Source organism: Manis javanica, chromosome 4, assembly GCF_040802235.1.
Source record: "Manis javanica isolate MJ-LG chromosome 4, MJ_LKY, whole genome shotgun sequence".
NCBI classification, from domain to species: Eukaryota; Metazoa; Chordata; class Mammalia; order Pholidota; family Manidae; genus Manis; species Manis javanica.
The window spans coordinates 47,413,748-47,467,666 of NC_133159.1; the positions used below are offsets into that span (position 1 = coordinate 47,413,748).

Consider the following 53,919-nt stretch of genomic DNA (forward strand, 5'->3'; position numbering starts at 1 on the left):
CTACATGTGCACATGCCCTTCCCAGGGCCAGGACCACCAAGGTGACTCTGTCCCAACTATTTGTTGAGTAACCCACTGTTTCCTGACCAAATGGTCACTTTTGTTATATAGTAAATTCTTACAAACATCCACATCTGTTTCTGGAATTTCTCTTGTCCCTTTGTTCTGGCACTAGCAGATATTTCTAATTATTCTAACTACAGTATGTGCACACCTCAGAGATACTGCCAAGTGGTTCCAGGCCACCGCAATAAAGGAGACATGGCAATAAAGTGCGTTTATATGCACTGGAAAACCAAACAATTCATTTGATTCACTTTATTATGGTGCCTGGCCCATTATGTCTAAAAAAGCAACATACATACCTTAATAAAAAAAATACTTTCTTGCTAAAATATGCTCACCATCATCTGAGCTCTCAGCATGTCAAATGACCAATGACAGATTACTATAACAAATACAGTAATAATGAAGAAGTTTGAACTAGCACCAGAATTACCAAAATGTAACAGAGACATGAAGTGAGAGATTCTGTTGGGGAAAAAATGCTGGTAGACTTGATCGACACAAGGTTGCCAAAAACCCTTCATTGGTAAAAAAGCCAGTATCTGTGAGGTGCAATACAGTGAAGTCGAATGAAAGGAGGTGTGCCTGAACAGATTTTATTTTCAAATATTTTCTGACTCTTCTTATATATTTGATCTTTAAAATGAACTTTGGGACAATTTCTTAAGTATTCTCCACCAAAAATGCATTGAGATTTTGATTTCGTGGCTGCTGTTGTTTTTAAACTTACATTAATTTTGAGGAAGTGTCTATCTTTGCAATGTTGACTCTATCAGTCCAGGAATCTGACATGTATCTCCATTTACCCAGGTCTATTTTATGTCTATCCATAAAGTTTTACAGCTTTCCTATGTGGGTCAAAGCAGTATATTTTTTAAAGTCACTATAAACTTTGACTCTTAGGATTACAGGATGTCAGAACTGGGACTTAAAAGCCATCTTGTCACCCCATCCAATCTATTGCTGAGTCTGCCTCTTAAACAACCAAAGATACAGAATGTTTTGTTGGTGTTCTTTTTAACTTGATGACATCGTACTACATGTACTCCTGGTGATTTCCAGTTTATCACTTCAACAACAGGTCTTAGAGAAATTTCCTTATCGATGCATATCAATCAACTTAGTCCATTTTAATCACTGCATAGCATTGTATGGAAATGATATTGCATCATTTAATTTATAATTCTCCTGTTTATGGACACTGAAGCTATTTCTATCATTTTACTGTTAAAAATAGCACAGTTTACAACCCTGAATCCTTAAATCAAAGTCCCCCAAATTCGAGAGTGCACAACTGTGCCTGCAAAGGCCCCTTCTCAAAATCACCACCAGGTGGCACAGCGCCCATTCAAAGAAAGGCTTTTCTTTGGCTTTCCACGTATCCTTCAGCGTGTTCAACAAACATTTACTGAAGGTACATTACATAGAAAGCACTCGAATTTTTCAACGCACCAATTTCAATACAATAAACAAGTTCATTAATTCAGAAATATTTATGGCGTGCACTCTGTATGCCAGGCACTGTGTGGGTCTGAGGACTCCAGGGAAAATGAACAATCCCCTGCTAGCCTTCTGAATTCCAGTAATTGCTGAAGTCAAACAGGTCATTACAACAGGGTACCCATTTATTTCTAAGCCCCAGATAATTCTTCATCCATTACGCCAAAAGACCAGGCAGCAGATTCTCTAATAATCTGGACAACTCCTTAAATTTGTTGTGAGATTTCTGGGCTTATTTTCCCATGCCCTGATATATGCTGTTCTTTCTGTGTGGAATACTATCTAATGTAGAGTTTCTTGAGAAGGCTAGCCTGAGAAACAGATTCAAATAAAAGTAATTTATTTAGGAGGTGATAACCAGGAAGTACAGGTTGGGGAGTAGAGAATTGAGACAGGGAAGAGAAGGAAGCCAATAAATGATGCATTCACAAACTATTTGCAAATGGGTGCAAATGGAGTGGAGTTACTCTGATGAATGTTGGAAAACTGTAATACTCTTAAGTTTTTCCAGCTGAGGAATGAAGTTGCTGAGTTATTTATCCACCGACTCTGGCCAGTCACTAGTTGAGGGCTACCCTGGAGAGTGGTGAATTCTCTGGCACTTCCAGCCTCCTGCGTGTGCTTCTGGGGACCCAGAAAAAGCCTCAAGCAAAGGGATTTAAATGCTGGCAGACGCAAGTTGGACCAGCATATGCAGAAATATGGGCCAGGCACCAGCATTGCAGGGAGATGAGTGGGCACCAGGGACATCTATGCTTTTCCTACCATCACCTGGCTAATTCATTCTGCAAAATACAGGCAGAAATAGGAGTACTTAGTGCTGATGTCATTCCTACTAAAAGATTGTAAATGGTGGCTCTGAGACCCCAGCTGGACTGACTTTAAATCCCAGGCAAACCCACTAAAAGGTCCTCATACAAATAAACCCCTTGGCTTATAGATGCACTACTCAAGTCTCTGCCTGTTTCTTCATATTGCCATCTTCTCTGTTTCTGTGTGTCCTCTCTTCTTATAAGGACACTAGGCATTGGAATTAGGGCCCACCCTAGTCCAGGATGACTTCCTCTCAAGATCCATAGCTGAATTAACATCTACAGTGAATCTGTTTCAAATGGGAATTTGAAGGAGGTAGAATTGCTCTGTGTGGCTCTTAAATTAGGAGAATATGAAACTGGAGCTGCTGGTGACCATACTGAGGAGAAAGTTAGCCTAGAAAATGAGGCCAGGCCAAGAGCAGAATAAACATATGAAGAGAGAAACAGAAACTTGACTTTATTTGAATCCTTGGATTCAGCCACACCTGACGCTAACACCTACCCCTTCACTTCCCAATTAAATGAGTCAACAAATTTATTTTGCTTAAAGTAGTTTGAGTTGAGTTACTCCCATTCACAACTGAAATAGTGCTTATTAACACACTCAAGCATTGCACTTCGGCGTTCCTGCTCAATCAGTTGCCCCCTCCTCTTCTTATACTTTACAAATTCCTATTTATCCTCAGGTCTCAGTTAAAACAAAACTTTCTCAAGCAGATCCTCCCTAAATTGATCCCCATCTGCACGGATGTTCTCATAGACCTGTATTCTTTATCATAGCCCTTACCATACGCTATTGTAATCACCTGTTTACTTTGTCCCCCTATCCCAATACCAATATTGCACTGAAATGGAAGAAGGCAGAAAAAAAATTCATTTATTGCTTGTATTCTTTTTTCTAGCATAGTGATGAAACATAGTAGGTGGTCAATGCCTATTCATTCACAACTTTGAATCTTTGCTCATTTTTCAGAAGTGTGGTAAAGTAAAATCAAATAAATTATGGTAAAATAAAGTGTAGGTGTTTTTGTGTGGCTACTAGGCAACTGTAATTCTTAGCATAAGAGCTAGTAATTGCTTTTACTTAGGGATTTCTTAATGAACTTGTAATAACAATTTTTTTAAACTCCCCAAGCTGATCAAAGGGAATAATTCGAAGAGGATAATTATGCTCATGGACGATAAAGATTATTGCTTTAATAGTATTTAGCAGTCTGATTAAACTAAAGAAATGGCAAATGCAGTTTTGCCAAGCTGATCAAAGGGAATAATTCGAAGAGGATAATTATGCTCATGGACGATAAAGATTATTGCTTTAATAGTATTTAGCAGTCTGATTAAACTAAAGAAATGGCAAATGCAGTTTGCCATTTGTTTAACATTTTCTGAAGATCTGGATTAAAGTCTAAATAATGTGTCACCTTGAAATGCCCTTCTTTTTTTTTTTTTGCTTTTTCCTGATCATTAAAATAAATTATAATCATTGTGAAAAATTTGGAAAATACATAAAAGGATAGTTGCAGACAATAGAAAGCCCTAGCATCCCCATTGATGAACCTTTGGGTTTTCTTTCTGTGTGTATCTGTAACCAGATGTCAGCTCAGATCCTGGCTCCTGCCCCCAGGGACACTCCTGGCCTTACCTCCTCAGGGTCCCTCTTACTGGATTTCCTGACTTTACTCATTGTTGTTCCCTTTTTATTCTGCAGAGAGAGATGCCTTTTCCTTGATTTCCACACAAAGGACACTGGCCATACAACACATTTGCATATCTGGTTTATACTGAAAACGTGGGGGTAAAGACAAGGAAGAAATTTACACCACAGTGTGAGTAGACAAGGAGCAGCAGCTGCCTTCGTAACCTTCCTCAGGGACACCTGAGAACAGAGCAATGCCCGGAGCAAAACGGTGAAGGTACCAGTGGGACCTGGTATGGGTGGAGACCAGGACTACTGAGCTCCCCGGCCCCAAGGCCCACTGGGTGGGAAAACCCACCTCACTGTAATAGGTCACAGCACACTGTGTACCCAGAAGACAAGCTCTGAGCACAGAGACCTGCCCTCTCCTACCCTACTCCCCCATAGTGTGGTTAGCTAGTGCCTCTGTGATTGGTGGCTGCCTGGGTTGTGTAGTTCCAGGAACCAGGAAGGAACCCACTATATAAGCTGTAACCCTACCTCAATAAAATTAGACCTGAGCCACGAGCCTCCTCTCCAGTGCCTGCTTTTGGGGGGCATCACCATCCTCATCATCCGAGACCCCTGACTTGACAAACCACAGTTTCATAGTCATTGTTCATTTATCCATTCAGCAGATACGGCCTTTAAAAAAAATGGAATATTAGAATTCCCTTTCCTTAGTCAAGTCACACACTAGGCAGTCTGTACTGTGTTCAATAGTATTCCCCCAAAATTCATGTCCACCTGTGAAAGGAAAGGAGCGACACATAGCAGCAATTCACCGAGAGTTCCGCTTTATTAGGGAAAGGTGCTGGGTTATATAGGAAGGGGCATGAATTGATTGAGGTGTCACTTCTACGGGGCTGGTGGCTGTTGGCTAGGTGCTGGGATTGGGAGGGGGGCGAGAGGTGATTGGGCTTCAGGTGGCGCCGGCAGGAACTGAGGACCCCGAAGAGAAGCCGGAAGTTTGCCATCTTACTGGTGGGGACCCTTCATTCCCCCCTTTCTCCTCTATGGGTTTGTGGACGTTGCTTTCTCTCTGGCTGCTTCCTGCTGAACAGGGGCGGAGAAGGGAGTGAGGGCTTGAGGATTGGGAGGAAAGGGTTGATAGGACTCCCCGCAGTAAGGACGAGTAGATGTGGACTTCTTCAGGTTTGGAAATCAATGAAGGTTCCCTGTAACCATAGGTTGAGGACCTGTTGATTCCAATGGTGCCAAGAGGATATGGGTGTTAGGAGCCAGGCGTCTGCGGCCATTGTTTCCAGGAACAGTTTCCAGTGGAGAGAGGGGTCCATCTCAGTGTGTGGTGAGGAGGTCACCTGAGGGTGAGGGATCTTCTGTGGCCAGAAGCTGGTAGTTCCTGAGTAAAAGCTGGTTGAAAGCTTGATTAGAGATTTTTCCGACTTGGTATTTGATGAACTTTATTATACAGGGTAAGAAGAGACAGACGAGAAGAATGATTATTATGGGGCCTGTAATGGGCCAGAGCCAGGTGAGGAGGGGGTTTGTTAGTATTGAAGAGAATGGGTTGGAACTGGAAGCAGAGTGGAGGCTGGAGGCAAGGTCGGTGAGTTTGGTAATGTTAGTTTCTACAATGCCGGAATAGCAGCACTCTTCTCAGAGGAAGACGCAGGTGCCGCCCTTCTCGGCTGTAAGCAGATCTAGGGCCCGCCGGTTTTGAAGGGTGACTTTAGCTAGCGAAATGACCTGTCTTTGGAGAGAGGCTAGAGAATCGGCAGTGGATGTCAGGGCTCCCTCAAGTTTGGCGTTGAGAGCTCTAATTGCTCATAGAGAGTGACTCAAGGATCCTGCCGAAAACCCTGCCCCAATGGCTGAGGTGATCAAAGAGCTACTGACCATGATGGGAAGGAAAGCAGCTCTTTTTGTGCGTGAGGGCAAGGGAGGTTGGAGCTCAAGAAATTCTGCCATACTGTAAAGTGTAAACTGTGGGATTAGGGTGACGAGAATGCAGGGTGTATCGCAGTTGAGAGGCACTGAGTTGAAAAGACTGCCATTACACCAAAAGAAGTGTCCCAGTTGCATAAAAGTCTTAGAGCCGGAGGTAGGGGTGTAGATAGAGAGGCAGTGAAGTGCACTGGAGGGGGGGGGGAGTTGGGCCTACACAGTGGTGGATGGTGAGATTATCTGCGTATTCTGGTTCCCATAGGGGTATGTCTGCCCGGGGGCAGAGGGGTTGTCTTTCTGCATGGAAGGAGTAGTTGGAAATATTAAGGGGCACGGCGGCCAGCAGTGGGCGCTGTAATGATGCGCACAAGAAACAATTGGCTGTGTTAAGGGTGTGGTTGAGAAAGATGGTGGTGTCTTGAATGAGCTGTAATGAAGAGTAGGAGAAATGGGAAGAGGGGTGGGGATAAGAAGATGAAGAGGCGCCGTCAAGAGTTTGGATAATGACTTTTTCGGAATGTGTGCTATCTGATGCAACTTGAGCGATCTGGGAATGAGAGGGAACATACTTTTGAGAGATATGAAGGGTACCGTGGGGGGTCGAGGACCCCCCCCCATAGTAAACTGAGGCTGTGACTCTGGCAGCTCATCAAGAGTCCCAGGGATCTGGGATTGATAAGGAGAATGAGCCGTTGGGATATTTCATGAAACGGTTAGAGGAGTAATACTGTGGGTACTGGAAGTTACTCATGTAGTGAATTGCACAAGACCAGTAGGGACATCTCTTGTAGGTGTCTGGCCATCACCTGCAATAGGCTTGTCTTTGGTCATAGAGGAAGCAGAGGTAGGGAGAATAAGGGTAGCTGCTAGTGAACACTTCGGTGGAGGGAGGAAAGTGGAGGTATAAAGGTTCAGAGCAGCTTTTCAGAGGGCAGTCTGGTGTGGCAATGAGGGCAGTAACTTTTGTTTGATGCTGTGTTTAAGTCTCTCTGACTTTGAATCGCCATACAAAGGAGGCTGGGGTGGTGGGGAAGACAATAGAAATGAGGGGAAAAAAGCGAGAGAGCAGTAAAGGAGGAAAAAGTCATGATTCGGGTATGGATGGCAAAGGGGGTGAACGGGATTTTGGAGGAAAGAGGACAGTAAGGTCAGGAGTCTGGAGAGTCTGTAAACTTTTGTAGGTTAAGAGATCTTTTAGGTGATGTGGGGACAGAATGGTAAGGGGTGCCCTGAATGTCAGTTTATGAGCTTCCTTCTGCAAGAGCTGTCTAGCGGCTAATGCTCGTAGGCAGGGGGCCCATCCCCGAACTGTGGGGTCTAATTGCTTGGAGAGATAAGCTACTGGGGCAAAGGATGGGCCATAATATTGGCCTAGGACTCTTAGAGCTTGACTGGACCTCTCATGAATGTATAATGAGAAGGGCTTCGACAAATCAGGAAGATGGAGAGCTGGGGCTCCCACAAGGGCTTGACAGAGCTTAATGAAGGAGTGTCGGGGTGAGGAGGATAATGGTTTTTTAGGGGGGGGGCTCTTGCTGAGGTCGTATAGGGGTCTTGCCAACAGGGAGCAGGGAGAAGTTAGGGATCTACGCTCTAAAATATCTAGCCAGGCTTAGAAAGGAAAGGATTTCTGTCTTGGTTTTGGGAATGGGCAGGTCAGAGAGGAGCCATGGACTTTCTTTGTTGAGATAGAAGGAATCTGAGGTAAGTGACAGGAGGGGAAGAGATTTGAGCTTTGACGGGGGATACTCGGTAACTTCTGGACGCTAGAAGGTTAAGTAGGGAGGCAGTGTCAAGTTGAGACTGTTCTCACGAGAGACTGCAGAGTAGAAGATTGTCCATGTATTATAATAAGGTGGACTTGGAGTGATCATGATGAAACTGTTTGAGGTCCTGAGCTAGGACCTGTCTAAAAATATGGGGATTATCTCGGAAGCTTTGTGGCAAAACTGTCCAAGTGAGTTGTTCAGAATGTCTTGTGTATGGGTCCGTCCAGGTGAAGATGAAAAAGTCTTGGGAGCAGGGGCTTAGAGGGATAGAAAAATGGGTCCTTGAGATCTAGGACTGAGAAGTGGGAAGCCGAGGCTGTATGGATTTGGAACTAAGGGATGGATAGGGACAACGGCTATGTTGATGAGGCGAAGGTCTTGGACAAGGCGGAAAGATCTGTTGGTTTTTTAACAGCTAATATGGGGGTATTAAATGGGGAGTGAGTGGGTCTGAGGTAATTTTTGTTTAAGAGATCTTGAATGATGGGTTGGAGGCCTATGAGGGCTGAAGTGGTTAGGGGGTATTGGGCCTGACAGATATACTGAGAGGGGGTCACGTAATTTGATAGAGGCAGGGGGACATAGGGCCATGGAGGGGCTTGTAATGTCCTAAACTTGGGGATTTACAGGGTGTATGAGGGCAGAACCGGAGCTTTCATTTGGTAGAGGGGGGTTGTTGGCTATAAGGGCCATCAGAAAGGGAGTACTGGGGGCTGTGGGAGTGGATATAGTTATGGAAAAGTGGAGGAGGGAAAGGATGTCTCGTCCTAGTAAAGGGATGGGACACTGGGGCATAACTAGGAAGGAGTGGGAGAAAGCTATTGGATTGTCTAGGATTGTGCATAAAAGGGGGGGTTTTAATGGGAAAATCTGTTTACCTCCTACCCCGACTATAGGAGTAATGGCTGGCGTGGTAGGGCCCCGGTATTCTCACAAGACTGAGAAGGTGGCTCCTGTATCTAGGAGGAAGGAGATGGGGCTACTGTCTACTGTTAAAGTAACACTGGGCTCCTGTTTGGTGATGGAAGTGGTCGGGCGAGAAGCCCCCGGGCCCCATCAATCTTCTTCTCCCAGCCCCACTACGGTGGGCTTAGGATGGGGGTTGTTCGTCCAGCCTCCCCTTCGGGTGGTTGGGCAATCAGACCCCCAGTGGCCCTTTTTGTGGCATCTGGGGCATGGGGTGGTAGGAGATCTGGGGGAGGGGCACGCCCTTGACCAATGTCCCTCTTTTCCACACTTGAAACAAGCTCTTGGGGGGGGCTTGTTTGTAGAGGGGCGCCCAGGTTGTGGTTTTATCAGCTGGGCCAACATTTGGAAATTGGCCTGATCAGCCTTTTGTTTACGGCTGTCTTTCTCCTCTTCCTGCTTATGGAAGACTTTAAAGGCCACTGTTAGGATCTCAGTCTGTGGGGTAGCGGGGCCCTGTTCTAACTTTTTGAGTTTAGCTTTAATGTCGGGGTAGCCTTGAGCTAGGAAGTATGTCATAAGGACATGTCTTCTTCAGGTGTTTCTGGGTCCAGGCTGGTATACTGTAATAGGGCTTGAGTGAGTCTGTCTAAGAACTCGGAGGGGGTTTCGTCTTTCTTTTGAATTATGTCTTGGAGCTTTTGAAAATTGACTACTTTACAAGCTGCCTTTTTCAGACCTGCTATTAAGCAGGAAGCAAAAATATCTCGAGAGCGGAGACTCATGGTGGTGTTATAATCTCAGTGTGGGTCTTGTTCGGGGACAGCAGTGGGGCCAGGGGGATAGGTGGGGTCAGTCCTGTGGGTTTCGGTAGCCTGCGTTTGGGCGAAGTCTCAAACTCCTCTACACTCTTCAGGGAGGAGAGTATTGGCCAGGAGCATGAAAATGTCATGATGTGTGAGGCTGTAAGACTGGAGGGTCTATTGAAACTCCCTGATGTATGTCATGGGATCAGTGGAAAAGGAACTTAGGCGTTTCTCTAGTTGGGCTAAATCTCTTAAGGAGAAAGGGACATGAACACGCACGATGCCTTCGGATCTTGCTACCTTCCGGAGGGGGGCGATAATTTTGGGAGGCTCTCGGGACTGAGTCTGAGGGGGACTGAAGGGTTCTGGCTCAGTCTGTGGGGGAGTGACGCGGTCTAGCCGTGCCTAGTCGAGCAGGTCCTGAAGTGCAGAAGGGGAGCAAAGAAAATAAAGAAAGATAGATTCAGACCCACATGTCGCCAGCTAGCAGCTCAGCTGCTTACTTCTGCCGCTCTAGTTGGGCTTGAACTCATGACTCTGAATTAAGAGTCCCATGCTCTTCTAACTGAGCTGCAGCAGGGATCCAGTTTATTGCTTATGGAATGTCTTTGTTCTCTATTCTTGCCACATTGGCAAGTGGGGGAAGGGCATATTTAGAAGCAGGGGCGGTGTTTCTACACATCTTCAAGGTCTCCCTATTTTCAGAGTGAGGAGTCTTGGCAAGATATGTTTTTGTGGGCAGATAACTTCTAAGGACTGCACCGGTTGTTCTCTAGCTTGTGCTTTCCCATGCTGCGTTCAGACATGGGGGGAGGTGCTTTCCCATTCTCTCTACAAACTTGTGAGAAGACAAAGGCGGTCCCTAACAGGGGAGAAACAGGTGATGAGGGCAAAGACAGAGGAGGCTCCTGGGACCTAGTTAAAGGGGGACTGAAAGGCTCAGGCTTAATCTGCAGGGAATGAAGGTGGAGGAGGTGAGATGGGGGAGGAGATGGTTGGGGAGGAAGGGAGAAGGGCTGTTGTAGGAGAAGAAGGGGAAGGGAGTGAACGGGAGGCTTCTGCGGGGGCGGCGGCTTGCAGACTAGGAGAACTTGGGAGGGGGCGGGGAGAGGAGGAGGCAGAAAGCTTCGATATAGGGAATCTCCTTCCATTTTTTCAGGCGCTGGCAGTAGTTAAAAAGATCGCGAGTGATGTTAGGATCAACAGTTCCCCCTGTGGGCCATTGGTTGTTATTGTCTAGGGGGTATGTCGGCCAATCTTGGGAGCAATATTTATGGAGAAGTTTTGGTTTTATATCAGGCGTCAGGGAGGGGGTAGCCAGATGCTTAAGCAGGCATTCAAGAGGTGAACTCTCAGGGAGGGATGAGGAGGCTCCCATGGCTAAAGGACAGAGAAGGAGACAAACAGGGGAAGACGAACAGAGATCCTCGGACTGGAAGCAGACCACAAGGAGACAAAGGGCGTCCCCGATGATCCTTGGTGGTCTGCGGAAACTCGTATACGAGTCGGAATTTCTTGGGAAGTGTGGGTCGTCACCCAGACTTCCCTAAGAAGGCAGAGTGCCGGAGTCACGAGGTACCTAGAGCTAGGCGTTTTAGGCGGACGGAGCAGAAGGAGGAGCGGGGGAAAAGGGAGCGTTCTCATCCACAAAGGAGTCACCTGGTTTATGGCTGTTGGAGGGGGATGCCTGAGAGTTGGCCGCAGCCGTGAAGGCCTGAGGTGGGGATTTATGACTGTCGGAGGAGGGGCCTGAGCGTCCGCCGCAGCCGTGAAGGCCTGAGGCGGGGATTTATGGCTGTCGGAGGAGGGGCCTGAGGGTCCGCCGCAACCTTGAAGGTCTGAGGCGGGGAGAGTTCCCTCCTCATCCCTGAGCGTCAGGGCCTTGCCCGACGATCACGGTCAATGGCACTGCGATAGCTCGGGGAAGAGTGGCCCACTCCGGGGGGGGGGAAACTTACCTAAAGGCCAGAGAGGAGTGGTGAGTGTGAGGAGCCAGCGCCAGAAAAAGAGGACGAGGGCAAGCTGCTGCTGGTGTCGGGGGGAAGACGGGGCCCAGTTGGGGTGTCCCGTCTCCCGGGTTTCGGCACCAATGAAAGGAAAGGAGCGACACACAGCAGCAATTCACCGGAGAGTTCCGCTTTATTAGGGAAAGGTGCTGGGTTATATAGGAAGGGGCATGAATTGATTGAGGTGTCACTTCTACGGGGCTGGTGGCTGTTGGCTAGGTGCTGGGATTGGGAGGGGGGCGAGAGGTGATTGGGCTTCAGGTGGTGCCGGCGGGAACTGAGGACCCCCGAAGAGAAGCCGGAAGTTTGCCATCTTACTGGTGGGGACCCTTCAACCTGGGACCCATAAGTGTGACATTATTTGGAAATAGGGTCTTACTCAAGTTAGGGTGAGGTCATACCAAATTAAAGTGAGTCCTAATCCAGTGACTGGTGTTTTATAAGAAGAGGGAAATTTGGACATAAACAACACATACAGACAAAAGACAGCCAAGTGAAGGAGTCAAAGACTGAAATTATGCTCCCACAGGCCAAGAACACCAAGGATTGTCTGCAACCATCAGAAGCTAGAGGATGCAAAGAAAAATGTTTCCCTAGAGCTTTAGAAAGAACATGGCCCTGCTGACATCCTGATACTGGACTTAGCCTCTAGAGCTGTGAAAAATAATTTCCTGTTATTTTAAGCTGCTAAACTTGTGCTTAGTTAAGGCAGCCCCAGAAAACTAACATAGGTTCCAAACCTCTGACAAGTTACTCTTTTTCCCACTCTCAACTTTTAATCAACTCCAAAAAATGTCCTTCCACTTCTTTTTTTTCTAATACTAACAACGTTATTGGAAACTTTACCCTCACTCCAGCACTTGATTACTATCTTTATTGATATACAGTTGATATATTGTATTGGCTTCAGGTGTACAATATAATGGTTTGACATTCATATATATTATGAAATACCACAGTAAGTATAGTTACCATCTGTTGCCATACAAAGGTATTACAATATTACTGACTGTATTCCCCATGCCTGGCTTTTCATCCCCAAGATTTACTTATTTTATAAATGGAAGGTTGCACCTCTTGATTCCCCTTGCATATTTTGCCTGTCCCCTGCCCCTCCCCTCTGGCAACCACCAATTTATTCTCTGTATTTCTGAGTCTGATATTGGGTTTTGTTTTTTGCGTTCTGTTTCTGTGTATGTGTGTTTTGTTTTTTAGAATCTGCATATAAGTGAAATCATCTAGTATTTGTCTTTGTCTTATTTCACTTAGCATATGCTCCCTAGGTCCATCCATGTTGTCATAAGTGACAAGATTCCATTCTTTTTATGGCTGAGTAATATTCCATTGTACATGTGTTTCACATCTTCTCTATCCAGTCATGTGTTGATGGACATTTAGGTTGCTTCCATATCTTGGCTATTGTAAATCATGCTGTGATGAACATAGAAGTGCAGATTTCTTTTCAAGTTAATGATTTTGTTTTCTTCAGGTGAATTCCCAGAAGTGAAATGACCAGGTCATGTGGTATTTCTATTTTTAATTTTTTGAGTCACTATATGTTCCTCTGTACAGGCTGTACCAGTTTACTACATTCCCACCAAGTGCATGGGTTCAAAAAGGGTAAACCAAAAAGAGTTCTCTTTTCTCCACATCCTCACCAACCCTTGTTATTTCTTGTCTTTTGGATAGTGACCATTTTGATTTGTGTGAGATGACAGCTCATTGTGGTTTTGATTTGCATTTTCCTGATGATTAGTGATGTTGAGCAACTTTTCACGTGCCCATTGGACATCTATATGTCTTCTTTGGGAAAATGTCTATTCAGATTCTCTACTCATTTTTTTAAATCAAACTATTTGTGTTTTGGTGTTGAGTTGTATGCGTTCTTTATATATTTTTGATATTAACCTCTTACCAGATATATCATTTGCAAACATATTCTCTCATTCAATATGTTGCCTTTTGTTTTTGTTAATGGTCTCCTTTGCTGTGCAGAAGCTTTTTAGTTTGATATAGATCCAGTTGTGTCCCTTGCCTAGGGAGACAGATCCAGAAAAAAAATTACTAAAGCAAGAGTTTATTGCCTGTTTCCCCTTAGGTCTTTTATGGTTTCAGGTCTTACATTTAGGTTCTTACTCCATTGCAAGGTTTTTTTGTGTGTACAGTGTAAGAAAGTGGTCCAGTTTCATTCTTTTGCATGTAGCTGTCCAGTTTTCCCAGCACCATTTATTGAAGAGACTGTTTTTTCCCCATTGCATAGTCTTACCTCCTTTGTGGTATCCTCCCACTTCTTTACACGAAGCAGTTTAGGTTATTTTGCCCCTCCCCCAAGCAAGGGGCCTTCTGTTGCATATCCAAAGGTTCATTCTCTACTTCACCAAACCGAAGGTGGCCAAGGAGGGGTTCTGTTTCTTCTATCCCAGCAGGCTGTTCAAAGAAAACTGAGTGCGGTAATGACAGAGTTCTACACTGCTGAAGATTATACCATTCCAGTTGATAATTAAAAAAAGAAAAAAGAAAAAAAAAAGAGGAAAACAAAGGCAGTTATAGTCTGTTTGAATTCAAAACAGCAAATTGCGCATTTAAAATCACAAATTTGTTCCCATTTTTCTTTTTTCAAATGGAGTGAGTCATTCTGTGATCCCCACACACCTTAGCAATGTATTGTGAGCATTTTCCCATATTAAAAAGTCCTCAAGGATTATATTGTAATGTGTACAGACCCACAATCCATATCTACAAATACAAAATGGTCTGAAAAACAAGAGTTTTGAAAGTTTGGTGCCAGCTCATTGGGGTGGCCCATGGCTATTGATGGTCTGTTTATAACGAATAGTGTGCCTATCAGTAAGTTTCATGGCAGACATCTGGATGTGTTAAAGATGCTGCCACAGACCCTACTGAGGGTGCTAAATAACGTACGCCCCTGAGAAGGAAAAAAATTCTGAGATGAACTAAAATTTAGTGCTATAAGAGCCAGAAAATGGAGAAGAGACAAGGGAAGGTAATCAACCAACAGCTATGGGCTGTAGCCAACCAGAGACACCATGTTCCTGAATGAAGTCATTTCAACAATGATCTAGAAGGTCCCAGAACCACTTCATGCTTCTTACATGTGAACAGTCCCTGACAATCCAACAACCAATTTGCATGCCTTCTTTATGTACTAACTACCTAACCTCGGACTTTCCCCACTTCCCATTAGCCCATCTTCCTTATCATAGGCCATATAAATAAAACAACTCGCTTACCATGAGGTGCCTTATAAATGTTCCCTGTTTCTTGAGTCTAGAAGACATGTTTCTGGTAACTGGCCTGGCCGCTGGTGAAGCAGAAACGTCTTTTCCCAAGACTCAGTCCTTTTTCTGGCTAGCACCGGTAACAGCTCAATAAGCACTTTTATTTCAGAGATATCTCCATCTCTAGAGCATGGATTTGTCACACCATATTATCCTTCTAAAATCCAAAAATTCCCAGTTCTCAAGGAGCTGTGGGCCTGTATAACCATCCCCCTGTTGTTGGACATTTAAATTATTCCCATCGTTTTTGCTACTATAAAATTGGGGCAGGAACATGTCTTATACATGAACCTCTGTTTGCACCGCTGTTCACTTCCTTACCATAAATTCCTTGACATGGAATTAGAAAGTCAAAGAAAATAAACGTTTCTAAGGCTTGGTAGATTTTGTCAACTTGTTTTCCAGAAAGGTTATACCATTTAATATCTCCCTCACCAGCACTAATACCGGTTTTATTAAGTTCACGAAGGAAAATTTTTATCCTATTTTCCTTTGAACTGATTTGATTACTGGTGATGTTAGATGTAAACGATGTTTATTGTCATTTGCAGATCTACTTCTGAAATTGTCTATTCATAATCTTTGTCCATTTTGTACTGAAGTCAGGGCTGTCTCAGAGGTCGTTCTGTGTATGCACTGCACGGAAGTCCAGGGGGTGCAGTGGTCAAAATCAAGTCTGACTCCAATCATCTACCTATGACCCCTTAACCGAGAAGGGCACATTTTTCTTTATACAAAGGTACCTACTTACCTGTATACTTGTTGAGCTTGCACTGCAAGACTGGGTCCAACTAGATGAGCACCTTTTTCTAATTTATCTGCCCAGAGAGGGGTGCCCTTCCTAATTGGCACAAAGATGCACAGCTGAGGCCTTAATTAGATAACTGTTTTTCTAATCAATTTCTCTCAGTTCTTTATATAGTAAAGCTATTAACTTTTGGCATATTACTTTGTGCTGTGTTTTCCTTGCTTATTGTTCTGTATTTGTTTCACTCATAAATTATTTAAATGTGTTCCATATTGGTTTTCCTTAAAAAGCCTTCATGGAGTCCTAAGTAGCTTTCTTTTTCTTCCTTTTGCTTCTGAATATTATTTTTACTGGTGTGATATGGATAGAAGCATATGAAATTTAATTCCTTGACTGGTCCGTCCCAAATGTCAAAGGTATATATTTGACCTGGTTTAAACTCCCAGGCTTAAACTAGCCCTTCAGGGAGACATCCACACCCATCTCATCAATCCAACCATTTAATCAGCATTAATTATTAGCACTAATTATTGAGTACTTCCTATGTTCCATGAACTGTGCTAGACTTTGGGAAGGCAGAGGTAAATAAAATGAAACTGCTGTTCCCTTCATGGGGCTTGCTTTGGTCATTTATGAGAGCTTGCTGTGTGCCAGGCACTAGTCTAAGCCCTTTACATGTATTAGTACTTACTTCTCTAACCAACCCTATGAGGAGGTAGGGTTTCACTGTCCCCACTTTATAAGTGAGGAAACCAAGGCATGGGGAGGTTAAGTAACTTGATCCATGATCACACCCTGACAAGAAGCTTTGCTGGAAGTTGTACCCAGGCAGACTCAGTCACCTGCGTCCCCACAGCACCCTCACCAGTTAGTCCCTTGAATTGTTTACCCCAACCCTCTCTTTTTCCCAGCTGGCTGCCTCCAAACACCAGGCAGGGGTGGACAATAGCCGTAAATGTAGAAAAAGACACTCAGGTCTCTCTTGGTTCTGGCTCTGCTTCCACCAACACTCTCCTCCCCAGCCTGGTCAGCGGCCCCCAACTTCTGACTTAGCCTGATCTCTCTCCTGGCATCAGTCTGTGCTTGCTCTTTCATCCCCTGCCCCAGTGTTGACACTTTTTGGTTTCCTTGAACAACTCATTCTCCTCTTTCTGGCCCTGACGTGCAAGAGTGTTCTGAAGCATGGCTCTAGTTCTCTTTTCTTTTCGGTCTGCACCTTTCCCTAGGCAATTACATCCCTGTTCATGTTTTTTTTAAGTATTACCAATATGCCAATGCCTCCCAAATTCCCATCTGTAGCCCGTAAGTCACCAAATACATCCAAATCCTGGCCTAACTCAACATGTCTGAATCGTACTCACCATTTAACCCCCACCAGTTACATTCTCATTCCCGTGTTCCCTGTCACAGGGACTGGTTATCAAAGTGAGAAACTTCGATAGCCACCAGTTATCAAAGCCAGAAACCTGGGAGCCATTCTTGCCACCTCCTCTTTCTCACCACCCCCATGTAGAATCCTATGATTTTATTTGTTTATTTATTTATTATTTTATTTTTATCCCTCTTTATTTAATTTTTTTTTAGGAGAGCAAGGCAGAGGCTTTTATTTAGAGATAAAGCAAGAAGACAGAGCTCCTGGCTCAGGCCAGGAGGGGACTAGAGAGCCCCAATCCTATGGTTTTATGTCCTAGGTGTCCCTCTGATACACCCATTTCTCTCCATCTGCATCACTCCTCTGTTCTAGCTTTCAGTTCAAAATACCTTTATCTCTCACCTGAGATTCTTCTTCTTTGGGTCTTCTCTCTTCCCTTTCCTCTACTCTTGCCTTCAGTCTGTTCTCCATGCTCCAGTGGGAGTGATCTTTTGAAAACACGACCTGATTATGTCACCCCCTCTGTGACAATTTGTTTTTCAATGACTTCCCTATGCTCTCGACTGGGCAGAGACGGGGGAGGGGAGATGAGGCTGTATCATCACTGAGAAGAAGGCCCCTTTACCATCACATAAGGTACCCACCAGCCCATTCATCAAGCCCTGCATGGCAGGGTTCATTCCAACTCTAGATAGGATGTGCCTTTCTGCTTGTCTAGACAGAAGGCATGACCTTTGCTAGTTTGCACAAAAAATTTGCATCAAAATATTTAATATGCCTGAAGGGGCTTCCATGGTCTGTCTTCAGCCTGTGTAGCACCACCATCCCCTCTTATCCACATTCCAGCCTTGCTTGTCTACTTCCAGGTGCCCATATAAGCCATACTCTCTCTGCTCCAGGACATTTCTACAAGCTGTACTCCCTTACCAGAATGCTTCTCTTAGTGCATAATTAATATCTACGCATACCTTGCATCTCAGATCACACACATTGATTCCTTAAGGATGTGACTTCCCCTAAGACTGTCAGAACTCCAATATATGCTTGTTTTCTTTAGAACATTTATCTCATTTTAAAATTATGCCTTACTTAACATCATACGTATTACTTAGATGTGTGCCATAGGCAAGTAATTTAACTTGCAGTGTCTTAATTTTTTCATCTGCTACAGGAAAAGTAATATAGCTATTCATACTAGTTCAGGTAAAAGGCATGCTGAAAGGTTGTTAAAGAGACCCAATAATAATGTAATTGGAAAAGGCATTTTTTTCTTTCTCACACCACAGCTAAAGATGAGTGTCCCATTTGGCATTGGCACCTGTTTTATACAAGCCAGGTGGGCCATGACTCCACCTTTGTATATACGTGACTTCCAAGGTTGTTCGAATCCCCCTCATGAAGAAGTTTAGGGACAGAGATGTCCCTCCCCTTGAGAAAGTGTTGTGATAAGTGCTCTTCACATTGCTTTGGAGAGAGGGCGACCATTACTAGCTATTTTTTCCCTGGGTTCTTGAGGCCTTTCAGTCATTTTAACAAGAGGAATCATTTATGACACACATACTCAATCTTTCATAGCATATATATGATTTTTAAAATCAAGCACATTAGATAAAACTCTATTTTACAAATAAGAAAACAGGAAGATGAAAGGCCAGGTAATTTCAAGGCCCATACATTTTACATTTAACTAAAGTATCTCTCCTATTTAAGTGATATTAAAAAGCTGAAGAATATCCACAACAATTTAAGAACAGAAATGATCAAAGAAAAAATAAAAATAAACAGGAGACTAGGTAGGCAAGTGGAAGAAATACTAGACAAGAAAGAAGTCATGGTATTGGCACTCTAGGGTAGCTCTGCCACCATCTGCCTGGCTTGGGTAAATCCAGTCTCCTCTCTGGGCCTCAGTTTCTTCATCTGTAGAATGGAGGTGTGGACTAAATGATCCAGCTCTGACATTTCTGTGGTTCTGTTTGGACACACTGCAGCCAAAAAAAATATTTAGGCAGGGAGAAATGGTGGGATTTTTTAAATTGCTTCAATTAAGGAAATAGCAAGAGTGGAGAAAGCCCCCGTAACTGAAACAAGGAAATAAAATGAGCCTCCCACAGGATTCAGAAGACAAGTTGCAACCTGCTGGGTAAGCCACACCTGTTCCTCATATTCCTTCCAAAGGCAGCCCCAGGCCTACGCACAAAGAAGTAAATGGAAATTTTCAGGTGAAATCCTGGGTGTGGAAGCTAGACTCTGAGTAATAGCTAGTTCTGGCTAGTCCTGTCCTCAGCAGAAGCAAGCTGAGTTTCAAAACACAAGTATGAGGGGCTCTTCCTTGAAAGATGTGAATAAGCAAGGTGTCTCAAAGGTGATGCCTGGAATAGCAACCTGGGCTATGGAACCAAAGTTTCTAAACCCTGGCTTTGGCACATGGAGCATATGTGGCCATGAGTTACTCAACCTCTTTGGACCTCTCAGTTTTTGACATAGGAAATGGATATAATCTATAGGAGAGGAGAAAATGTAAGATACACTGAACTCTAAGTGCCCAGGCTATTGTAGGCACTGTTTTCCATCACTTCACTTAATCTTTACAATTGTGAGAGACAGATTTGTAGTTTCATTCAACAGATGAAGGAACAGGGGAGTTTACTGACTTGCTTGCCCAGTGGAGCAGGATTTTAACTCAAATTTGTAAACACTTGGATTGTTTCCAGTATGCCAGTGTCTCAGAAATGGTGTATGTACAAGTGCTGTGGCAACTGTGAAGTACAATAAAGTGCAAGGACTCAGAGCCCCGAATTAGTGTGGAAATTTAGAAGTTATCCCCAAACTGCCTTCTGATGAAGGAATGGGCTCCTTCCGGTTTTTTTTTCTTTTGTTTAGCTACCACTCAATCCTACTTTCTAAGGCAGTCAAGTGATAGTTTTTGAGGTGACTCTTGAAACAACGGCAGCCTGATGGAGTGAAAAGAACACCGGACTAGGAATCAAGGGACTTTCTAGCTCCAGCTGTGCCACTTTACCTGGAGAAATCACTCGCCCTTTCTTCCGCAAAAAAAGGGGTTCGGTTACAGGTGATCGCCAAGGTCCCTTTTCAAGCTCAGGCACTTCAATGACTCCGGGAAGCTGAAAGCACCCAGGGAGCCAGAGAGTGGAGTCTTTCATAGTTATAGGTCCCATTGTAACCTCGGCGTTGGGCGGTCATTCCCACGGCGGAGAAGCCAGCCCACATCCGCCCTCTCCCCTTGTTAAGCCCTCTTGTTAAGTACTGAGAGTACTTTGGGGGACAGAGGAGAGTGCTTCCCTGGCAAGAGGCAAGACTTCAAGATGTCTGGCGATCCTACATGCCCCAAGCTTCCAGTGTAGGGCTAAGAGCTCCTCCCCACAATTCTTACCGCTATTTCCGTCTTGGAGGGAGTCGCAGACAAGAGTAGGAAGGAGGGGGAGCTAAAGACGCATTCCAGAGGAAGAAACTGAAGTCCTGGATTTAGCTATTGCCTGTTGGATTTACCAGCCACTCCCACCCTTGTACACGCCCACTGTCGCAGCAGATTTCCCTGTAACTGCAGAAAGTGTTTATCTGTGGGCTACCCCACAGGGACCTTCTAACACACATTGTCTCACATAAATGAATGTGAATGAGTGAAAACCAGGAGATAAGTGTGAAGGAGACAGGTTGTTACCTTTTACAGCTTATAGGAAGTAAACGTTTTCAAAGCACATTACACGTAAAAGCAAAACGGGCTGCCTGTTGCGCGCGCGCACATACACAGCCAAAGCATAGGGCCCACCTGGCTGTAACTATGTAGGAGTCATTTAATCTCTCTCTGAGTCACAATATTTGGGGATTAAGTGTATGGCCAAAGGCTAAAAGGGAGTAGTATCACCTGCTTCGCGTACTGCCGGGATTCAAAGGAGATACGGGTCCTGAAACCGTATTCCTTCCGTGCTGGAGAGATTGCTTAAGGCTCCTCCCCTTTCCCAACAAGAGCAGCTAGCTCTAACCTCCTCCCCCAAACCCACCCTCCTGCAGTTTGAGGGAAATTTCCAAATCATCTTACGTAGAAAGACCAGGGTTTGACCTGACAGTTATCTCAGGAAACACCAGAGTGGCAATATGAAATGCCTGCTCCTGCAAACAAGTGTTAGAATTCGAAATAAGAAATCTGAGTCGTGGAAAATCGGAAGAGACCAAAGTGACATAAATCTAGGAAAAGTTTTCACAAACTCCATGTTTTGGTTTGTGCCGTTTCCATATTTTATTAAATCTGTGTTTAAAAAAATCACAGCAGCATTATCAAAGACGACATATGTACAAACACTTTACAAAAGAAACATTACTAATATCAGCTGTAATAAGGACGCGCAGACCACCAGACGCTGAGTTTCTGGGGCAGAGTCTGCCCTCAAACGCAGACATCTAAAAAATGTGTTCAGCAGCTGAAACAGACTTCTTTCCGGGTGACAGGCATATATGGTCCATCAGACAAAAGACAGTAAAATGAGGATACTACAGGGGCTCAATTAGCTAATTCCCCTTCTAATCAGGAAGGCCAGGATACAAGCGGAGCTAATCAAGTAACTTAAATCCAAGACAGTAAAAGCGCTGTTTCCCACCTAAACGCACATAATAAGCCTTCAGCACCGATGAGTCACTTGAAAACGACGCTGGGTTGTCACAAAGACTCTTCGTTCTCATACGTAACCCTATGCCAAACTTCATAGCTCTTCGAGTCAGGTTTCTTGTTGGACCGAAAGGGAAGGAATTTTAGAAATGCTTCCTTCAAGACGGAAGTCAGAGAGGTGACCCTGAAACCATGATCTATTAAACTTGATGGGGCAGGAGAGGCAGGAATATGGGAGAACAAATGTCTTCTTTGGGCCAAGAATGGAGAAGCGTCCGTGCCTCACTTTGGTCTGGGAACCTGGCGCAGTCCGGTACCCCACCACCCCCTGTCCCGCCGGTACCTACAAGCTCGGTTCCTTTCTCAACTCCCCCAGTTCTTTGACCTCCACCTTCTTGTACTTCCCCGACTTCCTCCGGTTGCTGATCACCAGGACGGCCACGCCGGCGATGAGGGCCACCACGACCACCACGATGACGGCTATGACGCCGGCCGTGAGGCGCTTCATGGAGAACTGGGGGGGCTTCTCGTCCAGGTAGTAGATGAGGGTCCGCTCCACCAGCAGGGGCTCGCCGCGCACGCGCATGTCCAGGTCCCCGCGGCCCAGGAACAGCGACTCGCCCTTGACGTCCCTTTCGAAGTAGTAGGCGGCGTCCGCGATATCCACGTCTCCGGCAAACTTCTGCGACGCGTTCTGCTGCAGCTCGATCTGGACAGTGGGCTGCTCGTAGTGCACGGCCGTCACGAACCTGGGGTGCAGCTTGTAGCGCTCGTGGAAGAGCCGCCGCAACTCGGCGTCCAAGTCCGAGTGGTTGAAGGCGCGGGCGGCCGGGCGGTGGCGCAGGTCGATGAGGATGTGGTGGGTGCGCACCAGCTCGTCGCAGCGCAGGCTCAGGTCGCCCTTGTCCGTGCGGCGCACGCCCACCGAGTTCACGCACCAGCACACCGACGTCTGGTTGCACTGGCGGGCCTTGAAGCGGCCCTCGTGGTCGCAGTCGGGGTCGTACAGGCCGTCGTTGTCCACAAGCGCGTGCTCGCTCGGCCGCACCAGCCCGCGGCCGCTCTTGGGGGCAGCCATGCGCGCCTTGAGCAGCAGGCACTTGGAGGTCAGCGTGGAGCAGTCGACCTCGAAGCCCGAGCCGACCGCGCGGCACTGGCAGCGGCCACCCGGGCCGCCCCGGCTGCAGACGGTCATCTTGTTGGTGGGGCACGTGCAGTTTTCTTGCGCGGCCGCGCGGCCGGTCACCGCCGCCAGAACCAGCAGCAGGAGCAGCTGCAGCCGTGGCGACGGCAGCGCGGGGCCCGAGGCCATGGCGGCGCCGAGGAGCGCGGACGGGTCTTGGGCGGAAGAGGCGCGGGGCTCTGCTGATCGGGCCCTGCCGTCTGGGACAGTCTTCAGGCGTCTGCCGCGGGCCGCCCCCTCCCGCTCTTATACCGGCCCGGCTGGTTCGGCTGCCGACTCACCCACTGGCACTTGGGTGACACATCCCGCCCTGCGTCCTCCTCCATCGGAAGGCACGGCCCACCCTACGCCGCCCGCGATAGGATCAGGGGAGCGGGCAGCTCCCTCCTCCTCCGCACCGAAAGCCCGGGGGAGGAAAACCGATACTCACCTGGGCTGCGGGGGGGGGGGGGGGGGCACCTGGGAGGGACGGCCAACCGCGAGGTCTCTAGCGGACCTGGGGCATCCCCGCTGCTCTCCAGGCCTGGAATTCTCACGAATTTCATTGAAAAGTTCGGCGCGCGGATAGGCGCGCTTTTGTCCCATGCCCCTCCCTCCTTTACTCTCTCCGGTTGGTTCCTAGCCCCGCGCCTGCCTTAAGTTCTTTCACTTCCCACTTCTATCCCAGTTCTCATAAAAGCACACGTTTCTGTAGCTTACAGTTCACAAACCGTGCCTCATGCTCACCTCAGTCCTGACAGGAATGGACTTTCAGACCCATTTTATAGGTGATGCAAATGAGGTTTAGACACTTAAAGTCGACCAGCCCTCAATTTCCTAATTGCTCGGAGGGGTCTCTGGTACTCTGCCTGACTGTTAGGAGACCTTAAATAAATGTTTATGGAAACGGAGTGGAGCAGAATCTGGAAAAGATTAGGAAGCCATTCTGTTACTCACCAAGATGTGAGTAAAACCCAGGAGTCCTTCTGTCCAGGTCTGTTGAACACTTTTAGTCTCTACACACACACATAATATTTATGCATATACTCAGAATAGGGGGATGAAAAAGCACAAATTCTCAGAAAGAACCAGAAGGACTATAAAGAGTTCTTTGTGCAATTTGATTTGAAAAGAGCAAACCACTGCTTTCTTTTTCTGTAAACCATTGTAAGTAGCTGAACCACTGCAAATAATGACAGAATGGAGCCTGTGGGAAATTTCTGGTCTACCACTGTCTGGCTACTTTAATGGGATGGAGGGGTTACAATCTCTTTTGAATCATTGAGAAAGTCCAGGGTTTCAAAGCTGTGGTAAAATTAACAATAATTAGCAAGCTATAATTATTCCCAGCTCCTCTATCAAAGCACATTTTATATGTTCAGCATTTAATGAACACCAGCAGTAGTACAGGGTGTTGTTTAACACATGAAAGCCAGCCAGGCCTCTAGCCTATTAATTTTCAAGCAATTCCTGAGGCAAATAGGTGGAAATATATTATTCTGCCTTTATGGTGAGAGAAAGCAGAGATATGGGGGGGGGGGAGCAATTTCTTACCTACAAGCACCAAGTGTTGTGGGAATATTCCTCTGCTCTCTACCCCCACTGTCTCTGTTTATGTTCTTGAACCAATAGCCTAATTAGGCTAATTAGGTTCCTGTTTCTTTTCTTCTTTCCAAAACTCAATCCAGACTCTGTCAGAGAAGGCTTTCACTATCACAAATCTGTGCTCTTCTCTGCTGAGAACCTTCAAGCACAGAGCAGGAGGTGCTCTTGGTTCTTAGGATAAAATTCATACTTCTTAGGTTAGCACACAAGATCGTACAAAGTTTCTACACAAAACTGGTGATTGTGGGAATTGCTGAAGAAAAACCCCAAGAAACTTGGCATTAGGGAGGGGAATCTCTGAAAGCCCTCATCAACCTGACCCCCAGGTTTGAGAAATATGGAAAATATCTAGATAACATTCCTACTCTCATTATCTGCTGAAATCCCTACAACAGCCTTGGGGAGTAGGCAGTGAATATATTATCCCTATTTTGCAGATGTGGAATCAGAAGCCTTGGGAGGAAAAGAGGGCTTGCTCATGGTCACACGCTTGTAAGTGGGAGGCCAGGTCTGGAATCCAGGTCTCCTGACTACAAATGCACACACCAATGAACAAAGATGGAAAAGGACTGAAGGGGTGAAGAGGTTAGAGTCTCTTCATATGTCCTTTGGGTTCTCTTTTATTTTTCTTTCTCTCCTTTAATTATACAAATATGTTTTAGAAAGTTCAGGTTTTGTGAAGAGCAAAAATAGTTAATTGTGTAGGGCACAACAGTGAGCCCATGCCTGAAACCCTAAGACGTAGGTCTTGAACTACTGGTTTGGAGTGGAAGTGGTCCCTGCTGTCTCTGCTTTGCCATGACACGACAGCCTGGTTTGAGTTCTGCACTGCCAGGCCATGGTGAGGTCCTTACGCTTGGTTTCTTTTATTTTATGATAATGGAGACACTGTGGGGATTATCCTAAATGAAGCTGCCTGGACCATGTTGGTAAGAGCCCTTACTCTTCTTTCTGGCCTGACCATAGCCATCTTTGGCCTCTGAACAGAGTGGCTGCTGAGGCCATGGGCAGTGTGAGAAGGCCAGTCAGGGGTTCCTTTCCTCCTCAGAGAGAGCTTGGAGCCCCAAAGGAAGTAGCTAGAATGCAGAACATGCAAAGAGAGAATTGGGCTGTAAAGGAACTCAGGATGGAGGCAGGAGGTCCCCAGAAATGGAGCATAGAAAGAATGGGAAGTCAGCCCAGGATCTGGGAAGCGGGGATGCAGAACATGAATAGATAAGGTACACAACTCTATCTTCAATGTGATAGGTATTAACTCAACCTAAAATATAAGACTAAAGTATTGCAAAGAGTTAAAATTCAAAAGAGCCAGGAGATGGCTATACCCTCTGTATTTCCTTATTTGCTATTACTAAAATGTTTATAATAAAATGTTAAATCAAACCAGTCCCTCCAGTTAAGCTTTGGAAGAAGTATTTGGGGCAAAGTTTTTTGATTTGCTTCTAGTTGCTTTGTTTCCATTTCCATAGTTTCTGTTATTAATATGAACTGCCATTTATTGGTTACCAACACTGTGCCAGACACTTTGTAAATAAATTCCATATTCCTCCCAGTAACTCTACAAAATGATTACTCTTATTCCCATTCACATAATGAGAAAACTGAGGCGTAAAGTCACACAGCTAGGAATTAGCAGAGGAGGGATTTGAACCCACATCTGAGGACATGAACATCTACACTTTCCCATGACACAGTTTAGTCTCTTTCTGAAGAGTCATGGAATGGTAAACATGGGTGTGGTCTGGATCTGGCTGCCTAATGTCTGATCTTTTCACTTTTCTGGAAAGACAACCCGTTCCTCTGTTTGCATTTGCTCATTTGGGTGGGCCCTTGCTCAGTTTTTTTGAGAGGTTTGCTGTGACGTCTGTGGTTCTGTTTGTTTTTTGTAGTTCATCAAGATTTGAAAAGTGAGTGTAATGTCTTCTGAAAAGTGTGTGTCATGACAGGTTCCATTTCAGGATCTCCTGTCCATGGTTCTCTCTTCATGATCTTGTCATGAATTGCAAAGCATAAAGAGCTCCCTTCTCATTCTGGTCTCTTCCTCTAGGGGCAGTTGGCTTCTTTTCCAAGGCTTTATGCACTTGCAGAAAAGTCAATAAAACACCCAGTCACTTTGTGGTTACTTTGTAGTAACTCACTGAGTCTTGGGCCCTTCAGTTTCCGGAGAGCTGGAGCAACAGATGAGGAGAGATGAAGAAATCTTGTCACGACAGTCCGAGGCAGCCACAGTTTTCAGACCCCGCATTCATGAGCCACCGTGCTTCCTTTCCCAGAACTAGCCAGATGATGGAGATGCCCCATTGAGGGGGCAGGCAAGTGTTTGCTGTTTCTGAGCACCTCCAGCTGTTCTGGAGGAGCGGGCTGGTGGTGAGGGGTCTCAAATTTGCAGCTGCCACTCCCAAACTAGCCTGCCTTTCTGGGCAGGCCCGGTCCAGTGACGTGCCTTAGAATCATTGAAAAGGATCTCCAAGGTTATTTATTCCAGTCTCCCATCCTGGAGAGGTAGGAGAAGGAGAAAAAAGGAACCCCTTCGCCAAATCCTAAACAGGTGCTCATGTGTGACCTGGGATCATAAAATATCCCTCCCCACAAGGCAGCCCATCCCAGTCCCAAGCAGCTTTATGAGAAAGTTTGTCATACTATTTAGGGAAATTCTCTGCCTCTATAATTTTCATAGACTGATCCAACAAAGAGTAAGTGATTTTCACCTTCCATTCGATGGTTCTTCAGGTATTTATTTGAAGCCACCTCTCCTGTCCTCTGGTTCTCCTCCTCTCTGCTTCCTGCTCCTTCCCTGGTCCCTCTCTAGATGAAACATCCCTAGACCCTCATCCTTCCTCTTGTGCCAGCCTCACATTCTGGATTGTTGCATCCTTTCCACCAAGTGGCCCCGGTTCAACAAGTGAGGTCATGTAATGCACAGCCTCAGGAAACACCAGCAGACGATCCCTGGGAGGCTGGGAAGGAAGGGCTTTGGCTCCTGTTGTCTTGTCTCTCTACTCCTTTGCCTACATAGGTAGATGTAACCCAACCTGTTCCCTTATCTGTCCACTAATTTCTTCTTTTTAGGAACAGATGGCTTCTGGGCAATGCTTATAATAATCTACATTTTATTGTGAGCCTAATATGGGCCAGCCATCAACATGTGTTACCTTTAACCCTGCAACATCTGAGGTTGCTTCTGTTATTCTCACTGTGTAAAGAAGGAAACTCACGCAAAAGGGCTCCTGCTCGAGAATATAAAGCTGGTGCCTGGCAGAGCTGGGGCTCATGTCCATCTTGGTCTGACCTGGGACAACACTCTTGCTGTTACACCGTGCAGCTGCAGACCACGTGAATTTCCCAAACCCATGTTTTAAACTCCACCACACCTTTGTTCAAGTTCACCAATGTACACATTCAAACTGCATCCCAACCTCTTTTTCTTCTACAAATGCTGAATCAGAGCATCAAAAGTCTCTCAACTGAATCCAAGTAAGGATAAGGCTTCCATTTTACTGGATAACTTACAGTTTCGGTACTTGACATCTTGTTTGAACTCACCCTTGCAGGGGAGCAGATGAGGCATTATCAGTGCTGTGCAGGTGAAGAAAGGCCAACCCAGTGCAGGTTAGTGGCTTGTCCAAAGTGCCAGAGCAGGACAGAACCTTCCAGTCTCCTTGGAGGTAGAGGGTTTCCTTAGCTCTTGTGCTTCCCTTACCTTGGGCACACGGTAACCCAACCCTGTCCCCTGCTGAGATTGCCTTCCCACTCTTCCCTGCCTCTGTGGCTGGTCATCTTGAGATCAGTCCCATTGGTCCAGGAGCTGAGTGTACGAGGGGTCTGCTCTCTACTCCTACTCTCAGCAGTTGTGAGTCACTAGACTCTCACTGTGGATGGAAGTAGAGACGAAAAGAGGTGGGACGGAGGAAAAGTTTAGAAGCTTCGGAAACAGGCACAGAGGGGAGAGACAAGAATTCATTGTTCTCTAATGCAGGGATGTAAGGGTCCATGACAAAGGGCCAGAAAGCCCCCATTGTTTGTCTGGCCTCAATGGGATGCAAGAAATTGGACTCATTTCTTTGGATTTGTGTGGGAGGTTCTGGCTCTGCCAGCTGAACTTCAGCTATACCCTTTCAAAGTGTGGCTGATGGGAAATGAGGACTGCCCTCAAAAGCTCCTCCCTGATCATGGGAGGCTAATGATTAAAAGGCAACCAGCTCAGCGCCCTGTACCCCCTTTCACCTCCCACACTACTGATTCCTAATACATCCATTTGCCATCTATTCAGCCAGCCAGCCAGGTATCATTTAATTCATTTCAAACCCTTGCTGAGTGCTTACCATGTTCCAAGCCTATACTAGGCAAGGGGATAAAAGGCAAATAGCTCGAAACCCCTGACTCTGAGGATCTCATGGTCCATGTAACTATAACTGCCTAGTGGGGGCTCTGGACATATTTGTTTAATAACATAGAAACATATAATTACAACAAAGGGTTATAAAACACAGTTCCTGTCCCCCCACCACTAACGTGGATTTTTCACCTAGAATTACAGAATATACATCAGAAGAAAACTGTAACTTACTCTTAAGCTTGTCTGTTTTTTCCCATTTTTCTCAATGATGAGTTTGTAGAGCTTTCTTTGGGGGTGGGGGGAAAAACACAACCCAGTAGTTAAAATTTACATTAAAAAGTCCACTGAAATAAATAACATTTGGGAGAAAGATAACCTAAAGAGATAACATTTGAGGGGTGAAAATAACAGTCCAAATGAATAAAATCAAAGAATGTTAAAACTGAAGATGACTTTCCAGAAAGATAGTCCAATGCTGCAGCTCTGATCTGTTCCGAGCTATGGAATCCATTTCTGAGAAAAGTGACGGTTTCTTTCCTCAAATAAATGCAACTGTACACAAACACAAAGCCTTGTTCAGCTTCCAGAGGTTGTCACAGATTCCCTGCAGTTTATTCATTTCAAGAACTCTCCCACCCCAAGTCCAATGCCTTGGCCTCATTTAGCAGTGACAGTGGGAGGATGGCTGCAAGGTCACGGAGCCAGTTCGTGCAACCATTAGGCAGTTTGGTTTTGAGGAGGCACTCAGAAACCAGCTGCCTGGGTGCAAATCCTGACCTCATCCTCTACTGACTGTTGGACTTTCAATAAACCACTTAACATCTCTGTGCTTCTGTTTTTTCATCTGTAACCTATTCATAACACTATCATGAGGCTTACGAGTTCATACATGTTAAAAACTTTGAGCAGGGGTTAGCAAACTGTTCTTGAAAAGGCTAGATAGTGAATATTTTAGACTTTGTGGGCAAAGAGCAAAATTCAAGGCTATTATGGATGTACCTATAGAATTATTTTAAAATGTAAAATACATTCTTAGGTCATGGTCACACAAAAGCAAACTATCATACAAAATATAGGATTTGGCCCACGGGTTTGTAGTTGCTGACTCTTAGAGCAGCCCCTGGCACACAGTGCTCAGTAAGGGCTAGCTGCTGTTATCCATACCAGGGCCCTGTCAGGTGCCAGGATCACCTCCACATAGCATCAGTAACAACGGGAAACCAGGTGCTGGCTGACCAGCTAAGCCAACCTGTTCATTACAGATAAGCCGAGGTGCCAAGGTGTACAGCGCCTCCTTGCTCCTCCCTGCTGCAGAGGCCTCCTACCCACCTCCAGCTTGAGTAGGCAAAGCTGCCAGACCTCTAATTATTTTCAGGGAAGCCTCAAGTCAGGTGCTGGCATCATGGGACAGAGGCAGCTAGGAGAACAGGCCTTGGTTTCTGGTCAGGGAGCAGACACGGGAAAGAGAAAGGGCCTAATCCCACAGCTACAAGTGCTCTGGGCTCTGGAGCCCTCTGCCACCTCCCCTCCATGCGGTGTTGGGAATGTCCTGACTTGTGCCTGTAGGAGGCCTGCTCAGCCCAGTCAGCCTCTTTCCTCCCATGCTTACCTGACTTCTAGAGCAGCCCTATCTGTGGCTGCTCTGCACACAAATCAGTCACAGTTTGTGAGTTAAAGAGGACCCCATCATCTATTCCCAGTTGGTTCATTTCACCAATAGGAAAGCTTAGGCCTAGGCTGAGGAAGTGATTGTCTGGGGTCCTACTGCAAGCACAGTGCACTGGGATAGAAACCTGGGCCCCTGCCTTCCAGGTGGGTGCTTTTTCCCTGCCTGTGATAGTGCAGGTTTTTGTCCTTGGTAGATGATGGAAACTACTGGAGGAGTTGTCCAGTCCAGTCTGTTATGCTCATCAGGGTGCAGCTGGATTCAGCCTGGGTACAGCCCCTTGCAGAGTGCATTCACTTGTTTATCAGCATTTCTTGAGCTCCTTCTGTGGACCAGGCTTGTGCTACTGTGAGAGATAAGAAGAGACCTGCTTTTGAGAAGCTCAACCTAACAATTCAGTGTGATTATTGTTATTCATTAGTAATTGGAGGTCAAGAATGGAGGCAGCCAACCATCTGAGTCCCAAGGGGGGGTGGGGAGTCCACTCATGGTATTTATAGCAGTTCTCTGGGGAATAAGAGAAGTGTGTCCTCTCCAGAATCCTGATGTCCTGGGGTGCCTCTTCCTGGCATGTCCCCTCCCTCCATTCAAGTCCTGCTCTCAACCAGGGGTCTCATTCAGAATGGAGAAACTCACATTTGTAGAGCATCAACTGGCTAAGCATTTTTCCCTAGTGTGAGGCCCTACAGTCCACACAGCAAGACTATCAGGTAGGAGCCACCACAACTTGTAGGAAACTGAGGCTCTGAGAGGAGAAGGGCCTTGCCCAGACTCACACAGCAAGTGAGTTTTACAACCTGGATTCCAATGCAGGTTTGTCTACTTTACAATCTGCATTCCTTCCCCTGGAAAATGGGGCTAATGTTCCACATGGCAACATGGGGTGGTTGTGTGGCTCAGGGGATAGAACTCTCGGAGACATGCCAGCACAGTAACGTCATAGGTATATCACAGGTGCTCAGGGATTGCTAATTCCCCTTCTCCCTCTCTCCCTCCACTCCTCCTCTAACCCAGATAAATGCATGACCTGCCAAAGGGCAGAAGTTCTTGAGTAGAAAAATGATATTCAACATTTATTGAGCTCTCTGTGGCTTAAGTTCATGGATTATCTCATTGAATTCTCACAAATAAGCTCTGAGTTAGGCATTCTTATTAGCTCTGCTTTACAGATGATGAAGTCAGGGTGCAGACAGATAAGTAACTTGCCCGAGACAAACAGTTAGTGATTGTGGATTCAGGATCTAAAACCCAGTCTATTTGACTCCAAAGCCCATGCCCTTAAAAGGTGGAGGCTGTTTTGGCCGCTGAGCTGGGACTCCTATGCCAAGTGCATGCCTGGCAGGCTGCCTGATAGAGCAGGACTGGGCAGGCTGCTTAATGAGGGGACTGACCTGGAGAAGGAATGAGGTCACATTCCAGGAGACTGAGGCAAGGTAGTCCATGCATCACTTCAAAAGACTCACTCTCTGGGGAAAAAACCAGCAGGGTGGGATACCTGTACCAAATAAGAAAACTGGATACACAAAGGGGATATCAGGGCTGCGCAAAGGACTCAGACTTCCAGGGCCATAGACCTAAAGGAGACCAGTCACCCAGACTCCCATGAGGTTGGGCCCTAGAGCAGAAACCACTGGCATCATGCACCAGGGCCTTGTTCCTCCCCTGCCCCCTCCCCACTGCCACTCCTCAACTCTGGGAACTGGCATTGCCTTCAGGCTTAACACCTCTGTATGTGCCTTAGGCACTTCTCATGTTATTAATTAATTCATTTACTCTACAAAAATTTATGAACACCTACTTTGTTACAGTCACTGTACTGGAAGTAGTGAATATGGGCTTATGATCTAGTGAAGAAGCCAGTCATTAAACTAGAAATGAACATTATGACAGGTCAAGTACAGGATGCTATAAACCAAATTTCCTCTTTATTTCTTTCCTTCCTCTGTCCCTCTCCTCCTCCTTTGCTTCCTTCCACAGATATGTATTAAACACTTACTATGTTCTTGGCCTGGTCTTGGTGCTAAGGATAAAACAGTGAACAAGAGAGATAAGATGCCTGCTCTCTTGGGTTATATTCTCATGATAACTGGGGATTTGACCCACAATAGGGAAAACTTGTCAGCTATACTGATGAGTTTATATCTTATCTGGTTTTTGGAAGAAAAATGAATATTGACTTTAAGCAAGGGAATGGTCTGAGCAGACTTGTGTTTTTTCAGAAAAATCACACCAGAAAACAGTAAGATGAGAGGCAGTGGGGAAGCCTGGTGGCAGGAAGTTCTAGAGGCTACTGAGATTCCATGGGATACCCTCAACCAAGCAGGGCTGAGGAGAAGGGAGGAGACCCCACAGCTCACACAGCAGGCTAGCCAGGGACACTGGCACCCTGGACAGTATGACAAAGCAGCACCTCTTCAAAGTGATACCTTAAAAATTCACATGTCTATTTAGTGCCCATGGACAGAAAGTATTGTTAAAAATTGCATGGCCATTCCTTTCTGTTGATTATGTATACTGAGTGTAACAGTTCAAATCATTTGGAATCACCTTTTATTTCACTATTGTCCATTACTTACAGCTCGGTAGCAAACTGAGTCATCATGTGAGAAGTCCCACTCCTCAGCTGGAGAGACCAGCTGCTGAGGCCCTGAGACCACACAGAGAGGGAGAGGCCCCCAGCTGAGCCCAGGGTGCCAAGCATGTGAGTGAGAACCTCGCAGGACCCTCAGACCAGACCAGCTGCCTGCTGAATACCAATGAGTGACTCCCATCAAAGCCACATGAAACTGAATTATCTCCCAGCTGAGCCCCTCCTGAATTCATGACCCATAAGTCCTTATATATAATAAAATGATTGTGTGTTCAAGTCACTAGGTTTGGGGCCACTTGTCATATAGCAATAAATAAGCAGAACAACCCCATTTGCTGACACTTGAGAAGATGAAAGTAGGGAAGCCCTGGCACCATCTCAAAGTCTCTTCTTATGATCCCTACAGAGGCTGCAGTGACAGATTTCCAACATCCATTCACCCTAACTGATGGGCCTGCACAAGCCATCGTAACACCATCCTCCTTTCCAGGTAGGTATGGGGAGACCTCTGAGCCGTGAGGAGAGGCTCCTGCGGATGTCAGCAATTGTTCATGGGTGTCTAGCCTCTTTTTCTCCCTCACTGGTTGGGAAAGATGGCACAGATGTTCTGACTGCCATTGGTGGTCACCCTATGAACACCAGGGAACCAGATGAGGCTGATAGTATAGAGGACAGAGGGGGGTAGATGGAAAAAACCTAGGACCAAAATGGCATCATCAAATCTCTGAATCAGCCAACGCTGAAGCCCACTTGAATGCTGGACATTTGCTTTGTGAACCAATTCGCTTGCTTCTAGCTTTAGCCAGTTTGTGCGGGATTTGTTGCCTGCTGTCCAAGGCAACCTAATTAATGTTATAGATCCTTTCTCTGAGATATGGGCATTTGGTGAGTAAATTCAATTTCTCCAGTTCCAACTCATCCTGAGATCAACCTGTGCTCACTTGCTGGATTTAATGCCCTAGAATGGAGAATGGAAGGGAAATAATTTGGATGGAGCTGTTATTTAAACCATACATTGGATTTACTGCATAAAATCCATGAAATCAATGCCTCTAAACAGTAAAAGAGTGCTACTAATGAATATTAATAACTATAATTATAAGAAGGATAATGAATATCATTGAGGGGTTACAATATGACAAGCAGTGTTTTAAATACCATATGAATAACCTCATTTCATTCCCCAACAATTTCTTGTGATTAGAGATATTTTCATCTCCATTTTACAAAGTGAAAGCTTTAGATTTAGATTAATTTTCTAAATTATCTAAATTTTCCTTTAGATTTCCTTAAGATTAAGGAAAATTATTTTCCTAGTTCACACTGCAACAAGTGGTGGAACTGGAATTTAAACTGAGAAAGTCTGACTCCAGAGCTCTATCTACCTCTTAGTGACTATTCTAAACTAGGAAAGTAGTAGCATTGAAAAAAAAAACCACAAGTTTCATAGATTTGTTAGCAAGAAAGAAGGAGGCCCTGAGACCACAAAGAGAGAGAAAGGCCCCCAGCTGAGCCCAGGGTGCCAAGCATGTGAGTGAGAACCTGCTTGGTTGGATTTGGGGATGAATGGGTCAATCATGAGATCAAGGAAGAATGAGGCACAAGTGGACCCTCAACATCTTACCTGCCCATGACCACTATTTACTGGTGTTTTGGAAAAAGCTGTATTCCATATTTACATATATATATATACATGTACATATGCACACACATATATTGTATGTTTCTTATCAATACCTCTTTTCTATGTGACCCTGATCTTGCAAACTTTAGTTTTTCTGACCATGGTAGTATATCTCGAGGGAAGTATGACCATGGACCACAGGTGTCAAAACCAAGCCTGTTTCTCCCCTGGGCTTTCCTTCCTCTGGGCTAGCACAGAACTCACTGTGCTAACAATTTCAATTGTAAAGTCAGTTTTTTGAGCAGGGGACAGAGAAGCTGGAAATCCCAAGTGGGTTCTGGATTCATTTGACACAAGACCTTGGTCCTTCCAATGTCACTTGGTTCTTCAATGTTACCCATTTAGAGGAAAGAAACTTCTGATAGCTTCCAATTTTGTGCCAGAGCCTAAGCATTACTGTACCAAATACTAGCCACCTTTCAGACTCTTTCTTCAGAGAAGTAAAACTTTTTAGTATTACTGTTAGTCTTCCACCCAGATCCAATCCCCACAGATAAAAAGGCCAGGTCAAATTCTAGGAGAAATAAGTTGGTGTTCAAAACAGACCCAGCCAACAGATGCATGGGAGATGTTCCTCTCTGAGATTCAGTCTATTCTGAGGACTTGGCAGGGGGCAACCTCTGAAAAAGGACTATTTCTGCATGATCAGATCCTGTTGTGTTAGTCCTGGATTTAAAATATACTTTATACATCAATACTCAGTTCCATACTGAAATACTTATAGCTAAGAGATTCTTAAATTTATTTTGTACAAATTAAATCTTCCTTACCTGCTCTCTATTTTATTCCAAATAGATGACCACTATTCTAACATCAGTGTACAGTATTTCTTGCCTACCTGGTTGCATCCTTCAGCCAAAATTCAGAGCCCTTGTCATAAGGTCCTCTTCACGTAGTTTGTTCTCTCTCTCCCTCATTCTGTCTCCCTCTCTTTCTCATTCCCTCTCTCTTTTCCTACCTTGTCCCTCTCTCTCCCCCAGTGAGTTTCCTCCACTTGTCCCTTTGTCCCTTTAGGAGTGATGTCTCTGTCCAAGTAGCTCTAATGGGGTTTCTTTCACTCTCCCTATAACAGCCAGAGCACACATAAAACATCCAGACTGGTGTTTCCAGGCCATTGTAGGTGTGTAGTAAATACTTTCTGCTGACTTTCTTTTGCCATTCTTCCTCATCAGATTATCTCTGATACTCAGTCTCAGATATAAGCCTCTATGCTTTTGTTTCAGTTAAGACTTCTAATAACTGCAAGTAACAAAAAGACTCAATCAAGTTTTACCGTTAGGAGTTACACACACACACACAAAGAGTCTAGAATTAATAATTCAGTGGTTTGAAACTATCAGGACCAAGAACTCCACAATTTTCCTGGCACTGCCCTAATGGTTGTAAGATGGCTAGTATTGCTCCAGCCACTCCATCTACATTCCAGACAAGAAGTATAAGAAAAAAAGAGAGAAGTGGTAACACCCATTTCAGGAATAGAAACATTTCCAGAAAACAATTAGTTATCTCATTGGCTACAACTGTTACATGGCTGCCTCAATGTGAATGAGAGGCTGATAAATGTATATATATTTCTTAGTTGTGCAGTTCCTATCCTAAACAAAATTGTAGCTCTAGTAAGGCAATATTGACTTTCGGTTGTCAACCAGCAAAGTTTGCCCTCTCCTTCTGTTCCCTGAGCTTGGGATCCTCTTTACCTATTGAAATCTCATTCATTTTTTAAGATTCTAATGAAATGTCACCTTTTCTGAGGTCTCCAGATTATCTCAAAATGAATTTCCTTTGAATTCTTCAGTTTAATAAGCAATATCTTGGATGCCTAGTAAATGCCAAGTACTAACAGAAGCTATGGATAGAGATGATATAATTGCTGTTCTGATGAAGCTCAATTCACTTTTGGTGTTCAAAAAGCAGACTCAGATCAGTGTTTAATAGGCACAGCATTTCTGTTTGGGGTGATGAAAAGTTTTGGAAACAGCATGGGGATAGTTGCACAACAGTGTGAATATAATTCATGCCATTGAATTGCACACTTCAAAATGGTTAAAATGGCCAATGTTATATATATTTTTACACACTCACACACACATCAGACTCAGAAACCAAAAATATCAGTGCAGTGTGGCAAATGTAAAGACAGAAGGAGGGACAGTGGGTTGGGGCACACAGAGAGTTATCTATCTACACTGCCTAGGCATTGGGTCCAGCCTCTGCCACTGTGTCCATTGAGTCTATGGGAAGCAATGCTGAGATGCAGTTAGGGACCAAGAGGTTTATGGAGGAGTCACCCTATGAAAGGAAAAGAGTAAATAAAACTGGACAGAGGAAGCTGCTAGACTGTGGAATAGATTGATAAAGTCTCTGTTAGCCTAAAGGAAAGCACTGGGGGAGAGAGCCCATTAGGTGAGTCCCACTTTGGGTGGACATGCCAAGGCCCGTGGGCCACTACCTCACTGGGGCCACCCTGAGAGGAGCTGAGGGCATGAGAAAGGACAAACTATTGAAAGCTGTCAGCTCATTATGTCTTTGCAGCTGGGCGGGGCATCCCTTCAAAGGGAATAAATGCTGCCCATCTCTGTCTGCCACGGGCACTATTAGCTACTATTAGTAATTTTGTGATATTTATAACTTCTGTGCTTCAGTTTTCTCAGTTGCAAAATAAGTATTATAATAATAATAGCAACCTCACCCAGTTTTGGAGCACTTATATGAGCTAATTAATGAACAGTGCTTAGAACAAGGTATTGTTCATAGTAGCTACTCATTAAATGTTAGCTATTATTATCAATATTGCCATTCTAATGTGGAATGTACATTATGAATACACACACAAAATAAGTTAAAAATATAGGATATACATAATAAATTTAGGTAGAAGTTCTGATATTTTCTGGACTTCAAATGACTATCTTCTGCATTACATTTTTGGACTTCTGGTTTGAGCAAGAGATGACAGTGACTGGCTAAGATGGTAGCAGTGGATTTTTGCAAGTCTGCAAAACTTTGCAGCAGTTTGAAATGTTAGCACTTGCAGTGGAGTGGCATGGGGAGGGAAGGAGGAGGCGAGGCCAACTGCTAGGTTTCTGGCTTGCTCAGTTGTATGGATGGTATAGTTACTAAGGTGACAAAGACTAAATGGAAAAGGGAGATGGGGGCCAATCATGAGATATCTGTGAGGCAACAGAGAAGGCAAGGAGGCAGTTGCAGATGAGGGCACAGAGGGGATATTTGGGCTGGAGATAAAAGTTAGGGTGTTATTATCATAAGGATGGTGTTTAAGTCGATGGGAATGGACAAGGTCTCTCAGAGGGAGAAGAGAACCCAGTCTCCTCCATCCCCTCACCTCCCAAATCCAATCAAGCTTTGGTTCTATCTCACATGGTCCTTAGCTTCACTTCACTTCCTTGGCCAACCATCACATGGTTTATCACACAGCCTCCTTGACTGCTTTTCCATGGCTTTGCTTTGTTCCAGCTCTCCTTTCCTACTCCCTTGTTTTTTAATCCATTCCCCCAAAACCCCGCACATCATTTTTCCTAAACCCTAATCCGATCATATTGATTCAATGCTTCTATTACACTTAGGACAAATCCCAGCTCTCTGGCTGAGCTAAGCTCTTTTTGACAAAACCCATCATATTCAGCCTCCAGCCTGCCCCTCTAACCCATTTCTTTGTGATCTGTAGTGTGTGCTTTACAGCCCAATCACATCAAATTACTTTAAGTCCCCTGGTCCTCCCTACTATCCGAGGCCTAGAAACCTCAATGGTTTTTCCTCATGTTCAGAACAAAATCCAGACTCTTAATAACGGATGGCCTACAAGGCTCTGTCAAAACTGGCCCCAGATGCTTTTCCAACCTACTTTTCTACTTATTTCCCCTCCCTCTTTGCTCCAGCCACTTTGACCTCATGCTGTTAGGTGAACTTGTCAAGGAAACTTCAGACTTAGAGCTTTGTACTTAGCTTTTCCCTCCGCCTCAACTGCTGCTCCTCTAGATGGTCACACGTTTCAGGCTCTCCTTTCAAAGAGATCTCCATTCAAACCTCGCCGCCTCAGAGTCCTCCCCATCCACCCCACTCAAAATAAACCCTGACTCCTTTGTCACCTTCCCCTATTGCCTCTTTCTATCTTCTTACTAAACAAACGCAATTTGTTTTCCATTGCATTTATCACTGTCTGATATTATATTATATATTTATTCTGCTTTTTTTTTTGTATTATCTCTCTCCTCTCACTAGAATATAAATTCCACAAAGGCAGGGATCTGATCTGTTCCACTCACTACTGTATCCCCGTGGCTTATATTACTTTTTGAATTTAGCAGGTGCCCCATAAATATTAAATGAATGCCACCATTTCTGTCTGTCTGTCCTTTTGCACCTGGTCAACTCTCACTCATCCTAGAGACTCAAGTTGTGTACCAGCTCCTCCAGCAAGTCTTCCTTGACTGCCTACGCAGGCTGGGCTGGGCACCCTTTGCTTTTCTTCTGGGCTGGCCTCTGTTACAGCCTTCTTACCTTACACTGGGATCACGGGTTGTTCATTCCACACCGATCTGTCAGCTTCGTGAGTACAGAAAAAGTCTTATTCATCCCTCTGTACTTTCTTGACAGAAAGTAAGTGCTCAGTCAATGTTTGTGGGTTGAGTAAAAGAATAAATAAATGAAAGAATTATAGCAGAAAACTAAAAATTTACACACAACTCTAATGTGCAAAATAATATAATTTTCTTTGTCAATACCTGATTATACTTTGCTCTTGCATCCCCATTCCTACTGATGGTGGAAAATTCTCCTTAAATTTGCCAACTAAAGGCCTCACAGTTTGTTGTGGATTTGTGCATCCTCTGTCTGCCAAATCTAGTCATGTTGTGGTTGATAGTTAATTTAAACTCAAGTGTTTCTCTCCTCAGTCAAAAAGCTCCCCCATTCTCTTCCAAGGTGGTGTCTGTATGTAGGTGTGAATTTATGCATGCCCATAGTCATGGAGGTGGCAGAAAAGAAAGTACCGAAGGAGAAGGACCCTGGTCTGAGAGCTCCTGTAGTTCTTGGTGTACTCCACAAGGCAGGCAGGCTCAGCTGGGTTCTGGGCACTCCAAGTGGATGTCCATTGAAGAATTCATAATACCTGGGGTCTTTAAGGTGTCGTCCATCCATGGCGCCTGATGCTAAAGACTTCATCCCTGCTTTACCCTCCAGTTACATGGTCCCTACACTCTGTAGCTTTAGGTCCCTGACCCCAGCCTGGGGCTTCCAGGAATGCAGTTTCTCTATCTACCCTAAGCTTGTGTGCAACCTCTGTGACACACTGCCCTTAAACATCTCCTTAACCATTACTGCTTATATATCTATGCTGTGTTAGACATGGTGCCACTGAACCTGGGATCTGGGAGATGAGGAGCAAACTATTCTACACTGTTGTTCCCAAACATCTCACAAAATATGTCTCACTTTGGAGAATTCAACCCTCAAGTTGGCCTCTCTTCTCCTTCTGTGTCCACTGCCCTAAACCCTGATGCCAGTAATTCCTATTACCCAATTCTGTCTGGGCAGATACCCCTTTATCTTCCTTTTTGGGAGCCTTCTCTGTTCCAGGTGGTTTTCTCGCCTATCTTACTTGGGCAATAAGCAGCACAGCCCAACTGTGTGGTATAAAAGTGCAGGTGATTCAAGAGAAAGGAAGGCACTGGAGAAATTCCATCTAGATGATGGATAGATGGATGGATGGGTGAATGCACAGATACATATAAGATGACTTGTTCCATATCATCAAGTCCTTATATAAAGAATCCAGTACTCCAAGCCAGATCTGACCACTCTTCCCTTTGTATCTTTTAAAATGAAAATCTGGGTCCCCAAATTCCCACCTTTCTGAAATACCACTCACCCTGGAAAGCTTTCTCAGAAGGTAATTGTGTGTCTTGGGAACTCTGAGCTGTTCAGATGCGAAGATACTGGGCCGAGGTGCAACAGCAGTATATAATTTGCCCTGTGGGTTTCCCAGTGCCCAGTAGTCTGTAGAGCCAGTTAATTAAAAGCCATATTGCAATTATGGAAAATGACAAGGTTGCAGCTTGATCAGATTTTCACTGTAGAATTCTATTTTGTTTCTTACATTTTTGCCCCCCAAAAATCTGTTTTCATACTTAAATCAATTCCCTCTCCCCTGAAATCTTGATGTCTGAATTCAAATACTCAATCAACACTTGGATATCTGCTCAGTACTTCAAACTTAATGTGTCCAAAATGAACTCCTGATTTCTACCCCATGATTCTACTCTTTTTTTCATACTCACATTTATTCCACCAGCAAATCTTACCACCTGTATATTTGCAATATATCCAGAACCACTGAGCTTCTCATCATCTGCAAAGCTACTAGCTTTTGCCAAACCACCATCACCTTTGCCTAGAGTATTTCAAATGCTTCTAACTGGTTTCTGTGCTCGCACTCTTGCCCACTTTATTACTATATATATATATATATATATATATATATATATATATAAAATATATGTGTGTGTGTGTGTGTGTGTTTGGTTACTCTAACAGAGACCCAAATAAACAGTGGCTTAAACAAGACAAGGGTTTGCTTCTCACTCACAGAGCAACTTGTGTGGCAGCCCCATAGTGTCAAGGTCTTTGTTTTTACGGTCCCACCCACTATAGGGTATTTCCTTTGTTCACATGACCCAACATTTCTCACCACCCCATTTGGATTCTGTACAGTTGGAAGAAAGAAATACTGAAGGGGAGGACACACTCCTTTTCTGTATGGCCCACAAGTTGTGCCCACTTCTGTTTAAGCACACTGGTAAAAATAAAGTCAAACAGTCACACCTAGCACCAGGGAGGCCTTGTTTGTGAAGCCAGGTGTCCAGCTAAAAACAGGTCTCTGTTGCTAAGACAGATGTTTGAGTGGATCCTGGGGTTTCTGTCACACACATACACCTATGATCTGTTTCCCTTAAGCAACCAAAGTGAACATGGTAAAGCTGTGATCAGGGCACATCACTCAGTAAATAATATGATAGCAGTCAATAAATATTGTCCAATACCTCACTTAATAAACACCAGTAGTGCCTGGAATCATAGTTTGTACTAGCTAAAAGGAACTTCGGATACTATTCAGTACTGTGGTTTTCAAAATTATTTCTGGTTGAAATCAGGAAAAGCACAAGGATCTTTTGGCTTTTTCTTTCCTATTCCAATGAAACCCAGTGCCCTCAGAGCTCTTTGGACCACAGTTTGAAAACAACTAATTCCAGTAGAACATCTTCATTTTCTTTATGGCAAGACTGAGGCCGAGGGAATAAGCAGGAATTACCTCTTCCCGAGTACCTCCTTCACGTGTTTGTGTGATGCTGAAGTAAGGGCTTCACACAGGAGCCAGTTTTTTTCAAAGGTGCACTGCAAGTGAGTGACAGGTGAGGCTGGGGGCCAAAGCTGCTGGCTTCCCGCTCAGTGTGTCTCAGCTGGGTGAGGAGAGACCCTACCAAAGGCAGAGGAAAGCCTGCCTCGGGCCTGGTGCTCTCCCTGGGGCATGGGGTTGGGCAGGCAAGAGGGGATTCCAGAGATTGGTTCTTGCAGTAACTGCATACCCTCTTTTTAAATAATATGTACTATTGATTATGCATACATGTTTCAGTACCTTCAGACTGGTGGTGAGGTTTTCTTTCTGGGGAAAGAGGTGAAGAGAAAGGAATATTGGGAGGAGCTTTTAACTTGAGCTAAAGCAGCTCTGAAAACTTGGGCAATCTCTTTTTTACTTTGATAATAATATCTACTTTGAAGAGTTGTGGCAACAATAGAAATGAAACTAGGTGTGCTGACAGCAGAAGAGAGATGTAAGGGGTTGCTTTCCTGTGTGGGCAGCATGCCATGCTGTCCTCTTGTACCCTGAGGGGTTCACTGGGGTGGAGACAGGATAAGAAAGAGCCAAGCATCCCAGGTGCCTGGCAAAGAACAGCTCCAGCTGCACATGCAACAGGAGGTCTCAGAGCAAAGGCAGTGAGGTGGGGAGGGGGAAGGGGGGCAGTGACATATCCACCAGTGATGGAACAATGAGAACCTGGGGATTAGAAGGAACTTGGGGATGACCTAGACTGATGGGTGTAGGACAGGACTTCTCAATTGTAACTGGGCATTCGAATCACTTGGGGATCTTACTAAAAGTCACATCTTGGCCAGAGGCCTGGGGCAGGACCTGAGATTCTTCCTTTTCAACAGAATTCCAGGTGATGCTGACATTGGCTGGCCCTGGAAACACTTTAAGTAACAAGGACGTGGGATGAAGAGACTCACTGGTGCAGAGGTCAGAGCACCTGAATTGCAGCCTCTCCTCCACCAAACACCATCTGTGGCAGAGCCTCAGGCCTTTGACCCATACCTGGGCGTAATATTAACAACTTTGCACCCAGACCTCCAATATCCAGTCACTTCTCTCCTCTCCACATGGGACAGATGGACACACCTGGTGCAGAGTGGCCCACCTGTAGAGGGGGGATGTGATGCCCTCACCCATTCTCTCTCTACTCTTTCCCACCAGCCCCAGATCCGAATCAGTTCTTCCTCCCACTGCTTATTTTGTTCTATTTCCTTGTTTCATTATCTTCACCTCCATTCTCTGAACAACGAAGATAATACTTGCCTTTCAGGTTTGATGAGAGGATTAGGTGAGACATCTACTGGTCTTGGAAGCAATCAGACCCCGCCCCTAAGCCACCCATTGCCCCGCCCTCCCAGCCTAGGGCCTGTCCTTCACCCTCTGTCACTGTCACAGGACCCCTCAGAGAGGGAGTAGGCATCATTTCCTGCCTTAGACATGGGCAAGGCACTAGAGAGCTGCCTTGGTGGGCCAGAACCCACAGCCAGAGAGGAACCAACTCCCCAAAGGAGCAGGGGAGGGCAGTCAGCCTGCTTCCTGTCTGGTAGATGAGCTATCAGTCACTCAAACCCTAACCTAGTGCGGCACTTCGCCAGTTTGGAAGCGTACTCAGTGCCTTGTCTGTCCACTCCTGTGATGGGGTGTTATTGTTTCTCTTGAGCAGGTGAGCAACTGAAGGCCATTGCTCAGAATCACACAGCTGACACATGGTGAACTTCAAACCTTCACCCTGGAGATTTCATCTCTGCTCTAGAAATGAACTTTCTGGCTTAGAGGATGCAGTATGTCATGTAGTTTGGGGTGATTTGTTGATTTGCTTGTATGTTTTATCTGAGTTAGGAAGGATTTGAGAATGTGGAGGCAAGCCAAGGCTTTGGAGATAGATCCTGGCTTGAATCTCAGTGTTGACCATGGCCAAAATTTCCTCATCCACAAAATGGGATAAGAAAACAACACCTCCCTCTCAGCGTTGTGAGGATTAGATGTGCTGATGTACTTACCTCCACGGCCTAGCACATAATAAGCACCTACATAAATCTCAACCATAATCAGCAATACAACTGAATCCAGGTTCTCGCTACCACTTTCTCAGTTGGAAATGTCAGATATGTGACTTAGTTATTATGAACCTTAGCTTGCTCGTCTATAAAATGGGAATGACCTACTTCTATTTGCTTTTATAAGGACTGAGTAATGTAACAGAGCTGAAAGGAAAGGACCTAACACAATGATTAACACATGCAGTTGATCATGGGGCACATTTCTTGTTGAAATCTGGGAATCCCGCTGAAACCTTCCATCCTGGGAAGGAGCCAAATTAACGCAGCCTCTGTACTCTGGATCTCCCTCCTTCTGGGGAGATGGGTGATTTCTCTCCTGGTAAATTTGGGAGAATAACTGGGCACACTCCATTCAGCTCTGCTTGTCTTCCTCTTGGAGCATGCCTGCCTGTAGGTAGCACACACTTTGCTGGGATTTCTCCTTCCTGACTCCCCTGCTGTCCCCAATGTCCCCTTACCTGAGCAGTATGTACCTAAGGCTATGGTTCCCTGGCAGATGATTCAGCCCTCAAAGTAAGCTACATCCTCCAACAGAGCATCTATCAGATGATTTGATATCAGAATAATATCAGGTGATATTTGGCCTGTGTTTTTACTCCTATTTCTCAAATTGTTCAGAAGTGTTATTATTGACACTCTGTTTTGGAAAGATCCAATAAAGAAAATGTTTATTCCCTTAGCCTTTTACTTAGCATTTACTGTGTTTAAAAAAATTTCAACTGAGTCCATTTGAAGCTCTAATTGACTTTATTAAGTGATACATGAATTGGGCGGCACCCCATAGAGCGAGTAGAGAGATACTCTGAGGAGGTGAACAAAATGGACGGTTTTTATAGGAAGGGAAGTGGGGCAAGAAGTTACTAACACAAGAAAAGAAGGGATTGTTTCAGGCAAGGTCACCCTCCCTCAGTGAGAAAAGCAGGAGTCTTATCATGCAGATTACCTCCCTTTCTGTGGAGGAGAAGGACCACGTGACACATTACCTTATTGGTGACCAGAAAATTCCTGATTGACTACTGAAAGGTCACATTCCTGCAATAGGTTGAAATTGTAATTAGGTCTTGGCAAATGACTCCATCTGGGGCTTCTTTTTTTTTTTTAAACAATTGGAATCTACTGTATACCAGTCACTGAGTTAGAGACTAAGAAATAAATGAGACAATTCCTGCCCCTGAGAAGCATCTGAGCATTCACTCCCAACACCTGCTGTGGGTAAGACAGGCATGTCCTGAGACCTGACAGTGAGCTAAGTGCCACAGGAAAGAGAACTGGAGCTAATGGGCAGGGGCAGGTGAGGGGTGGTCGGGTGTGATACCCTGTTCTGGTTCCCTAAGAGGTATGGAAAAAGGGCTCAAAGAGAATTTTGGCAGGAGGTGTTTTCAGGGCCAGTTAAAAATGGAGGATGAAGAGGAGTCACAGGCATCAGAGGAATGCAGGACATCACCACTGTGGGGGCGGTGGGCAGAGGACATGACCACATCTCCAAAGGAGAACAAATGCCCTGAAGAGGCAGCTCAAGAATGGGCCCTCTGACAGCAGGGCTCCACGGGTCTGCTACTGGTCCCCATCCAGTCTCCAGATGAAGAGACCTTTGAATGCATTACAAGATTGAGGTTTACAGTGAACAGGATTTCTCTGTTTTTGTACGTGTTTGAAAATTTCCATTAAAAATTTTTTTAAATGAAAGGTATGCCTTTTGGAAAAACTTTGCCTTTAAATAAACAGAATTGAGTTTTTAAAAACAGAAGTAGACTGTGTTATAGTCAAAAGTTGTTGAAAATTAAGAAATCTAGCCAAGATGCCATGAAGGGAGCCACTGCCCAGTGGAAGGAGGAAATAAGCATAGCATAATTTAGAAGCAACACTTGGTAAAAAGAAAATCATTTCAGGTTTATACCCAACAATTTGAGACTCCCTATAAACCCCTTACAAATTAAATCTCTACCAGAAGAGAAATAAAACAAAGAAAAAAGCATGGTAAATAGAAATAGAAAAATATGTAAGAAAGATGTCCAAATACTGCAGTATTCGAAGAATGCAAATGGATTTAAATCCTCTATCAAAAGAAGCAACACTTGACACCGTGATCATTTTCACTTTCTTGAAATCCTTCCTATTCTCGGCTCCTGTACCCCACCTTTGCTCCTGGTGTTCCGCCCAGGTCACTGGCTGCTCCTTCTCAGCCTCCTCTGGTTGCTTCTCCTAATCCAGTCCTGGAGTTGTTGTGGCTCAGCCAGGGCCAGTCTTCCCATATCTTCTATCACATCTATACTCTGTCTAGCTGTAGATCCTCTCTTCCCGGGCAAGTTCCCCATGAATGTGCTGAAACTGAAGGAGGACAAGGGATAGGGAGGGTTGGGAGAAAGGGTTTTATTGCTCACAGCTCAGTCTCTCGCTCAGATCCTTCTGCCCCCTCTCGCTGGCTCCCCGTGGCGCGCTCCCAAGTCCTTCCTCTCCGGCCCCCACTAGCAAGCCGGCTCTGACCCCACAGCCACAGAGCATGCTGGCTTCCTCTGCCCGTCCCTTCAGGGAGGAACTCCATGGGTGAACCGTGTAACTGGCGGGCACCAGACCAATTACGTACCTGGAATGGAGGGGACAAGAGAATGGCGGTTTTCTATTCCCTGCCCCTGCCATGGCCTATTGATAGCCAGGTGGGAAATTCTGGGTGCAAACTTCCATTTACCCCACACTAGCCCCCTGGCTTTAAATAATATTTGATAACTACAGATTCACATCTCCATCCTGTATCTGTCTGTGAAGCCTCAGACTTATTTATACAACCTCTTTCTTGATATGGGCACTTGATTATCTAATAAGCCTATCAAAACTGTGGAAACAGAACTCTTGAAAGTTTGCATCCATCCTCATTCTTCCCATATCTTCCCCAGCCAATGGCATCACCATATTCTTAGGTGCTTAAGCCAGAAGTCACTCAGTCGCACTCTTTTTTCTCACATGATCCTGGCCCAAGCCTACCCCTAAGACCAATCTGTGATTCTTGCCTTTACTCAGTCCTGTTCCAGTCGTACTGGTTTTCTTCTGCGATTTCTAGAACACTCCAAGCGTGTCTTAACCTCAGGACCTTTGCACATATTTCCTCCCATCTGCATAGAATATTAGTCAGCCTGGTCTTCACGTGGCTCATTCCCTTACTTTGTCAGATTCCTACTAAAATAATACTTTCTCAGAGGGTTCTTGACTGATACCCCTAAATAGAATAGAGCTCTTCCCCCATGTTCTGTTCCTTCACCCAACTTTGTTTCTCTTAACTGTGCTACCCACTACCTCAAATGATATTTCATATGTATTTATTAATTAGGTTTCTGGTCATCTCTCCCAACTACAACGTATGCTTCATGAAGATGATTTTGTCTGTGCACCACTAAGTGTCCAGTCGCTAGAACAGTGCCTGACACATAGCAGGTACTTCAGTCTGCTTTTCAGATGAATGAATAAATGCATGAAGGGATGAATGGATGGATGAATTAACGAACAAAAGGAGGCAGACCTGTTAGATCTGGAGAAATAGCTCAGGCAAGGAATAATGAGGGGCTGAATCAGGTCAGAATAGTGGGGATGGAGAAGTGAGGGAAGAAAGGGGAAATTAAGGCAGCCCTGGAAGAATCATCAAATCAAGGTATCCAGCTTGGGTGACTGTGTTTGCTGTTGCCTCCAAGACAAATAACAGATGTCCCCCAGCAAGCAGGTGGGGTCATTTATTCATTCACCTGGTCCAACCACCCATTCCACCTATAAGGTACTTTGAGAGCCAAGGAGAGGTGATGATTTTTGTAGATTCACCAAATTGCTCAAATTTGAGAGCCCATTTTCTCTCTCTCTCTTTTTTTTTAAGTCCTCTGCTTGGAAATTCAGTCTTCTTAATTTTGCCATTGCCCAAAATAGTTAAGTTTCCAAAGAATTCAACCTGTGAATGCCAGTTAGGAAACTTCCCAGAAGTCCCTCAGTTTCTGGCTGTGGCCTTTCTTGTTAATTTCAGAGACTCAGCCCTTGTCATCCCTGGAAGTGAGGCCAAGCTGTCCACTTCTGGCTTTGCTGCTGATGCCTGAGCTCAGCTTCTCCCCCAGCAGCAGATGGGCCAGTGAGGCTATGGGTGTGTTTTGATATATATCTAAATAATGATGGCACAGAACTTTGGAAAAGCAGAGGTCTCATGAATTATTGTCATTAGTCCTTCATTAGAAATATGAAGAAAGGGATGTTATCTCATTGGACAAGTGTGGGCTGCATCAGCTAGATTGTCAGAGATAACAAGGCAAGCCCTACATGGAAGAGACCTTTAACAAGTGAAAGGTCTAACATTGCTTTACTCTGCACTTTACAAACTGTTTTTAAAAGTATTGTGTGTTGGAGGCTCACAGCTATACTTTGAAGCATGTCTTTTTATTACTCCAAAATTACAGAAAAAGAAACTGAAAACCTGAGATATCAAATAACTTCCCCAAATGCCATGCCCAATGGTTTACGAAGCAGAATTCAAACTTATGTCTTCTGATGTCTAATTGTGGGTACTTTTCTCTAGGTCAACAGGTTCCAATCATCAGATTTAGGCATCAGACTGTCTAAATAGGAATTATTTGAGCAGTTTATTAAAAACAGAGACTTCTGGGCTCCATCCCCAAAATGGTCTGATTCAATAGGTTGTTGAAGCCCCCAAATCAATATATTTATAGAACATCTGTCCCAGTTACTAGCTCAAGCTGCTATAGCAAAATACCATAGACTGGGTGGCTTAAATAGCACACATGTATTTCTTATGATCTGGAGCCTGGGAAATCCAAGATCAAGGTGCCAGCAGATTTAGTTCCTGGACCTGCTTCCTGGCTTACAGATGTGGCCTTTCATATGGGTATTTGGGTAAAACAAAAAGGAGCGTCTTTGTTTTCCTCCTCTTATAAGGGCACTAATCCCGTCTTGGGATCACACCCTCATGACCTCATCTAAACCTATTTACCTGCCAAGGACCCGACTTCTCAATACCGTCACTTGGGGGTTAGGTCTTCAGTTTTAGAGGCATACAAATATCCAGTCCTTAACAATACCCTGTAAAACCTGTGCAGCTAGCATGTTAACAAAAGCCCCTTACCATGCATAGGAAACCACAGTGGATATCAGAGCTATAGTAAGGGACAAAAGTATAGGGAGTGATTTCTTTACTCATCCAGAGTAGTTTTCTTAGTGCCATGTGACAGGCCTTTTCCATCAGCCCCCAAGGTTTTGCCTTCCCTTTCTGAGAAGACAGTGGTTTCCTGGTCTTGGCCCCACGGGCAATAGCACATTTCATCTGAAGCTGCTTCCACACACATGTGACACTCCAGGCCCATGCACAGGTCTGTGTCCAGCTGTGGGGAGCAGGCCAGGATGAGGAGAGCGAGGTCTGGGTGTGCAAGCTAAGCAGAGCCCTGGCTGGCTGTAGAGATGTGTGGGTACAGTGAGAAGGCTTTGTATGTGTCCCCATTCAGTGCCCACTGGTGTGGCTGAAGCTCATGACTGGGGACAGTAAAATCAGAGATCGTAGGAGAGAAGCTCTTAGGCCAAACAAGTGTGTGGGGGCAGGTCAGGACAGGAGCCCACGGGAGATTTCAGGCAGGGCAGTGTGTGTCTGTGAGTATGTGTGTGTGCATTTAACCCAGGGTCAGGGATGTGATATGCAGGGAGCCTTTGGTGAATGTGTGGCTGTATCTCCCTCCCTTTGGGGATCTGCATCTGAGCCCCTGGTCTCTTGAAGCAGAACAATCCCTACCTCCCTCTTAACCTAGCTTACCCATCTCATCCTTTAGGTCTCTTCTTAAATGCCATTTTCTTACGGGAAATATCCCTATTGCCCTTATCTAAATCAGGTATTTTGCATTTCTAATCATCTCCTTTTATTCCTTCCTTATGCTTATCAATGTTAAAAATACCTGTTTATTTTTATGATTATTGTGTATATTTCTCACCTAAGAAAATGAAAGTTCCAAGGGGTATAAACTGTCAATTTTGTTCTGTTGATGGGGTTAGGGGGGACACTCCTGGTCCTGATCCTGGATCTGGCAAGACTGACCCTGACTTCTAGCCACCTTCTCTCCTGGAGTATGTGACCATCTCTGCCTCTAAAGGATTATCCTCCCGCAGCTCTGAGGACTGGGACAGACAGTCAGGCCCCTTGACAGCCCCTGCTATAGGATGTGGGCTCTGAGGCCTAAACTACTTTCAGCTGAATCTCCTTTGCAACCTCCCCACCCATCACCTCAAATCCCGAAGTATTTTGATGGGAGAATGAATGTGGTTTGGGAAATAGGTGAGGGGGAATCATCCAGAATGGCCCTGTTTTTTCTTGTCACAAAGTAAGTGGAGCAATTGAGTGGGTTGAGGGCCATCTGTTGAGCTGGGCCAGTGTGGAGAAGGAGTTTATATAGGGATGTGGAGAAGTTGAGTTTTTTAAAAAGAACATTTAATAAATGGTCCTGGGATAGCTTACTATTAGCACATATAAGAAAATAAATCCATTCCTTGCTTTAGTGCACTTACAAAACTAAACTCCAGATGCACTGAAGATAAAAAATTTTTAAACTTTTTGGAGACAATACAGGAGATATCTTTATGACATCAGAGTTGGGAAAAGATTAAGTAGGATATAATACATAAATCATAACACAACGACTGATAAAATGGACACTATCAAGTACAAATTTTCTGTAAAGCAGAGGTACACATACCACAGGGAATTATTAAAAAATTTCTTTCCTGCTGGGCTTTGAAAGTTGTTTGCCAGTCTGATAGACTTTGATTCTAAATGTGACCTTGTCACTAATTAGCTATGCGAGCTTGGTCAAATAATTTCACTTCTTTGAGTTCAAGTTTCATCTTCTGTAAAATGAAGTTAATATCATTTTGATACTGGACCTAAAAAATGAGACTGACATTCATTCATTCAATGACTATTCATTAAGATCCTGCTATATGCTTTGCACTGTTCAAGTCACTGGGGAAAATGTTGAAACCCAGAAGGCTAGGGAGATCCAGACACAGCTGTGGAAACTAGAAAGATTTCAGTAGACCAGAACAATTATAAGCATTTTGCAAAGTATCTTAGATCCAATTTTTAAATTACATAGCATATAAATAAACATGCATTCTCATTTTTTTAGGTTAAATTCAGTCAGTCCAATTTTAGGATGCCTTCTAGGAGTTTCCCAAACTGGATTAAATCCTTCTTTAGGGGAGAAGGTGGTTTTTTAGCACCTTATAAAGTTCCTGCTGACATTGATTATATTATGTCATTGCCTGCTTATGTATTTTCCCCAACAAAAACCATCTTGAGAGCACAGTCTCTTGCCTTACTGAATTCAGGTCTTTAGACGGGGCCTTGTTTCCAGCACAAGTATGTTAAGTAAATGGATGAGTATGTAATAGTTTGGTTATACTTGTTTAACTTCAGGGGTGTGAAGTACCTTACCAGGAAGAAAGTCATCTGGCACAAACATATATGGAATCCAGAGGATATTAAGAGGAAACTTACACCCCTCCCCACAACGTTCCTTTTTAAAGGATGCACTCCAGCCAAACTAGGGAGAGAGAAAAAGATAGGAAATCCAGAGGATTCTACCCAGAAGAGCAAGAAAGAGAATGGCCCTGATGGCAGCTGTGCACTTGGCCTGGCGAGCAGCCCACATAGTCTGGAGCAGGAGGACAGAAGCAGCTGGAAGATGTCTCCAGGTTGAAAGGGAAAGAGGAGGGGGAAATAATAAAGTGCCCAACATGAGAATGTCTGAAAACAGTAATCAAAAGATAGGTATGTGGAATAGCTGATGAAGAGTTGGGAAAAAAATTAAAGAACTCTATTTTCTTACACAAAGAAAATACTTGATTTTTCAACTTCACTGAAACTGTGGGGCCTCTGGAGGATGGAAGAGTGGTATCAGAAAGGTGAGTACTTGAATCACAGTGGAAAGACAGTACAGGGGTCTAAATTTGATAAAATAGGAAACAGGAAAATAAGCATATTGCTTAGAAACACAGAGGAAACTGGTAAGGAGAGCTCAATGAGTTAAATGAGGTTGCCTTTGGAATGAGGAAGCAAGGGATGGTGAAGGGCTTGCTGGGTTTCATTAGAAGCCTCATGGTACTTTTTTTTTTTTAGTATTAGTTTGATGAAAAGTTTTTTAAAAAAACGAAGTCAACCATTGATTCACAAGGAGAGGAATTTTAGGTAAATCAACTTTCCATCCAGCTACATGGAAGCAGACAGATAGAAATCTTGCTCAATTGGAGAGCTGCTTCATCCTGAACTGTTTATTTTGGCCCAGGGAAGCCATTCTTCTGACTCCTTTCTCCTTGCTTAGAAGTGGAAGGAATGTCAAGTGACACTTGGGCAAATGGCAGTGGCCTCTGCGGCACTTGTGTCTAATCTTAACAGCAGCTCTTCAAGGTAGGTATTATTATTTCCATTTTACAGATGAAGAAACCGAGATTCAGAGACATTGCCTTGCCCAGGGCCAATCAGCCAGTTAGGGGTAGAGAAGGTGTTTGAACTCTGTTTTGCTTACTCCAGAACACAGCAAGTCAATAGTAAATTATCTCCAAAGTTCTAACCAAACTTGTTTTGCGTGTTGCCACCCAGCCCTTCACATCTGGCTGAAGCCTCTTCTGCACTCCTCTCCTTACCTCTCAGCAAGGCCTGTGCCAGCTCCGAGGCTGCTCCAGTTCTGCCTGGCACCCCCTCCACCCCAGCTGACTCCCGCACCCAGAGGCAACCCTTTGGCATAAGTCCTTCCATTTATTTCTCTAAATAGATACAATAGATATCTTTACATGATAAATAATATCATATGATACCTAATGTTGTTTTCTTTGTTATTTTTCTCATATGCCTTGTCACTCCACAACAGTTCAGCTTGTCCCGGACCATTTACTTTTCACACAGACCTAAACTTTTCCACAGTGCACTTGATCTCAATTCATTTAATCTCCTATATACTTCAATAGTGTCATTTATCACCATTTTATCATTCTGATCCTTAAAGCTACACTTTTAGCAGAGGTATTTTTATCTTGAGTTGAAAATATGAAGAACTGAGGGTAGGCAGTTAATTCTTTGGCATCAGCCAATAACCCTACAAAATAGGCTTGACAGAAAATACCCACAGTCCAAAACCAACACCCAAGACTTCAAAAGTACCCATCCCTGGGCACTGCCCTTGGCCACAGGGAGCTGAAGGGGTATGAAGACTCAGACCTATTTGCCCCAATTTGGACAACCCTGAAGAGTCTTCTCAGTTGCAAGCTCGCTGATCCGCTAAGGGCTCAGATACCATCACATGACGGTTCAGCTTCTCTGCCCAGTCCTGCCTTCCTCACTTCCTAACAGGTATATTTCCTCAGAGTACTTCCCAAGCAACTGCTGCATGCAATCCCAGACGCAGATTGTGTCTCCACGGAACTTAGACAAAAATACTACTGATTTGGAATTTAGTTGCGTCTCTTTCTTAAATCGTTCTCCCTACATGCTCTTTGTTTTTCTTCACAGCATTTACCAATATCTGATATATTATATATTTGTTTTTTCATCATTCACCTTCCTTTCTCCCCAGAGTATGTGCTCCATGCAAACAGAGACTTTATGTTGTTCCCTATTTTGTCTCCAGCACCTAAAACAGGCCTGGCACTACTTAAAAATTGAGAATTACTAATTTATTGAATAAAAGAATCCTTTTAGAATTTTGGAGGCAGCAGAGAGAAGTGGATAAGATCATGCTTTTTGGTAGCGGGCAGACTGTTTTAGTTCAATCTCATTACCAGGGGTAATTTTGGACAAGATTCTTAACCCATCTTAACCTTAGTTTCCTTAACTATAAAATAAGTCAAATAGGACCTCTCCCACAGGGTTTTTGAGATAACCAAAATAAATTATGCATACAAAGCCCTTATAACAGTAC

General features: G+C 44.7%; 1 protein-coding gene and 1 long non-coding RNA gene across 3 annotated transcripts; both read right to left on the reverse strand.

The window, feature by feature from the left end:
• Nucleotides 1-12,310: 12,310 nt before the first annotated feature.
• LOC140848896 (uncharacterized) lies at nt 12,311-23,949 on the reverse strand. 2 transcript variants are annotated; one of them, XR_012130179.1, is made up of 2 exons: nt 23,611-23,949; nt 12,311-13,915 (listed from the first exon to the last, which is right to left on the reverse strand). It is a non-coding gene; the product is annotated as an uncharacterized lncRNA (long non-coding RNA). The 2 variants fall into 2 exon arrangements; XR_012130178.1 differs by having other exon boundaries at nt 12,311-13,920.
• On the reverse strand, nt 21,101-22,959 carry TACSTD2 (tumor associated calcium signal transducer 2). The gene has a single exon (XM_017651121.3). It carries the CDS (start codon nt 22,801-22,803, stop codon nt 21,835-21,837), a length of 969 nt encoding a protein of 322 aa, XP_017506610.3. The 5' UTR covers nt 22,804-22,959; the 3' UTR covers nt 21,101-21,834.
• Nucleotides 23,950-53,919: the final 29,970 nt, after the last annotated feature.

Coding starts and splice junctions, on each gene's coding strand:
- TACSTD2 (XM_017651121.3), bottom strand. CDS start 22,803: ATGGCCTCGGGCCCCGCGCTGCCGTCGCCACGGCTGCAGCTGCTCCTG.